The sequence below is a fragment of the Toxorhynchites rutilus genome, chromosome 1 (assembly GCF_029784135.1).
Source record: "Toxorhynchites rutilus septentrionalis strain SRP chromosome 1, ASM2978413v1, whole genome shotgun sequence".
Lineage (NCBI taxonomy): Eukaryota > Metazoa > Arthropoda > Insecta > Diptera > Culicidae > Toxorhynchites > Toxorhynchites rutilus.
Genome location: NC_073744.1, coordinates 89,055,071 through 89,116,018, shown reverse-complemented (window position 1 = coordinate 89,116,018; position 60,948 = coordinate 89,055,071). Strand labels below are relative to the sequence as shown.

At 40.7% G+C, this 60,948-nt stretch overlaps 2 protein-coding genes and 1 long non-coding RNA gene across 8 annotated transcripts; 1 reads left to right on the top strand and 2 right to left on the bottom strand.

Moving 5' to 3' along the window:
- The first annotated feature begins 20,417 nt into the window (after nucleotides 1-20,417).
- LOC129763772 (uncharacterized) lies at nucleotides 20,418-23,318 on the top strand. 3 transcript variants are annotated; one of them, XR_008741030.1, is made up of 4 exons: nucleotides 20,441-20,476; nucleotides 20,536-20,572; nucleotides 20,632-20,973; nucleotides 21,030-23,317. It is a non-coding gene; the product is annotated as an uncharacterized LOC129763772 (long non-coding RNA). The 3 variants fall into 3 exon arrangements; XR_008741033.1 differs by having other exon boundaries at nucleotides 20,446-20,476; nucleotides 20,659-20,973; nucleotides 21,030-23,318; XR_008741032.1 differs by having other exon boundaries at nucleotides 20,418-20,476; nucleotides 20,536-20,973; nucleotides 21,030-23,318.
- Nucleotides 23,319-41,869: 18,551 nt separating this feature from the next.
- Nucleotides 41,870-42,523, bottom strand: LOC129761153 (uncharacterized). The gene has a single exon (XM_055758863.1). The coding sequence runs from the start codon at nucleotides 42,521-42,523 to the stop codon at nucleotides 41,870-41,872; it is 654 nt and encodes a 217-aa protein (XP_055614838.1).
- A 3,745-nt stretch (nucleotides 42,524-46,268) lies between these two features.
- On the bottom strand, nucleotides 46,269-48,092 carry LOC129761811 (putative OPA3-like protein CG13603). Of its 4 annotated transcripts, XM_055759594.1 has the most exons (5): nucleotides 47,620-48,092; nucleotides 47,424-47,566; nucleotides 47,245-47,367; nucleotides 47,094-47,186; nucleotides 46,274-46,292 (listed from the first exon to the last, which is right to left on the bottom strand). In XM_055759594.1, exons 1-4 carry the CDS (start codon nucleotides 47,928-47,930, stop codon nucleotides 47,122-47,124), a joined length of 642 nt encoding a protein of 213 aa, XP_055615569.1. In that variant the 5' UTR covers nucleotides 47,931-48,092; the 3' UTR covers nucleotides 46,274-46,292; nucleotides 47,094-47,121. The 4 variants fall into 4 exon arrangements, with proteins under 4 accessions (XP_055615567.1, XP_055615569.1, XP_055615568.1 ...); XM_055759592.1 differs by having other exon boundaries at nucleotides 46,269-46,292; nucleotides 47,094-47,367; XM_055759593.1 differs by lacking the exon at nucleotides 46,274-46,292 and having other exon boundaries at nucleotides 46,965-47,186.
- Nucleotides 48,093-60,948: the final 12,856 nt, after the last annotated feature.

The window sequence follows — 60,948 nt, the reverse complement described above, 5'->3', positions numbered from 1 at the left end:
AGTGGAGATGGTAAATTCAATGTCTGGCTGGTTAACTATCGGTGTGGAAACCGTTTGGATGATTGGGGTAGGGTTGGGCTGTGTGCAGTTGCACTTACAGCGATTGCATCCCGTGCTTTGAACTAAGTTAAGTCTCTCTTGGACTTTGCTTGCGTACGAGGATCCATTTACTTTGGCCTGGTAGCTTTGTTTGGCTTCCTTGTAAGATATTCCTTGGTCTACCCTCACTTTAGTAATATTGTTCTCTGCAACCCATGCGGGGCATTTTCTATTCGTAGAAGGGTGGTTGCCACTGCAATTTACACAGAAAGCAGGAGCGTTGCAAATGAAGTTCTTGGCTGTTTCTTCATTGCCTAGTTCTGGGTGTGCTTGTCCACAGTTTCGGCATAATTGGATTTTGGTTCTACATTTTTTTGAAGTATGTCCGAATTTGTAGCAGCCGAAGCACTGCATAGGATTCGGATAAAAATTGCGCGTGGGGGCGCGGATAAAGCCAAAGTTAATATATTCCGGGATTACAGTACCTCTGATGGTCAAAATCAGGGTTGGAGTTGGAATTAATTCCTTCTTAGTTGGGTCCATACGGGAAATTCTTTTGATCGCAATAACTCTTTGGTCAGCAAGCTCTTTTAAAAGTACAGCTTCTGCCATATCAATCACATCCCTACAGGATACCACGCATTTGCGCTGGTTCAAGGTAGGGTGATAAGTTATCTCCACAGGGGTTTTGTCAATTAATGACTTAATACCCAGGAGCGCATCTACATATTCCTTGTTACGAATATGGATCACGTATTGCAAATTATTGTTCTCATCGCGCTGTGGTCTCGCGTCCTTGAAATCGCGATCCGTAACAGCTTGGATGGTTTTGGAAACAACGAAAGGGTTTGATGGTAGATTATTCTTGCCAGTTGCTTTGAGCAATAAAATTTGGAGCTCCCCACATAAGGGGTCGGCCCAGAGAGGAGAGGTGCGTGTGGTGGGCACGCCATTATAAAGGTTTGTTGACTTACCGGCACTGCTGGAAGCCATGGTAGAGGCTGGCTATACCCGGGAGGTACAGCCAGGGGGGTTGATGTAGAGATACACACTAAAAATGGCACTAATGCAGAATAAAAAAAAAAGAAAAGGCTCAACAGTTTCGGAGCTTGTTTCAAAAAAGTTTTTAAAATTTCACTAGAAACACTACTTTTAATACAATGAAACACTACTATAATGTCTATGAGGTTTAAAGAAAAACTGTTAAAATATCACTAACACTATGTACTGCTGCTGGGGGGGTGCGCCCCCGCACCGGAGAAACGGTAGTGTGGGTACACCACCTCTCTGCAATCCAGGATCAAACACCAGCTGAAAATAAAAACCATCACCAGAGATAAGTAACCAGTAATAATAATGTGGGGTATATATAAGTGAGCTGAAAAAAAAACGCGCCAAAAACAGGGACCGACGCTAGGGGCAGTGAAAACTGCCGGTATCGAAAGCCACCAACCGTCTAGGCTATTCGGTGGCCTCCTCCTTGTCCTCGTCTTGTACACCTGTGGGAGAAAACTTTATTTAGGACTGATTAGAGCCTCAAGGAATTTCCTTTAGCATAGAACCAGTTGTATGAGGAGAAAACTTCTATTTTCGCTACTCTTTTCCAAGGGGCGCTACAAACATGACCGTCTCGGTTGAATGTCAGAAGCACCGTGATTTACGGTTTGAAAGAGAATGATATATTTTTCAGCGGATCCGCGCCTTTTGTACTCTAGCGGTACCCACTCACAGGATAGAGACAAATCAGCAGACTAAGCCAAAGGGGCGAGTCCAACGAGACGAACGAAAGAGCGTTAAAAGGCAGCGATGGCCAAAAAAATACATTCATTATGATTTGTTCGCTCGTTGGATTCACATGCAGGCTAAAAAGGGTCCTTTTCAGGATCACAAAATTATCTTTAATCTAAAGAGTTTATTGTTTTGTTATTCTTTACTCGATATTCCCATCTTGTTCGGCTAAACCTTCCTGTTTAGCGATTGCGTTTGCCACTCGCCACAGCTTTCACAGTTGGAAAATTTCTTCCCATCCAGCTTGTGACATGTTGTACAGTAAATCACATTTAATGCGACGTGCCAAAACACCACTCAGTGTCGCATTGGAGGCGATTTTAACCTGTAATTGAACATTTGCGATGACAGTGGTACAGTGTCGACTTTCGATGTGGGGTCATAATTTGGACCTCGAACTTTATGTTTACAAAAATGTCCAACTAAATATGTCGCATTACAGGTCCGTCCAATTAGCTGAATGTCGAGCTAAATGTAAATCACTGTACTTTCAATCTAGAAGCAATTTAAAAATTAATGAATATTGAATAATCGGGAAAGTCCCCAACCATAAATAAGCTCAGAACAACTGCCAAATTCACATACTCATCATATACTGGCAAACAAATTATGAAAAAATCAATTTGTGTTTTATTATTATTTTGGATATTGTTTTAGAAAGCATTGAACTGTATTTCGTAAACTCTTTTTTGAAAGGTTTAATGGCCCTGATAAGCGCCGTGTTTATGGAATTTTAGAAAACTTAGTACTCGTGGTTTTGAAAAAAACCATTTCGAACGCCCTCAATGCCGCCTTATTCTGGATTTACCACCAAAGCAGATTGTATAAAGAACAAACTTTTTTCTTCTGCTACAAGCTGCCGTTTTGCGATTGCGTTTACCACTCGTTGCAACTGCCTGTTGTCTTGATGTCCACCGAACCGAATGTGTTCTGTTCTGAATGCAGATTTTCTTATCGTCGCGAGCAGCTTTACCAGCCAACTCGATCACTTCGACGGCCGAAACTATATAACGCCGGCTAGGTGGACTGGTGCACTGGTACTAACGCGCTCGGCCTAGCTACCCTTGCGGGGAACTCCAGATCAACACGGTTCGAGCGGGATTTTGCCTTTCCCTTCACTTTTCCTCCTTTGCCATGTCCAGACATGGCTGCTTGGGTTGGTTTGTTGAAGTGTTTTGATGCGAACCGATGTGGTGTACGGTTTGAATGAGAATGATCGTTACGGAAGGAAGGAAGGAAGGTATTGTATTATAGAGATTTTAAACTTTTGCAGTTCATTTCGGCCCTTTGAAAACTCTACTCTATTCTACTCCAGCGCTACCACCTCCGCCCTCTTGCCTTGAGAAAGGCACTCGGTCCCTCGCCGTCCAGCCCGTCCAGCAACGATGTTGTCCAGTCGGTGTCCACACAAAGAATGATCGTTACGGCAGCGGAGCGGGGATTTTTAAGCTGACTGGCTGGCTCGAGAATTACGCATGTGTGAGACAGCGACCAATGTTTCGTTCATTTTTTTCTTTTTCCTTTCCAATGGTGCTTCATTCTATTTCGCTGCTGCTCTGGTTGCCCGTTTTGGTCGGTACGATTTGAGGAGCACAAAATGGACCAATCGAAAATGGGCACATAGTGCATTTGGACAATGCTTGATATTTCACAATTATTCAATTATTTATCTCAAGAAAAATGAAATGTTATTCATTATGATAGATGCGTAGATATATTTCCTATCAATTGATGCCAAAACCATTGCGATCTATTGAGAAATGCTCGAGTTATAAGCGTTCCAAATCTTGCATTTTTTCCTACTTGTTCAGTGCCTAGATTTCCATTTCATCCCCTATATCTTCCGGTTAGACGTAGTCCTACGTCAAAACTAATATTAGTATAAATTATCTGGATGTATGATTCCAGAAACCAGCCATTTTTTTCCCTAAATGATGGATAGAATAACGTTAAAAAAAGGCCAATGGGTAGGGAAGTTTTCTTATTTATACCAATGATATCCGGTGGTACATACATAAAATGATCGGCCATGAAAAACAATGTAGTTTTTGAACACGATATTCGAATTGGAGAGAAAGCTTCTTTATTTGGATGATTATTTCAAAATAAAAACGACACCATAGGAGCATAATACCTGTCCATGTAACGGTACGTAGTAAAATAAATTAATAAAGTCGATTATGTGATTTTATTAATCAACAAAATTAAATGCAATGAGAGTCGCTATTGCAAACAAAAAATATTGGTGATGGAACAAACTGAACATGTAAGGTGGGAAAACATGGTATTTGTTGGAAATGCGAAGATTTTATGCATAACAAATAAGGTTATAATTAAAGAATGTTTTTTTCCCAAACGTGAAAAGAATTTATTCGTGAATAAAATTTTGAAAATATGTGTAGAAAGCTTATTAGCCTTATTTTTGTTGAACTGTGTGCAAAAGCATAGAAAAAACAAGTATATCAGCCATAGAACACGGATCTACAACAGGTTACATTATAATATTCCGTTTCTGAATAGACATGATCTTTTCGTTGACCATGATATTTATTGAAAGCTTGTGTCTTTAGACAAGCATGCAAATGTGTTAGTCCATATAGCCTAAGAATAATTCATGAACAATAATTAACAAAAGCAGGGTGTTGGCCAAGAAATGTGAGTCAAAAATGGTTCATCCGAAATATATTTTTACATGATTTTGAATGCATAATTTTATAAATCTAGAGAATCAATCTCACTTCATCGGCCTTCAATTTTTTTTGGAAAGCAAGTTTCGATTTGCAATGGAGCAATTTTAAAGGGATATTCATTCGGACGAGGACTTATGAATCATATTAGAACCATTTAATTTTGTGTATCATATTAGTTGCTAGAAAGAAACAAATGAAAACATGATATGTGAAGAGTTTCGTCAACAATGACGGTTGTTTGCTCTCCAATTAATAATAGGTTTTCAAAACATCGTGAGTCGTGGACTAATTAAACATTCATGTCGAATTTTCACATAAATATTGCTGAAAAACTAAAAACTGTTTGTAATAATGATGGCTAAATTTTATGATATATGAGGTATTGGCAAAAATATCGTTCATATAATGTAGCGCTGGATTCTAAAATACTTAAGGCGGCTCGCACACCGCAGCAATAAGCAACTAGCAAACTGCAGTACACAATATGCAACAGGAAACATATTTTGTTGTTCTTCGCATACCAGAGCAATAAAAACCCCTGACATTATGCAAACAATCGCCTTAATGTACGAAACTTGTCAAAATATGAGCGATAAGTTGCTATTCAACCGACACGCCGTGTTGCTAGCGACATGTGTTGCTCTGTAAAGGCGACAGCGATATCGTATTGCGTCGGTGTGCGAGATCAACAAAGATTAAATGGAAAAATCCATTGGTGATAATATTGCTTATTGCATGTTGACAGTTGCTAGTTGCTCATTGCTCCGGTGTGCGAGCCGCCTAAGAAACTGTTTTTGTCAAATCTTGGGATCAATTCGTTATCGACAGTGGAAACTGAAAAAAAGATCATATAAAAAACAGGAAGTGGGTTATATCTATGGTATAACCGCAAGGGTGACGTAGGACTATCGTTGATTTAGAGATCATTTGTTTGAAGTTGAATCTAAATCCATTCTGAATGAATGTGTAAATGAATATTTGGGGGACTTCGAAAACGAGAGCGTTTCGTTGGAGGCACAAGGTTCTTCACAAGGATAATCTTCAGAAGATTTCCTGCTAACTTCACTTGATTGAAAACTCACAAAACCAATTGTATTTGGTCGCAGCATCATATGAATAGAAAACATTAAAATAAACTCTTTCGCTTGAATGTAATTCTCAATTCCAAGGGGAACTGGCAGATTATTTTTCAGCAACGATCATTTCTTTCCAGGTTTCTTCTCGATAACCAGCAAACGAAAAGAGTTGCGCGCGTGCATGTGTGTGTGTGGCGGCTGCTTCGATGTCTTCCCGGGGAACCGTTTTTCGATGCTGATACTCTCCTGGTCACCTTCTCTTCTCCTTCTGATCGATCGGCTTTTCTGCGCTCCCTCACAGTTAAAACAAACTGATTGCGTTTCAGGTCAGGTCAGGCCAGGTAATGAATCCTTCGATCCCTCGATCCTTCGCCGTTCAGCTCGTTCAGCTCGTCCAGCTAGTTCAGCTCGTTCAGTAACGATGTTGTCTTGTCGATGTCCTCACGGAAAATGAATGCGTTTCATGATGATGATGTTGGATTAAAGAGGCTTTAAACTTTTCAGTTCATTCGCCTCTAATCGAATGCGTTTCACCACCAGAATATCGTTTCACCACCAGAATATCGTTTCACCACCAGAATATCGTTTCACCACCAGAATATCGTTTCACCACCAGAATAAATGCTTTTTGTGCGCGATTGAATCGAGAGAAGGTATGGTTTACGATAGCAATTTGGAAGGCAAACTAGAGGGGAATGAACTCTCTGAGTTTGAAACTTTCGGAGACTGAGCAATAATCGATTGAAAATTATATAATTTTCGCGAAACGAAACATTTTCCGTTGCATACGCATACAATATTGGATACGAAAATATCCTACTGATGGGGAAGAATAACCTTCAGAAGCTTTCCTGCTAATTACACTTGGTTGAAAAATTACAAAATCAAATGTATTTGGTCGCTGTGTTATATGGTTAGAAAACATTAAAATAAACTCTTTCACATGAATGTAGTTTTTTAATTCCCAGGGGAACTGGCAGATTATTTTTCAGCAACGATTAGATTTTTCCAGATTTTCCTCGATACTTGAAGCCCACCGGTGGTTAATGATAACTCGATAACCACCTGTTAATAGCACTTGATTAAACAATATTTGGTCACAGTGTTACATGAATAGAAAACATTAAAGTAAACTCTTTCGCATGAATGTATTTTTCAATTCCTACGGGAACTGGCAGATTATTTTTCAGCAACGATTAGATTTTTCCATTCCATTCCTTCTTTAAGCGTGATTCATTCTGCTTCGGATCAACGGAACAGTATGATAATCATTTCATACAAAAGATAAAATGTCCAAGAGTTATATCATTGCTATTTATTGACTCGAAAAATTGTTTCAATAGCTTAATGATAGCTTCGAAAACAGGTTATTGAAATCATACGTATCCGTATGTAGCGCGCCCACTTGGAAGCCCATTAATCCTATTGGAATGTGAGATGGGGAAGCTCATACTCACGTCTATGCATTATGCTGTACTCTTCCAATTAATTTCGTTTTTGCAGGCCGAACTGAAAAATTTTCAGTTGAGTTAACTGTACTGTAAAAGAAGTAATGCTTTTGAATCCGGACACTGCATTTCATTCAAAATCATACCACAGCCATAACATTTTTTTTCATGTTCAATTTATGCGATTAATAGTTACTAATATAGTTACTGATAGTTACTTGATACTTACTAATCAATCGTATTAATTCAGCATGCACGAAATGTTGTGTCTGCGGTATGATATTGAATGTAACACAAAGTGTCCGGATTCAAATACATTACTGTATAATTACTTCGATGTTATTCTTTTCTCTCTCAGGCTAAGCTAAGAATATAATAAAGAGGGTGGGGTTTACATTCAAGTCTGTTATGGTATATAATATCACGCTTCCTTTGCTTTCGTTCATTTCTTACTCTACTCTCGCACCGTGAGGACTTGTTTGTTTGGGACCAAGAAGACAGCTCGTTAGTCTTTCGGTGGTAAGGCACCATGAAAGCAGCTCGGATAAGCGCACCAGCCGCAGAAAGCGTGAAGAAGCCACATCGCTATCGACCGGGAACTTTAAGTGAAATTCGTCGCTTTCAGAGGTCGAACAAACTGCTGATCCGCAAGCTACCTTTGCAGCGTTTGGTTTGTGGAATTGCCCGGAACTTCAAAACCGACTTGCTCGTCAAACTTCGCGGTTATGGTACTGCAGGAGGCCTATTCGAAGATACCAATTTGTGTGCTATCCACGCAAAGCGCGTCACATTATGCCCAAGGATGTCCTTGGCCCATCGTATCCGAGGAGAGCGTGCTATTAGCTTAGCATATAATCAGCAGCCCTTTTCAGGGCTCCTAATTTGATGTATTAGAGTTCAGGAAAGTTTTTTGCGGGCCGAACTGAAGGGAGCATTTAGCGAAAATCGTGTTGTCGATGACAATTCGATACCGATAGGTGCCATGGATATGGATTTTGATAGTGAAGAATATGAAATACATGACATGATGCAGTGAATATTTCCCCATATCGAAGAAATCACTTTGATGAAACTGCATTATAAAGTTATTTGTGTACTAATGGCGCAATCTATAGTCGATTCTAATTTGCGCTGGGTATTTCCTCGGAGGATTCGATTCCTCCTTTGAGCGTTATTAATCTGTTTCCGGCAAAAGGAAGTACTATGATAATCACATTATTCGGAAGATAAAATGAAGATGTTTTCTGCTAATTTCCTTCAACCTTCAAACATCTCTTTCTCCCGTTTGTCGTTTTTGCGTTCGCTAATCCTTTCTCACAACACCCATTTCTCGTTTGAGAAACTGTTGAGTAAACATCGTTTGCCAGTGCGCGTAGAGCGGGAATTCCTAAAGATTCATTGCACCTCTAATAAATTGCCGAAAGACGTGGTCTTACGTTGATCGCAATTGATTGAAAAATCCAAAACGAAATGTATTTGGTCGCAGCAATATATGAGTAGGATGCAAATAATCGCTCGAAAATGACATGATTTTCGCGATGTGTAACATTTTCCGTTTTTCATGTTATGCATCCAATATTGGATACGAAAATTATCTACTGATGGGGAAAAATAATATTCAGAAACTTTCCTGTCAATTGCGATTGATTGAAAAATCACAAAACCAAATGTATTTGGTTGCAGTGTTGTATGAATAGAAAACATTAAAATAAACTCTTTCGCATGAATGTATTTTTCAATTCCCAGGGGAACTGGTACGCGGAACGCGGAACGAGGGTTCCGCGCGTGTATGTATGTGTGGCGGCTGCTCCGATGTTTCAAGCGGAACCGTGGCATCACTCTCCTTCTGGTGGATTCCCTTCTGGCCTAAGGTGCACAAACAGGCTCTTGGTGACACCGTTCATCAGCGCTTTCATGATAAACGAAGAGCTTCACAACAACAGCGACAACATGCTCCAATCGCTGTTCAATTATAACTGAGTGGGTTTACGAGCGGCGCTCGCTTATATACCGATTGGTGATTTCAATAGCCTGTTTTGAAACCAATTTTAAGGCTATTGAAACAAGTTTTTAGATGAAAAAGTAACAAGTATATAACGCGTAGACATTTTATCTTTCGAATGAAGTGTTTATCATATCATTTCGTTCAGTTGTTTAAGAGCTATTAACGCTCAAAATCTCGGTGTCCGGCGTAACGCTTTCGTTTTCGAAACTTTGATTTTACACCCCGGTATAGAAATGAAAGACGTAGTCCTACGTCAAAAAAGAAAAATGAACATACAAAAAGTTCCAGAAGAATAGAGACGGGGAGTAATGTGGGAGATAGGACTAGGAATACCGAATATTATTAGAATTCATCGGACGATATAACTACTAGAGCAGAACATAACTAGCGATTCATCTGTTTTGTACCTTCGATGAATTGACGAACTCTACACTTGAAGATATCAAAGCTCCAATAATAAGAGAAAAAAGAGAGTGCAATGAGAAAGCGTTACACAGAAAGAATTGAGAACACCGGGAGAACCGAACACATTCTCCAATCTCCTGTGCACATGACAGCATATGGAGAGCTGAGTGTTCGGTAAATCGAGAGCTTGATTTTGCTCAAATATTGTGGTTGATTGTAACAAACTTTCATTCTCTGGATTATTGTTGGTGCGAGTAGACGTGTTTTAATTTGGCGAAAATCTTGGTTACGACACCAGTGAACAGAGAACAGACACTCTGTTCAAGTTACTCTTACCAGTATCGAACAAGTAATTGGCCTCTAACTTGAACGGAGTGTTTGTTCTCTGTTCACTGGATACTTCAAATAGAGCGCTGACTGGCATCGTCTAAATCAGCCTTTAACTTCAAGCAAAAAAGTGGGACCGATTCGAGATTGCTTTTATGTAAACAATTAACTTTTTTTTACCCTCTAAAAATCGAACTGACTTGCACTGACAACTGAATGATATTGTCAATTTGTGCGAGATGCCTCAAAACAGCTGGGAATAAATATTGTTTATATACAGTAAATTACATTTAATGCGACGTTTAGATTATTGAACAGACCTGTAATGTGACACGTTTAATTGGACATTTTTGTAAACATCGAGTTCGGGGACCAAATTATGGCGCCACATTAAAGTTGCCACCAGACGTTGACACTGTACCACTCACATCGCCAATGTTCAATTACAGGCCAAAATCGCCTCCAAAGCGACACTGAGTGGTGCCTCGGCATGTTGTATTAAATTTAAATTACTGTATTATGTTGTTATTTATGTCATAATGCATAATGTTATAAGCAATGAACACACATTTATTTTCCACTTGCAACAGTATTCACGATGATTGGATGGATGAATACACGACTCCTACATGCATCTAGTACGACTATTGTCATGCGTATATACGATTTACTACAGACAACCCAAAAACGAATGGCGGAAAACGTTCTTGATAATTATGATAATTATTATAGATTCTTGTTAATACATGTATGTTTGGAATATTACGTTAAAATTATTTTTAAGTCAGAATATTTCCGGTTTCAAGAAAAGTGAAAGTAAAGTTGATTTTTTATTTTTAACTTTTAAGAACGACAGATTATCTGTTTGCCGGTCTTTTGAGTTCTGATAAACATAGTGACAAAAACAAATTAGTTCAACTTCGTCATTCAATTGCACTTAACTCAAAACTGTAGACATGAGATTATGAACTTGACAAACCAAGCTGCCAAGTATGCCAACCCAGCAAACATTAAATCGTATAACTATCGTATATAGAGCATCGAATATCTGATATTTTGGGTGGTATATGATGCGCCCAAATAGCATATACAGTAAGTTACCTCTAATCCTCGACATACCAAGGCACTACTCAGTGTCGCATTAGAGGTGATTGGCCTGTAATTGGACATTCACAATGATAGTGGTACAATGTCGACGTCTTGTGGCGACTTCCAATCTCGTGTGCAATGATCGACGAAAAAAGGCTGTTTCATTTGTACTGAGTACTTATGTTTCAGCAGAAGTTTGGCAAGTGTGATTTTAAGTATTTTAATGATATTAACATAATAATTCCACCAACAGATAAATAAATAAATAATAAATAAATAAATAAATAAATAATAAATAAATGAATAAATAAATTAAATAAATAAATCTACCAAAAGTGGGTGAATAAATATATAAATAAATTAACTAGAAAGTAAGTGTATGTACAACATTGAAAATAATTACATAACACTTAACAGAATATTTACAAGAAATGTTAGACACTACAATACACAAATGTACACCTGTTACACAATAATTACGCAAAAAATTCAAATTTCTTGCAAGTTTGATATTTTCCAAAAAAGACTAGCTAATCAACTTCAATTTGATGTGTCGATCATCTGAATCGGCTTAGTGGTTCAAAAGTAATGAGTTTATAAAAGTCATTTTTGGGAAAAGTGAAAAAAATCGAATCACAAAAAAAATAATATAGGTTCAATGTTTTACCATAACGAAAACAAGCTACCAATTTTAACGAAAATCTGAAAACCACTATATTAGTTTGGTATGGAATGGCTGAAGTAATACTACAATAGTTCACAAAATTTTCACATTTCTTTTTTAATTCCTCTTTCAAATTTTGATAAAATTTCACTGTATAGGTAAAAAAGGGCAATATTAATAATTGAATAAACTTATGTAATTATAAACATGTTTATATAAACCTTCCCATCTTATCATTCTTCATTAAAGACCTTGCGTCAAGACAGCTAGAAATCCATACACTCTCAAATCAAGTGTGCCTGAAAAAATTATATTCGTCTTGTGGCGACTTCCAATCTGTGGCCATACTTCGGGTACCAAACTCGATGTTTACAAAATATCGAATCAGAGATGGAAAAGTCCTATTATTTGTATCCCATTACAGGTCTGTCCAATTACCTCTAATTCGACATTTAGTTAACTTACTGTACATGCAAGGATATTAGGCAATACCTAATAACATAAAAAGTCTGTTGTCATTAGAATATACGATTCATCACTGCCATAAAAAATGGCGGAAAATATTAAAGTAAAATGTTCGGCCCGGGAAATCACCATTTTTGTATGTATATAGAACCTTTATAAACATTATGTTTGTACAAATAGGAATTAATCAATTGACTTTCAGAGATATAAATGTTTTATATGAGTGGGGCCACGCTTATAAAATTGCTCCGATGAGATTTGAACTCCGGTTGTTTGGATTATCAAGCCGCAGTTATCTCGTACGGCTATCTGAAATATGATTCTAGGGCAATTAAAGTTCTTACATATGATACGAAAGAGTTGCACTCGGATACTTCATTCCTGATTGTTTATTGTGCTTTAGTGGAAATATCGCAAAGTTTATATAGAAATGGTTAAATAAAGTTCAGTACTACATGTTTCAAGTAATCAAATAACATGAAGTAAAAAATTTCATTCATATTTTCACAATTTAAAACTGCCTTCGGGCCTGCCCAGTCAACTTTAAATCGTAAAAAAAATTCGAGGGGTTGTATCAGAGACACGACCGCTTAGAACGTAGGACTACGCAATCTTTTTTCTTTTGAAATTTGATGATTTATCATTTCGAATATTATTTGCGAATACGTCGAAATTTCATAAATAACTCTTTAGTAAAAAGTTCCGGGAACCCTGAAAATGTTTAATGGCTTGGGTAGTTTTGTAGACTCATTTCGAGAAGCAACGATCATTTTTTGCCCTTGCGAGAACAATACGCTATGGTCTTATGTCGCAATTCGTTTCTTTATATCGATGCACGCATTGCACTGAATATTAACGAGTGGCATCTTCCGTGCATCGCCATCGAAGACGAATGAACTCTCTGAGTTTCAAGTGTCTATAATTCAAAAGAAGAAGAAGAAGAAGTGCATCGCCATTCAACACGCATCAAACACGCGTCTAACAGATGCATACAGTTGCAGTGCTAAAAATGAAACATCGCAAGAATGACCGTTTATGAAAAATCGTTTCTCGACTCTCGGTCGATACCATCAACAAAGTTTCTAAGTTCTATATTTTGCGCAATGAAAACAAGCTACACACAAAAAAAACAAACACTGATGTTTAGATGCGACCTAAAATCATTTGTACTCTTCTCTTTTTTCGCCTGCTTTGCCATGCCTCGGATGGTTGTGTTAATTGCAATGCCAGATGCACTTCAAGTGAAATATTCACTAGCGTTCACAGCTCGAAGGGATACATTAAACACAAAACGTGCAGAATAAGCGACCTTTGTTGTTTCGGGCACAGAAATATTCTGAGAATTTTCCTCAGAGGAGATGCAATACGCTAGCGACAGCTTACATACTATGCAAGGGTGGAGTATACTTGTATGATGTGTATAACTGGCATATGCATATGAAATTGGAGGCCATATACATGTATATGGGGTATATGATGTAATATAAACGATAATTATACGATTTATTATTTTCTAGGATGTATGTATATCGCCTCCACGTTTGCATGTATGGGCTGGCTAGGCGCATCATATACATGCAATTTATATTAATCATACTTGTATGTTTGTGAATATAATCCTCAAAATAAAATAATTACACTAAACCTTCATTTCCTCTCCCGTGGCCAAGTGGTTAGCGTCCCACACTATCATGCCGGGGGTTCGTGTTCGATTCCCGTTCTGGCCGGGGGATTTTTCGTCAAAGAAATTTTTTCCGGCTTGTACTGTGGTCATGCGTATTCCAGAGCTTGCCACTCCAGAGTACATTTATTCGTGTTATTCGGCATAGAAATCTCAAACAAGTATAAAAATGACGCAAGTAATGCTACGTTGAGAAGGCAAAAGTTCCATTGGAACGTTAGAGCCATCCAACAACAACAAACCTTCATTTCAAACAACTTATACAGCAGAAGGAATGAATACACTTTTAAAATGAAAATTATGAATGAACATGATTTTTCCTTAATCAAATTAGTACTCTATGTAAGTGAAAATCATCATTGCCTGCAAGCGATGAAAAAACGTCATAAAAAAATATGTTTTGAGATAATTTTATATTATAATGACAAGTTTTTTTGAAAATATCTGAACGTCTCAGATGTCTGGATACGGCATTAGTTTGTATGAGGCAAACTATTCTCTATCATATTAGTCGGCCCGAATCAGTTTATATTTGCTAAAATTTGTATGAAATTTTTTTCTTGGCATAATTTTTTCTACTTAAAGTACGTTGTCATGACCCTAATTTGAATTATTTTCTATAGACGTTCAGATATTCTCCAAAAAAAACTTGTCATTATAATATAAAATTATCTCAAAACATATTTTCTATGACGTTTTTTCACCACTTGCAGGCAATGGTGATTTTCACTTACATAGAGTACTAATTTGATTAAGGAAAAATCATGTTCATTCATAATTTTCATTTTAAAAGTGTATTCATTCCTTCTGCAAATCCATACTGTCATGCCTATTCCCCAATATCGTCAACGCGGATAGTTCGTTAGTCGAAACCTAAGATAAGATCAGACAATAGGGGGTCTTTTACGGACCAAATTTCTGTCAGATACGGACCAAATTTCTGTCAGTCGTTCTGATTTCTGATTGGTCGATTTCGATAAATTTTGTAAACAAAGTCGATTTTTCCAGTGTTGCCAATAAAAATAAATTACGTTGGGTTTGTATTGAATTTAGAAAAAAAATGAATTTAATTGATATTACGATACTTAGTTTAGAGGAAATGTGAAGGAATTGTATACACGTTTTACCTAATTATTTTGTTACTATATTTTGATTGAATTGAAAAATTTATATATATATATATATATATATATATATATATATATATATATATATATATATATATATATATATATATATATATATATACATCCATTTCATGTCAAACCGATATAGTGCTCCTCAGATTTCCATGAAAAGTGGTAGTTTTTTTCTTTATTGCAAAATATTAGACCCGTTTTTTTTATTTTTTCGTTAGGGTGACCTTTTCTTATTTTAGGGTGGTCCGAAAAATCATTTTTTTCAACTTTTTCCTAAAAGTGCCTTTTTTAGAAATTCATAACTTTTGAATCACTGAACCGATTTAGATGATCGATATATCAAATTGATCATCATTCACTATGCAGATGGGAGAGTTAGAAGCTGTAGCTCGCAAATATGAAAAAAGAGACGGTTGATACAATCTAGGTTGTGTTTTGCTGACTACCAATCTCTTGTTACACTGCTGACATGTTCTTTCCCGCTGAATAATTTTTTTGATGATGAAACCAGCTATATAGAACAACGAATTTTGTTCTGTTCTGTCGAGTTTTCGCTTCATCGACGGTGTACTCATAGTCGAATTCAATATTCATATCATCCACATTATCACTAGAATTAGATGAAGCTGAAATTCGATATGATGTCGATGCTGCTTCATTGTCCATCAATTTCTGGGCTGAACATTCTTCACGCCGCTTTGATAGCAAATCTATCAATCCAATAAGATGTTGTTGTGTATCGGCTGTATACGAAGCATTCGGTACTACGGTCATGTATTGCGAAAGAGTCACAATTTTCAAGTTATTGCTGAATTGCAATGGAGTTGGGCGTCGTTGCTTTGCACGAATCAATAAAAAAGACTCTCCAGACAATCTTGGACGAACCGCGATGTAAATATTTGTGGGTGTCCTTCATGCAAAAGCCGATCTGTCAACCTCACAATTGCATTCGTGCAAACGATTACACTTGTTTGCCATGGTTTCCAATGTCCGTGTCCTACTTGGAGATCATACATTAACCGCACCATGGTCTTCAGATGAGCGATATCCTCGTCATATTTCATAGGATCATTCAAACAAAATACTTTTTCTTCTGCCCTATTATTGATAAGCTCGAACCATCGAGCAAAGTCTTCTATGAAGCATGCGGTAGTAAGAAGCTCCGGTAATTCTCGTATTTCCGCATGAAACTTCAATGCTGCAGCCACCGTCCTGTTGCAATATTTTGTTGCGTTGCATACTTTCATTTTATCTATTGAAGATGTTCTGTTGTCAAAGCACACATCCGAGGCCGTTAGTCTGTGACAAAGCCGCAACGTGTTGTTTATTTCGGAGTTCACGATTGTGGTTAAATGGTCTCGATGAACAATATTGGATGTTAGCTTTTTTTCACGAACATACCAATCCGGAACTTTCAGGTAGACATTGTTCAACCATCCATGTACTGTATTTTTAAATACGTGTACGGGATCGGGTATGATCTCTAGCATTCTGTTCTCAGCGTTTGGATGAGGTATCGCAGCATTTAATGTCTCATTTTTGCGACGAATATCGATCCCCAAATCCTTCCACATGCGCTGGTTTTCGGACCCGGAATCTGTTGTTATAAAATGGACACGCAAACTGATTCCCTCTGCTCTTGAAACTGCAGACAATACAGCATTCTTCAAAAACTCTTTTTGTATAGAGTTGCCGGTGTACTCGAAAGCAACCACCTGTTTCCAGCGCGCTGCGATTCCAACTAGCATGAATACCAAAGCTTTACAGGCTAAAGTTTGGGACATAGGAAGCGTTGTTGTTCCAACAAACTGCTTCGTATTTTGGCAAAACTCATTTGCCTCGTCTATGCTCATTTCGTCTAGAACCAATCCGCAGTCCTTTTCTTCAATCGACATTGTGGAGACTTTATGTTGTAGCAGCTCGAATATATCTTCAAGAATACCTACAAAATATCATTTCATATATTAACATGCGATGAGACATATGATTATAATTACATACCAGGACTGAAACGAACTCCTTCAATTTGGCGTAGTAGAGTCCTCGTGGATGGGAACGGGAAGCCTTTTTGAATAAGCTTGTCGTATCCACCTTGACATGCAAACCGAATTTGTAAATTTTCCGTAATCGTTTCATTGGACCAACGTTTCACTTTTTTAACCTCTCCTGTTAATAGCTTAATTTGATCTTCTCTGAAAAGCTTCTTCAAGGGTTGTTTTCCACGAATTCTCGAGGTTAGATATCCGCATTTTTTCTTCCATTGTTTTACAATTCTATTAACGGTTACATCAATATAAAATATTAGAAAATAACATATTTTTTGACACACTACCTTTTCAGCTTGGAAATTTGATGTTTCAAACGAAATATTTCTTCCTGTAGTTGTTTATCTCCTTCATATACGTCAACCAAATCATAATTGTTCTCAATACTTTGTATCTCTTCCCATTCCTCATTCGCGGATGCAGCTAAGGTCGGAATTTTCGTAACTCCATTTTCATTGTATTTCCCATCAACAAAATGAGCCTGTATATATACTAGTATTAGGATATGTTTTAGAATTAGTTTTTAATACTTACGCTACATATTCTTGTGCTTGATTTGATTTCAAAGAATGGAACTTCTAATTCACTGTTCACGCAAAATCGAATCCATTCTTTCCGAATATTTTTGTCTTGAGGGAACCGATAAAATTTATACTCAGGATGAGTATCCGTCCTTCGCTCACAATTTAAGGCTTTACACTTCATTTTTATTTTTGAATTACGTTTTGTATGAATAAAATGGCTTCCTAACGTTGTTTTGGTTGTATTCCTGCTCATATAATAAGATAGAATGTTTTGGTTCAGACAATGAGAATCTGCATAACGCTGTAACGGTTGTCAGATTAGATTTATTTGCTAAAAAAAAATCCCAAATTTGTTTTGGAAACGATTATATTATAGATATGGGTATTTAAAAGACTTATTTTATCCTTTTAAAGCATATTTTTGAGATTGTCTATTTGAAAATAATCAATAATCATTGAATTCGCACCAACCAAATGTTACGATTCATTAAAATAGAAATTTGAAAAATCCGATATTTTATAATATTTGGCAGCTCTGGCATCTTCATGTCATGGCTTCGTTTTTGGACGACGAAGAAGAGTAAGAAGCCAGTTGTCTGGTCTTGTCTTAGGTCGAAACTGCTGAATAATTAAACAAACCAAATGGCATCACTGGTGGTTCTTTTTTCCAAAATGCTAAACTATAGGTGTTTCGTTCTTGACACTTTCATGACAATACGTGAGACGAGTAGCGAGACGTAGCTTTCTGAATTATTTACTTTTTGTTTGGTTGTGTGGTTATGGTTTCATATCAACTCGCTGAGGAAAACAACTGAAGGAAGAAATAAACAAATATATATTCGTGAAAAATAGTGTACTATAGCTGCAATAAGGTATTTATATTATATATTATAACCGCTCCATGTAATGTAATTAAACATACACATACTCTTTACAGATACACAGGTCGAAGGTTGTGCAGGCCACTGATCATTCAACAAAAGTCAAAGGTTGTACCGCTCATGGCAACTCTACACGAGCTGAAGATTGTACCGCCCAGTGACCATTCTACCCTGGATTCCTCGAGTCAAGAGAGACGCACCATGATTGATATGAGGTACAGACTAGGGGGGCGTCGCTGATCAATGGTCAGTTACACTCCAATAGGAAGTATCCCATGTCGGCCACACATACATAGTACTGGAGACTGCAACATCCCAATTATGAGATCTTTGTAATACTAACCTCGAGCCAACCGCGAGTAATCGGTTACATATTACTAACATAGTTGTAAGACAAAAATTGTCAAAATATTGGACTCCCGGCCCCGTCAGGCTAACGCCACATGTGCCTTAATAAAATATATATTTTGGGAAAAAAAAATTATATATTATTCAATATTTTTGGGGGACAGTGAGGATTTGATGAGCTTGTGAGTGTGATAAAAGTGCTATAAGTCTAAGAAACCTGTTGTCCAACTCCTCCACAGATAATCGTTCATCTCGAGGTTCTCTATCATGCCAAAATTATATTGTGAATATTTTATTTACTTCAGATGCCGTATTATTGTGCAGTAAAAGGATGTGGAAACAAGGTTCTCATAACGAAAAATAACCCGGACATTGTTTACCACACTTTTCTCCGAGATGGAGATAGACTTCATAAATGGTACTTTTCTGTGGCCAATCGAAGGATTGGAAACCTCAGAAAAATCAAGGTAAAGCTCACGTCATTTCCATAGCAGCAGCTACGATGACCGACATCAAATGCGCCATGATCTTAATGGTACGAGGAAATATAGGATGATGAATTCCAAAGTTAAACCTTTTTTCTGCCTTATATGTATTAGCCATTCCATGTCGAATCGATATAGTGGTTCTCCGATTTTCGTGGAAAGTGGTAGATTTGTTCTTTATTGTAAAATATTAGACCCGTCTTTTCTTGTTTTTTTTTATTAGGGCTGTGTGGTATACGTTGCAAATCGTGAATATTGTCACCGGATTAAGGGCATTGTAGTGATGTAGAACGATGCACTTTTGACTAGTCTGAAATCGATCCACCGCCGCAACAATAAGAAATGCAATTTTTCGAAATGACTGGTATACTCATCGGCAGTGCGGAAATACTCTCGGCATACAAAGCAGCAGCGCAAAGAGGGGTCCAAATTGTGTTTCAGCATACGTTCCACCGTAGCCACATAACGAATTTCTGATAGAATTCGATTCGCCACTACCATCTCTTTAATTTCCTTCAAAACTTTGTCGTTTTGTAAAATTGCATCCAGCATACGCAGGAATTTGTTTTAGTTTTTGGAAGTCAACTTTGAAAAATCAACAAATATAATCATTCTTTAGCGGAATAAATATATCAAACCGACCTACCAGCGTGATTGTTCTGTTCGTGCTGCTCCAGTAGGTTTCGCAACCGCTCCATGTTTAATTTAAAATGATTTGGTCGATTACCATTGGCATGCTGTTGGATTGGCTCATTACGTGTTATCAAATCGTGGTTCATCAGCACCCAGCCCAACTCGTCCATTTTGACACGAGTGTTGCCGCGCAGTTTTATCTCTTCGAAAAGTTTCTCGCGTAGTTTCCGTTTGATGATGCCTCCGTCCTTGATCAGATTGTGCCGATAAATTCGTACCACGTACGATTCTATTTCATGCTTTTGCCCTAGTGATAAAACAAAAAAAAATTAACACTCTTTTAAATGCTCAATAAAACCACATACGATTAAAACGCTGCTTGCTTGGAAAGAAAAGCATTGATTGCGCGGCTAGAAGGTAAAATATACTCAAAACATCCTTCTGCACTGTTTTTAATTCGACCGCAGATTGTAGATATTTGAAAACGTAGAAGCAATTATGAGAAATTGTTATACGAAAAAATCCACAAAATTACCTGCCTACAGTAAGGCGTGAGCAGCTATTTTGCCAACGAATGCATTTGACACCAAAAGATGTGATTTGTTTTGTAAACAAAATTGTATTTTCACGAGCAATGGCCGAACAGCAATTTTGACATTGCGGTCCACCTATAGTATAGCGCCTTGCTTTTTTCCACTCCGCTAAACTGTCATCTCAAACAAAAACAAATGGATCATACAACTGGTGAGTATGAAATATATTTCGGCTTTTTAATTATTAATTATTTTATCTTGTCTTATCAGCTATGAATACATTCGACTCGTTTGCTTCCATCAATCGGTAAGTGAGAAAGATGATTTCTCCCATCACCACAGTACGGATTTCCACTTCTATCACAGCAGCCAACAACATCCGTTTTCCTGCAGCAGTAACCTCCAACCCCTGTTGACAATGCCGGGGGACAGCATCAACAGCAGCAGCAGCAGCAATTTGACCATGGTATGGTATTGCGAAGAACTTTCCCCATTAGAGGTTCCGTGCTTCGCGCACATTCAAAAATCCTCTTCAGACACGAAAACTCAACGACAAGGAGGTATTTATCAACTTGCTCAGCTGAATTACCACCCGGAGGAACCCGAATGCACTTATTCCGTTGTATAGTAGAATGAAAATAGGCGAGGTAAGCGAACGTAATCGCATGATATTTTAATGTTCGCATTTTTATCCGGATCATACAACTGGTGAGTAGGGAATTCATTTCTGCTTTTCATTTACTAATCATTTTATTTTGTTTCAGCTATGAATACATCCTCAATCAATCGGCGAGTGAGAAACATGATTTCCCTCATCACCACATTGCTTATTTCCACTTCTGTCTCACCAGCCAACAGCATCAGCTTTCCCGCAGCAGTATCCTTTAAGTCCAGGGTGCTATTCCGGGGAACAGCATCAACAGAAACAGCAGCAGGACCTGGCCATCGATAGTATTTCGAGCAAATTTCCCCATCGGAGATCTCGTGCTTCACGCACATTGAAGAATCCTCCTCAGCCACATATCTGTGTCATCAAGGGCAAGGAGGTATTCATCAATGTACTCAGTCGGATTTGAATCGTCAATCCAGACAACCCGGATGCACCGATTCCATTATATACCTTATTTTTATTATACAAGGATTTTGACGTAGGACTACGTCTTTCATTTCTATACAGGGGTGTAAAATCAAAGTTTCGAAAACGAAAGCGTTACGCCGGAGACCGAGATTTTGAGTGTTAATAGCTCCTAAACAACTGAACGAAATGGGTTGATAAACACTTCATTCGAAAGATAAAATGTCTACGCGTTCTATACTTGTTACTTTCTGATCCAAAAACTTGTTTCAATAGTCTTAAATTTGCTTTCAAAACAGGCTATTGAAATCACCAATCGGTATATAAGCGAGCTCGGAAATCCACTCAGTTCTAATTGAACAACGATTGGAGCATGTTGTCGCTGTTGTGGTGAAGCTCTTCATTTATCATGAAAGCGCGGATGAACGGTGTCACCAAGAGCCTGTTTGTGCACCTTAGGCCAGAAGGGAATCCATCAGGAGGAGAGTGATGCCACAAACGGTTCCCCGGGAAGATCTCGAAGCAGCCGCTACACACACACATACACGCGCGGAATTCTTTCCGTTTGGATGCCATTCAACATCGAAAAAGATCCGGAAAATAATCTGCCAGTTCCTCTGGGAATTTAAAAATACATTCATGTGAAAGAGTTTATTTGAATGTTTTCTATCCATGTAACACTATGACCATATATATTTGGTTTTGTGATTTTTCAATCAATCGCAATTAACAGGATAGCTTCTGAAGATTATTCTTCTCCATCAGTAGGATATTTCCGTATCCAATATTGTATGCGCCCGCAATCGATTATTGCTCAGTCGCCGAAAGTTCCGAGCTCAGAGAGTTCATTCCCCTCTAGTTTGCCTTCCAAATTGCCATCGTAAACCACGCCTTCTCTCGATTCAATCACGCACAAAAAGCATACTTAGGCGATATTCTGGTGGTGAGACGCATTCATTTTTCGTGAGGACATCGACAAGACAACATCGTTGCTGAGGGTGCTGGACGGCGAAGGATCGAGATCTGCCCTGAAATGCAAGCAGTTTATTTGAATGTTTTCTATCCATGTAACACTGTGACCAAATATGTTTCAATCAAGTGCTATTAACAGATGGTTATCGAGTTAGCATTAACCACTGGTGGGCTTCCAGTATCGAGGAAAATGTGGAAATATCTAATCGTTACTGAAAATAATCTGCCAGTTCCTCTGGGAATTTAAAATTACATTCATGTGAAAGATTTTATTTTAATGTTTTCTATCCATGTAACACTGTGACCAAATACATTAGGTTTTGTGATTTTTCAATCAATCGCAATTAACAGGATAGCTTCTGAAGATTATTCTTCCCCATCAGTAGGATATTTCTGTATCCAATATTGGATGCATAAAACCTTGTGCCTCCAACGTAACGCTCTCGTTTTCGAAGTTCTCCAAATATTCATTCATTCAGAATGAATTCAGATTCAACTTCAAACAAATGATCTCTAAATCAACGATAGTCCTACGCCACCCTTGCGGTTATACCATAGATATAACCCACTTCCTGTTTTTATTATTTTTTTTCAATAAAATGATTAAAATCGATCAATGTATTTCCTTTTCATTTTCAATAACAAACCAATACAAACAAGCAGCAAGCTGTGCTGGAAGCACCCACATTCCGTTTTGCCTGCCAAGATCGGGTCGATGAAATGTCAACAATCGACCTCAAATGCTGCCACCTTGCAATCGAGTTATCGACCTTTCATATGCATTCATCGAACAACTTGACGCCACTTTTTCGCCAACATGTGCAAGGCGTCGACCTGCTTGCAGCGCTGCTTCCAGCACTGCTTGCCGCTTGTTTGTATTGGTTTGTTATTGAAAATGAAAAGGAAATACATTGATCGATTTTAATCATTTTATTGAAGAAAAATAATAAAAAACCATGTATAATAAAAATAAGGTATATAATGGAATCGGTGCATCCGGGTTGTCTGAATTGACGATTCAAATCCGACTGAGTACATTGATGAATACCTCCTTGCCCTTGATGACACAGCTATGTGGCTGAGGAGGATTCTTCAATGTGCGTGAAGCACGAGATCTCCGATGGGGAAATTTGCTCGAAATACTATCGATGGCCAGGTCCTGCTGCTGTTGCTGTTGATGCTGTTCCCCGGAATAGCACCCTGGACTTAAAGGATACTGCTGCGGGAAAGCTGATGCTGTTGGCTGGTGTGACAGAAGAGGAAATAAGCAATGTGGTGATGAGGGAAATCATCCTTCTCACTCGCCGATTGATTGAGTCGGATGTATTCACAGCTGAAACAAAATAAAATGATTAGTAAGTGAAAAGCAGAAATGAATTCCCTACTCACCAGTTGTATGATCCGGATAAAAATGCGAACATTAAAATATCATGCGATTACGTTCGCTTACCTCGCCTATTTTCATTCTACTATACAACGGAATCAGTGCATTCGGGTTTCTCCGGGGTGGTAATTCAGCTGAGCAAGTTGATAAATACCTCCTTGTCGTTGAGTTTTCGTGTCTGAAGAGGATTTTTGAATGTGCGCGAAGCACGGAACCTCTAATGGGGAAAGTTCTTCGCAATACCATACCATGGTCCAATTCTGCTGCTGCTGCTGTTGATGCTGTCCCCCGGCATTGCCAACAGGGGTTGGAGGTTACTGCTGCAGGAAAACGGATGTTGTTGGATGCTGCTGTAATAGAAGTGGAAATCCGAACTGTGGAGATGGGAGAAATCATCTTTCTCACTTACCGATTGATGGAAGCAAACGAGTCGAATGTATTCATAGCTGATAAGACAAGATAAAATAATTAATAATTAAAAAGCCGAAATATATTTCATACTCACCAGTTGTATGATCCATTTGTTTTTGTTTGAGATGACAGTTTAGCGGAGTGGAAAAAAGAACCACCAGTGATGCCATTTGGTTTGTTTAATTATTCAGTATTTTCGACTAACGAACTATCCGCGTTGACGATATTGGGGAATAGGCATGACAGTATGGATTTGCAGAAGGAATGAATACACTTTTAAAATGAAAATTATGAATGAACATGATTTTTACTTAATCAAATTAGTACTCTATGTAAGTGAAAATCACCATTGCCTGCAAGTGGTAAAAAAACGTCATAAAAAAATATATTTCGAGATAATTCTATATTATAATGACAAGTTTTTTTGAGAATATCTGAACGTCTATAGAAAATAATTCAAATTAGGGTCATGACAACATACTTTAAGTAGAAAAAATTATGCCAAGAAAAAAATTTCATACAAATTTTACCAAATATAAACTGATTCGGGCCGACTAATATGATAGAGAATAGTTTGCCTCATACAAACTAATACCGTATCCAGATGTCGATACCTAATCGTCGTCATCGTGAATAGGTAACAGCGTTACGGTCGGAGTTAGGTCGATATTTTTTTCGTCGATTGGATTGTGGGCAGCGCTGCAAGCAGCGCTGCAAGCAGGTCGACGCCTTGCACATGTTGGCGAAAGAGTGGCGTCAAGTTGTTCGATGAATGCATATGAAAGGTCGATAACTCGATTGCAACGTGGCAGCATTTGAGGTCGACTGTTGACATTTCATCGACCCGATCTTGGCAGGCAAAACGGAATGTGGGTAGTTTGTATGAGGCAAACTATTCTCTATCATATTAGTCGGCCCGAATGCAGTTTATAATTGCTAAAATTTGTATGAAATTTTTTTCTTGGCATAATTTTTCTACTTAAAGTACTTTGTCATAACCCAATTTAAATTTTTTTTATAGACGTTCAGATATTCTCACAAAAACTTGTCATTATAATATAAAATTATCTTAAGACATAATTTTTTATGACGTTTTTTCACCACTTGCAGGCAATTGGCGATCTAACGTACAAATCTACACCTAGGCGGCGCTGCGGTGAAAGTGATGATGGTTTTAAATTTTGCCATGTGAGCTTATGGAAGGTTTGTAGTTCTTTCCATAAATTACAATGTTATAATCATAAAAGATTATTTGATTGCGATGAGTTTGTAAGAAATTTAATTCTGCGCAATTTTATATATAACATGTTATTTATTTACCTCTTTCAGTAGTGAAAACTATAAAAATGTTGACAATGGTTGAATTGAAGAAGAAAATTCGAGAGCACAATCAAACACAAGTAGAAAATTGCACATTTCCTGCATGTGAGAACTACCTTGAAAAGCCCGGAAGTAAAATATACGTGTTTTGTTTTCGAGTTTTAGGTTACATTAGCATAATTTTCTTAGTTCAAAAACCAAATCCAGATGTCTCACCGATCGTTTACGTTTTGCGTTAGATCGCCAATAGTGGTTCCTGCATTAATAACTACGGGTAGATTATTGTGAGATAGTTCAGAGTTAATATTGATAAACTTGTTCAAGATTGATATCTTGGAATTAGGTTGCACAATCTAGCATCTAGCATTTGCTATTGTAATATCCGCCAACGGCCCAAAAACGCTTAAGGTGGAAACAGAATGCCGCGTTGTGCGTTGCTTCTCATGAGCTGTCATTGCTTGCGTTTTGTACTAAAACATTTGCCTGACGAAGTCTGTTGATTTGCAGTCACAATCTAGCATTCGCGTCACCACTTTTAATGTAAACAAAAACAAAATAAAATTCGTATGAAAATCTTGTTCTTGTAGTGTCCACGGATCAGTTGAATGTTATTAAAAACAACACATTGCCATATCCGCTGGTGGCATTGAACTTCGTTCACTAGTTTAGGGGAGCGTGAAAGAATAGCTGATTTTCAGTCGGAATGAACACCGTTTTCAAAATTAAAATTATGAATGTAAATTAGCTTTTCCATATTAAACTAGTATTCCATTTAAATGAAAAACATTTTTGTTTGCAGGTGGTGAAAAAGTCTCATACGAAAATTGTTTATGAAGACAATTCTCTTTTAACTTTTGAAAAGGTCCTATGTAACAAAAGTAAACAAATCAAGTTAATGGATGCACACTCTTAGTTTTCAATCATTGAATGCATTACAAGAACAACCGTTCATGTATCTATCTTCTCCATCTTTTTATCGCCGATACAAAAAATATCCAATGTGCAGATTCGTATTTTAAGCACTCGGCTGTTACTTCGGACGCCACTTTCCTCCGACGCTCGGAACGTCCGAAGTAACAAAGTCAAAACAACACAAAGTCGTACTTCGGTCGTTTTGGGTTTTTGTTTCTTACAGGCGTTGTTAGCGATTTCAGTGCAATTCAACGATTGATAACAACAATAATACGTCTTTAGAACGAAATGCTGATATTTGAATTGCTGTTTAGTAGTTAGTTTCAGATTCGCATCGTGCAACGTAATATGTCCAATGTGCAAACGCGGCAGTCAAAACGTCCAATGTAACATTTTTCGTTCCTAGGCTTCAAATTTAAGCTCGAATCACTGAACAATAGTTACGATTGGTTTTACAGAGTTATTCTTGACTGCTAGTGGTGAAAGTAGCGATAGAGATCGATACCTTTCAATACAATTCGCAGATTAATGTTCGGGTCTTCAACTTCGTTTTTCTCGAGTTGACGAAAATGTTACATTGGACCTTTTCAAAAGTTACGCGAGAATTCTATATTATGATGAAAAAATTCAGCAACAATGTTGGAATTGTTTAGCCATATGGTTGAATGAAAGTCAGAAACACGTGTTTCAAGTAATCAAATAACATGATGTGAAAATTTTCATTCAAATTTTAGAATTTAAAAACCGGCTTCATGTCTTCTAATCTGATAGAGATTACACTAACGAGTTTGGGACCCAAATTATGGCCCTAATTTGAAGTTGCCACCAGACGTCGACACCATGCCACTGACATCGATAATTCGGCGCAAGCAGTTTAGAACAAATGCTAGCGTTTAGTACAACGATGCTAATGACGCAACGCATTATTGTGTTTGACTAAATGGAAACACACATATTTAAAATGAAGTGTCAAAGCACAATTGTCGCAATGCGACGCATAGCGCGGCATTGTGGTCCCACCTTTATATTCGATGTAAATTCAATAGTTGGGGTTGGAATAATACCGGAATAATACCGGTCGACTCACGTCACACTAGTACACTAGTATCATTTCCATCAAGTTTGAAATACAATACCTCAATAACTTAAAATTTTGCTGGAGATACATCATGTCTGCATTCATTCGAATGAGATATAAAGCGTATTCCATTAGACATGACATCTATGATAAACTGAAAATGAAGAGTGTTATGAAAAACTATACCGCAACAGTACCTATACCTATACCTATAGTACCTATAGTACCTATAGACGATTGCCTCATCTAAACTCTGCACAGCCTAATATTTTAGCATAGTCTTAAAAAACATTGGTGATTGTACTCCACGTAAAACATTTCTCAAACTAAATTATTCGTCTGGGATCCAATCGCATAAACTTTGTCATGCCAATTATAATTTTGTGCAATGGGTGCATTATTTTTCATTTCATTTTTAATAAAACCGTTTGAATAGATATCTAGGAGAGAAAAAAACGATATATTATATTCACAAAACGTTCCGAAGTTTCTTTTTGTTTAGTAAGAGTACCGTAATAGTTGCAGTATTTGACGAGCGTCTCCTAGTCACATATCGTTCACTATCTAATAGGGAAAAAAATCCCCAATTAGAGGCCAATTACTTGTTCGATACTGGTACAAGTAACTTGAACAGAGTGTCTGTTCTCTGTTCACTGGATACTTCAACTAGAGCGCTGACTGGCATCGTCTAAATAAGCCTTAAGTGAGGTATTCAGTGAACAGAGAACAGACACTCTGTCCAAGTTACTTGTACCAGTATCGAAAAAGTAATTGGCCTCTAACTTGAACAGAGTGTCTGTTCTCTATTCACTGGATACTTCAACTAGAGCGCTGACTGGCATCGTCTTTTTTTTTTTATAGAGGTGAGGAACGCTCTTCCAGCCTTATCTGGGAAGGGATAACCCAGACGTCGAGTGGGGATCGCACCCACAAAAACCAAGCCCTCTACTCGTAGCCTCATTCTCCCCGGGACCACATCTAGGCGACTACTTCAGGGGGCGGCTGTGCTCATGCACTTCACGAGTTTTCAACGCTAACTAGCGTTGATCCTTCCCTTTTTCTCTATACATCTCATTTACGCTTCCGTTGTACTCCGCCACGCACATCCGCTGCACAGGCTTCCTTTTACCCGTCGAGAAGTGTACCGATTAGGAATTGCCCTCCAACTTGACGCGCAACCCGTCACAGTCACCCTCGCGGGGTTTCTCACCTGTCGAGACGTGAACCGATTAGGAAGCGCCCTCCAACTTGACGCGCGCCCCGTCACAGCCACCCTCGCAGGATTTCTCTTCCCAACGGAGCGCCGATTAGGCAGTGCCCTCCAACATAATGCGCACTCCGTCACAGCAACTCTCGTGGGGTACCCACCGATTTTATGATGCTCTCCTAGGCTCTCGCTCCGCCGAAACGACCCTCGCAATGTTCCTCTCTCAATCCACCAACAGGCATTGCCAGGATTTTCTTGACCCTGCTCTCCAGATTCCGCTTACCCGTCGAGACGTGTACCGATTAGGAATTGCCCTCCAGCTTGACGCGCAACCCGTCACAGTCACCCTCGCGGGGTTTCTCACCTGTCGAGACGTGAACCGATTAGGAAGCGCCCTCCAACATAACGCGCACTCCGTCACAACGACTCTCGTGGGGTACTACACTTTGCAACAGCCCTCGCATTTGTTCCTTTTCTATGGTCAGGGGTTATTACTACGCTGGTCGGCCCTCCACTTCCGCTGTAGCTCGGACATGATGTGTATGATTACACTGTTCACAGCGTTCCAGGTGCCCTCGTCGCGACACATTTTCTCCACTATGTTACCGGCATGAAGGGCAGGTAGCCCCTCGCGTCTTGCGGTGAACCTGGGACACACAAATACCACGTGTTCTGGTGTTTCCTCCACATCTTCACACTCCGGACAGAGTGGCGACGTTGCGTGCCCGAACCGGTGCAAATATTGCCTGAAGCAGCCATGTCCAGACAGGAACTGTGTCAGATGAAAATTCACCTCCCCGTGCTTCCTGTTCAGCCAGGTCGATAGTACCGGTATGAGCCCATACGTCCACCTGCCTTTCTCCGCCGTGTCCCATTCCTGCTGCCACTTCAAGAGTGATTCTACTCTCGCTGTTTTCCGGATACCCCTGATTTCCTTTCGTCTGTAGCACTCTCTGTCTTCCGCCAGAGTGATGCCAATAGGGATCATGCCGGCGATAACGCAGACTGCCTCCAACGAGATCGTCCTATACGCGCTCGCAACTCGCATCGCCATGAGCCGAAACGTACGGTCCAGTTTTCTACGATTCCGGTGGGTTTCGAGAGCCGCGGACCAGGCTGATGCTCCGTACCGCAGTATGGACGAGGATACAGCAGCCAGGAGACGCCTTTTGCTACTGCAAGGTCCTGCGTTATTCGGCATTATTCTCGCTATCGACTTCTCTGGTTTCTCGCAGACGTAGTCGACGTGGTTGTTGAAATTCAGCCGGTCGTCGATCATAACTCCCAAGTATTTCAACCTACGCTTAGAAGTTACCACGTGTTCCCCGACTGTGATTTCCGCTCGCTGCACGGCTTTGCAGTTACTCACCAACAATACTTCCGTTTTATTATGAGCAATCTGCAGTTTCGCTGCTTGCATCCAGTTCCCTACTGAGACGATGGACTCGGTTGCAAGCATCTTCACCTCTTCGAGTGTCTCGCCTGCCACTGTGAGAGCGATATCATCCGCGAAGCCCACGATCTCCACGCCTTTGGGAAGCTTCAGATTCAGTACTCCGTTATACATTACGTTCCAGAGCGTTGGGCCCAGGATAGAGCCTTGTGGTACTCCGGCCGTTATATTCAACGTTGTCTGCCCCGTGCTCGTCTCGTAGACTAGGACGCGGTTCTGGATGTAGCTTCCTAGAATTCTGCACAGGTACCCAGGAACCTTCATACGGTGTAGGGACTCGGCAATGGCTTCCCAGCTAGCGCTGTTGAAAGCATTCCTCACGTCGATCGTTACTATAGCACAATGTCGGTCGCCCCTCCGCTTTTGCTGTGACGCCTTCTCTGCTTTTTCAACCACTGTCCGGATAGTATCAACGGTGGACCTACCATTCCGGAATCCAAACTGCATCTTTGACAGACCATGGTCACTCTCCGTACATTTCGTCAGTCTGTTGAGGATAATCCTTTCCAAGAGTTTCCCAAGAGTATCCAGCAGGCATATAGGCCTATAGGATGTTGGTACCCCCGGGGGCTTTCCTGGTTTTGGCAACAACACTAACTTTTGGATCTTCCATTTCTTAGGAAAGTGACCATCATCCAGGCATTTCTGTAGCACTATCCTGAAAATGTCCGGGAACGCCTGAATCGCCGTTTTCAAGGCCGCGTTGGGGATTCCGTCGGGGCCGGGCGCTTTGTTTACCTGCAGTCTCTTCGTCACTGCTACCAGTTCTTCACAGGTCACGTTGCTAGAGACTGCACAAAGCAACCGAGGTGCATGTTGTGCAAGGAGGAGGACGGAAACGACCACGTCACAGGTAGCTTCAAATGTCCGGCGTACAAAAAGGCGATTGCGGGTTCGCAGTAATGGAGGTTACCCAGCTCAACCTGAATCATTGCGACATAGCACAGCAATTGTTGTGGCAGTCAACAACTGAAACTAAATGCGACGTTGCAATGATCGCAGAACCGTACCGAGTTCCTCGCGATAACGGAAAATGGGTGGTGGATAAAGCAGGGATGGCTGCAATACTAGTGATGGGAAGGTACCCCATCCAAGAAGTGGTGGAAAGCTCACAGGAAGGTTTCGTGATCGTCAAAATCAACGGAATCTTCATGTGTAGTTGCTATGCACCCCCAAGATGGTCAGCGGAACAGTTTCACGAGATGTTGGACGTACTCATGGATAAGGTCAGCGGCCGCAAACCAGTCATCATCGGAGGAGACTTCAACGCCTGGGCTGAGGAGTGGGGAAGCAGATGCACCAACGCCAGGGGGTACAGCCTACTAGAAGCCTTCGCAAAACTAGACATCACACTTCTGAACGAAGGCACTAGCAGCACCTTTCGAAGGGCCGCGAATCCATCATCGATGTAACTTTCTGCAGTCCATCACTGGCGGCTAACACGAAGTGGAGAGTGTCGGAGGGATACACACACAGCGACCACCAGGCAATCCTGTATAGTGTCGGCCAACGGAATCCCGCAGCGGTACGGAATACAAGAACCTTTGAGCGGAAGTGGAGGACAAAGGTTTTTGACAAGGAGCTTTTCGTCGAAGCACTACGCATAGACAGCAGAACTCTTAATCTGAGCGCCGACGGGCTGACAGGAACATTGGTGAGGGCATGCGATACAGCGATGCCGAGAAGACTGAACCCGACGAATGAACGACGTCCAGCCTACTGGTGGAACGAGACACTCAGCATCCTCCGCGCTAACTGTCTACGAGCCAGAAGAAGAGTCCAGAGGGCACGAACCGATGTAGAGAGAGAGGAGCACCGCGCGTCTTTCCGAGCGACCAGAGCCGCCTTGAAACGAGAGATACGTAGGAGCAAATCGAACTGCTATAGGGAGCTGTGTCGAGACGTCGAAGCAAATCCTTGGGGTGAAGCTTATCGAATCGTGATGGCGAAATTCCGTAGTTCAACGACTCCCATGGAATTATGTCCGGAAAAACTCGAGGTCATTGTGAATGGACTCTTTCCGCAGCACGACCCACCGACGTGGCCACCCACACTGTACGGTGAGGACGAAGCAGAGAACGCACAAGTCACCAACGAAGAACTCATCGCGGTGGCAAAAGGTCTAAAGTTGAAAAAAGCACCCGGCCCCGACAGAATCCCCAATGTGGCCCTGAAATCGGCGATCCTTGCTTTCCCCGACATGTTCAGGGTGGTGCTGCAGAAATGCCTGGATGACGGTCTCTTCCCTGCGGAATGGAAGATACAAAAGTTGGTGCTGCTCCCGAAACCAGGAAAGCCACCTGGAGATCCAGCGTCGTATAGGCCTATTTGTTTGTTGGATACTTTGGGAAAGCTCTTGGAAAGGGTTATTCTCAACAGACTGGTGAAATGCACGGAGGATGACCACGGATTGTCGAAAATACAGTTCGGGTTCCGGAAAGGAAAGTCGACAGTGGACGCTATTCGGACAGTTATCGAGAAAGCTCAGGTCTCGCTTAAACAAAAACGAAGAGGCGACCGTTACTGCGCGGTGATTTTGATTGACGTGAAGAACGCCTTAAATAGTGCCAGCTGGGAGGCCATCGCCGAGGCGCTACACAGATTGAAGGTCCCTGGCTACCTGTACAGGATACTGAGGAGTTATTTCCAGAATCGGATCCTGGTATACAACACAGACAGGGGACAGATAGTGAAGAATATCTCGGCGGGAGTTCCACAAGGTTCCATCCTAGGTCCCACGCTTTGGAACACGATGTACGACGGTGTTCTAAGGCTGAAGCTACCCAGAGGTGTGGAGATCGTGGGCTTCGCGGACGACATCGTAACAACGGTAATCGGCGAGACGCTTCAGGAGGTGGAAATGTTGGCGACTGAGGCTGTAGACATGATCGGTAGTTGGATGGACAGCGTAAAGCTCCAGATGGCACATCACAAAACCGAGATGCTGTTAGTGAGCAATCGTAAGGCAGTGCTGCGGGCAGAGGTATCGGTCGGAGGACATACCATCGTTTCGAAGCGGGCGGTGAAGTACCTCGGAGTCATGATCGACGACCGGCTGAACTTCAACCAGCACGTCGACTATGCATGTGGGAAGGCGTCAAAGGCCATCAACGTGGTGGCGAGGATCATGCCAAATAGCTTTGGCCCAAGCAGCAGCAAGAGGCGTCTCTTGGCAAGTGTATCTTCGTCGATACTGAGGTATGGTGGCCCTGCCTGGTTGGCGGCTCTGGAAACCCACCGAAATCGGAGGAAGCTGAACAGCACATTCCGACTCATGGCCATGCGAGTCGTAAGTGCTTATAGGACCATTTCGACAGAAGCTGTGTGTGTAATCGCCGGAATGATTCCCATCTGCATCACTCTGGCGGAAGATAGCGAGTGCGACAAGCGACGGGAAAGCAGAGGTATCCGGAAATTGATGAGGGCGGAGTCGTTGGACAAATGGCAGTATGAATGGGATACGGCAGAAAATGGTAGATGGACGTACAGGCTGATACCGGTACTTTCAACCGGGTTGAACAGGAAACACGGTGAAGTTAACTTTTACTTGACGCAGTTTCTGTCTGGGCATGGCTGTTTCAGGCAATATCTACACCGGTTCGGGCACGCAGTTTCACCCCTCTGTCCGGAGTGTGGAGATATGGAGGAAACACCGGAGCACGTCGTTTTTGTCTGTCCCAGGTTCACCGAAAGGCGCGAGGGGCTGCCTGCACTTCATGTCGGGAATATTGTGGAGGAGATGTGTCGCGACGAGATGATCTGGAATGCCGTGAGCAGTGCAATCACACAAATCATGTCGGAGCTGATGCGAAGGTGGAGGGCTGACCAAAGTGCTGACAACGTCCGACGGTGAAAGGTGAACAACGGCGACGGCTGTTGCAAGAGATGGTACCTCACGAGAGTAGCTGTGACGGGGTGCGCGTTGTGTTGGAGGGCACCACCTAATCGGCTCTCCGCTGGTAAGAGAAATCCTGCGAGGGTGACTGTGACGGGGCGCGCGTCAAGTTGGAGGGCGCTTCCTAATCGGTGCACGTCTCGACAGGTAAACGGATACTGCCGCGGAGAACAGCAAAAGGCCTGCCTGACAACGCCTGATCGTGGCCTGGATGGAGGAACACCGCGAACAATTCGAAGGAACGAGTATCAAGGATGAAGCCACGATCAAAATGGTGAATACCCCACGAGAGTAGCTGTGACGGAGTGCGCGTCAGGTTGGAGGGCACTGCCTAATCGGCGCTCCGTTGGGAAGAGAAATCCTGCGAGGGTGACTGTGACGGGGCGCTTCCTAATCGGTTCACGTCTCGACAGGTGAGAAACCCCGCGAGGGTGGCTGTGACGGGTTGCGTGTCAAGTTGGAGGGCAATTCCTAATCGGTTCACGTCTCGACGGGTAAATGGATGCCTGCGAAGAGGACATCAGCGCAGTGGAATTAATAACGAATAGAAAGGAAAAAATATTGAGAAAAAGGGAAGGACAACGCTAGTTAGCGTTGAAAACTCGAGAAGTGCATGAGCACAGCCGCCCCCTGAAGTAGTCGCCTAGATGTGGTCCCAGGGGGAATAAGGCAACGAGTAGAGGGCTTGGTTTTTGTGGGTGCGATCCCCACTCGACGTCTGGGTTAACCCTTCCCAGGTAAGGCTGGTAGAGCGTTCCTCACCTCTTTAAAAAAAAAAAAAAAAAAAAAACCAGTTCTTCACTGGAAACTTGAGAAAGTTCGGTAGCTATTTCGGCGTACGGTGTCGGTGGCCATATCGTAGGATCATGCATCGGAAATAAACCCTCCACAATGACCTTCAGCTTCTCGGGACACGATTCGACGGGCGTCACAGGTCCTCTGATCTTCGCCATCACGACTCGATACGCGTTGCCCCATGGGTTGGCATCTGCAGCTCGGCACAGCTCCTTGAAACAGTTCGCTTTGCTCAGTGTAATTCCCCGTTTCAAGGCGGCTCTAGCTGCTCGGTACACCGTATTACGTTCCTCTCTATCAGCGCTATTTCGTGCTCTCTGAACGCGTCTTCTGGCTTGAAGACAGCTAGCGCGAAGGTTGCGAAGAGAGTCGTTCCACCAGTAAGCTGGGCGTTTTCCATTTTTTGGTACAACTTTCCTCGGCATGGTAGCGTCGCATGCTCTCACCAGTAGATCTGTCAACTTTTCTGCGTTCCAATCTGAAGCTCCGCTAGCTAGACGAAGTGCTTCGACGAAAAGGTCCTTGTCGAAAGCATTCGTCTTCCACTTCCGCTCACCGCTTGTTGTCCTCCGAACTAGCACGTGGTTTCGTTGACCGATTCTGTACCGGATCGCCTGGTGATCACTGTGCGTATATGACTCGCACACTTTCCACTCCGTACTCGCCAACAGCGACGGACTGCAAAAAGTAACGTCGATGATGGATTTGCGCCCATCTTTCCGGAAAGTGCTGGTGGTACCTTCGTTCAGTAACGTTACTTCCAGCTTTGCTAGAGCTTCCAGTAGACTGTACCCTCTGATGTTGGTGCATCTACTTCCCCACTCCACCGCCCAGGCCTTGAAGTCGCCTCCAATGACGATCGGTGTTCTACCGATTAGTTCCTCGGTCATTGCGTCTAGCATCTGGTGGAATTGCTCAGTTGTCCATCTCGGGGGTGTGTAGCAACTACACATGAAGATTCCATTAATTTTGGCGATTACGAAACCTTCATGTGAACCTCCAACCACTTCCTGGATAGGATATCTGCCCATCACCTGTATTGCAGCAATCCCTAAGCTATCCGTCGCCCAGCTGCCATTATCACGGGGTACTCGGTACGGCTCCGCTATGATTGCAACGTCGCATTTTGTCTCTGTTGTCGACTGCCACAACAGTTGCTGAGCTGTGTTGCAATGGTTCAGATTGATCTGAATTATCTCCGTTACTGCGATTCTGCTAACGCCTTCTTATACGAGGGACACTTGAAGCTTCCTGTCGCATGGTCGCTGCCGTTCTCTGGTTTGCAGAGCAGACATTTCGGTTGCTTCGTGCAGTCTCTCGCAACATGCCCTTTCTCACCGCATCTCCTGCACAGTTCAGACCTGTCGGGGCCTGTGCAGCTTCTTGCCTGATGTCCAAAGCCCATGCACTGGAAGCATCTCTCCATCCGCTTGGCCACCCGGGGCACCATCTTCAGCGAGCAAACCGACCAGTCAACTTTTATTTTGGTCGTTTCTACCATCTTATTGGCTGCGACTGTTGAGAGCCGTATCGACGCCGTCTGCGTGCCACCATACGCCTTCCTCATACGGATCGTCATTGGTGTATTGTCCAGCTTACACTGTTCTATTAACTCGCGCCTTAACTCCTCGTCTGTCGTGATTTCGTCGAGATTTCTGCATTCGACCACTGATTCCTGGGATAGAGCCCTCATCTTCGCCTCCTCACCGAGCGACTTCGCAACCAGTTCCTTGAAGGCTGAACTTTTGACCGCCGGATCCCTCTTGAGCTCGAAGAGCATCTCTCCTTTCTGGGTGCGCCTGGTTTTCACCACATTCTCTCCCAGTTCTTTGAACTCCGGATCGTCTCTCACTTTCCGCAGGAGTGATGCGTAAGTCACTCCTTCCTTCACCTCGACGATCAGAGCATCTCCCTTACTTCGCTCGCGTCTGGGCCTGGTTTTTTTTGTCTCCTGCACACCTTTCTTCTTTTTTTCTTTCTTCTTTCGTTTCTCCGTCTGTTTTTCGACCGTTCGCCATCCACTGCCTTCACCTTCCTTTTTGTTTCCCAGGTTGACATTTTTAACCTTCTTCAGGTCTTCTTCATCCCCTGGGGTATCCCTCTTCCTTTTGTCCGATCGTGGGTTTCGTGGCGTCTTAGGCGTCTCCTGTATCTCGACGGACATCTTCTCCCTTGCTTCAGCGAGTGCTTTTTCAACAACCTCTGCTCGCGTGATCATCTCCTTCTGTTCGCGGTCTGCAGCCGTAACGGCGGATTTGATGCTTGTGACTAAATGTTTGATCTTAGTATGGACATTGTTTTTGTCCTTAATGAACTCGTAGAGCTCGTTCACTTTTTTCTTGACCTCCATCAAGCTTGACCTCCCGACTTGCAGCCCTTCTAAAGAAGTGGTGGTGTTGGCTTTATGCGTTAGCACTTGTATCAGGCTAGTCTCTCCTTGTTGTGGATGCTGTTGGTGTCCTACAGGATTCGCTATGGCTGTCTGGTTGCGAATTGGTGATCTCTGGAGCTTACCGCTCCTTGCGAACACGCTCGCCTCTCCCGTTGGTGTGTCTTCATTACCGTCGTTTCGTCTGTTAAATTGTTTGAAGGTATTCATGTCTGTTGGGTCCCAACTTCGGGCCGCTATCTCCGCTCGTTGTACATAGTCGCTATCAGTGATCCCATGGTTGTCTATGCAAGCAGTGAGGCCATGGAGGGGTTGACACGGTCCTTCATAGGGACCGTGTTCAGAGCCAGATCAGCGCAAGTCAGGAATGTGACATCTGACGCATAGTACCTAGTGCCTGAGCCTAGACGAGCATCGAACTTACTCGAAGACTTGCCAAGTTATTACCGGGACGGGGGCAATCGCACTATTAGCCTACACGCCGTTTCAGGAAGGTGTCATCCTTCCTTACTCAGGGAACAGGATAGTACGACTGTCAGCCTTTAGCGTCGTGTTGAAATCGTTTCCGTATCGTGTCCGTTTTCTATGTCGTAACCAGTATGTCGTAATCAGGATCTTACTGGCGTCAATCCTGATGTGCTTGGCACTCCTTTCGTGGCTCCTGTACACGGTATTTCCCCCGTGCAATCTCCAATAGGCTTTACCGCGCCCTTACTCGCGTTGTCACCCGATTAGTCGCCTCATACGACAGGGACAGGGACCAAGACCCGAGGTGCTATTCTAGGCCGGCAACTCCACGGCCAAGACTGGCATCGTCTAAATCAAGGTGTGTATATCTATGTATAGGTGTATATATATTTATACGCACCTTGGTCTAAATCAGCCTTGATTTGTATGAAGTTCCACTGCCGTGATGACAGTTTAGCCGGGTTCAGACGGTGCGAGTAAGCATACGAGTCGGTCTAGTCAGTTACTGCAGTGCAGCTACTCACACCGTGTGAACACATCATGCCAGTTATTGTCATGTGTGATCCGGCGTGCGAGCTACTTCAAAGTTTTTTGAATTTACTCGCACTTGCATGCTTCACAACGTCAAAAACAGAATTTAGCGTTCGAATCAGTGATGCCAAATGTAATGAAATGTCTCTATTTTTAAGATATTTGAAAATATGTGAAGATATTTATAGACTTGAAAATTATTGGAAAAACAAATAAAACCCTCATAGTTTCTAAACGAAATAATTGTTATTTCGTTTTGCACGCTGGCGGGGCACGCTTTCTTTTTGAGATAGTTTTCTTGAGAATCTCTAATATAGAATCATTATCAGATCACAACTTACAAAAAAAAGTATTGTTCTAAGAAACAGAATACATATTCGATTTAAAAAAGTACATTTTCATTCATTATTAAAATTTTTGAAGCGTATTTATTGCACCTGCAAATCGACTATCATTTTCATTTCACAAAATAAATAAAATTAAAAAAAAAAATCTTTTAGACTACCATTTATAACATCACATCCTTTCGGAATTATCTGAGCTATGGATGTTTTCGAGATTCTAAAAAATATCGACAACAATCCCAACGATATTCCAAAACAAAGGCACATCAATGTCATTTCTAATTTAACTCTTGCAGGTACAGCATCCCTCATGACTGTATCTTGGCGTTGTATTCGTGGAGCAATTAAATCCAACAGTTTTTTCACTTGTTCAGGTGTTATTATCAACACTGCTCTGTAATCTCGGGGATCCTCATCGTAGAGTTCCTTCAATATTGTATTTGTTGCTCCTTTTCTTTGCATCTAATTCCTGGCCCGAATCCTTTTCTCTTTCTGCTTTTTCGGATAGTACCTTCAGTTCAAAGAAATTCAGCACAAAGTATGTATTTTTAAACACGATCAGCGTTTGTTTTGCTATAAAATTGTGTGATGATACATTCAACTGAAAACCTAAGATGAAAACTGCCAATAAAGAAGTCGATTTTGGACCAATCATTTGACAAATTCGGACCTGATTGCTGTTTCTGACTATTTGATGGACATTTGAAAAGTCGCCTGGCATCCCTGGTAAACCCGTGCCGTAGTATCTAGTTTCTCGCCAGCAGCTCACACTGTGTGAACGGACAAGGCGAGTCAACCAATTGTCAAGCGAGTCCACCGGGTCAGTAGCTGCTCATTGTCAAGTCAGCTACTAGCAACGTATAAATGGGCCTTTTAGCGGAGTGGAAAAGAGAACCACCAGTGATGCCATTTGGTTTGTTTAATTATTCCGTATTTTCGACCAACGAACTATCCGCTTTGACGATATTGGGGAATAGGCATGACAGTATGGATTTGCAGAAGGAATGAATACACTTTCAAAATAAAAATTATGAATGAACATGATTTTTCTTAAATCAAATTATACTCTATGTAAGTGAAAATCACCATTGCCTGCAAGTGGTGATAAAACGTCATAAAAATTATGTCTTAAGATAGTTTTATATTATAATGACAAGTTTTTGTGAGAATATCTGAACGTCTATAAAAAAAATTTTAAATTGGGTTATGACAAAGTACTTTAAGTAGAAAAATTATGCCAAGAAAAAAATTTCATACAAATTTTAGCAATTATAAACTGCATTCGGGCCGACTAATATGATAGAGAATAGTTTGCCTCATACAAACTAATGCCGTATCCAGATGTCGATAGCTAATCGTCGTCATCGTGAATAGGTAACAGCGTTACGGTCCGAGATGGAAAATGAAAGGTGGGAAGATTTTTTAAATCTGTGACGTCACAGATTTTGTTTATGTATGTTACGTTTCTTATAATAGTCCACTACATAGGAAAAGTGTTGTAATTAAAAGTAAAAATAAGCAAATGAAATGAACGAACTACATTATTTTCCCTAAATCAATGCTAGCGTTCAAAATCATAAGGGCCCGACATTTTAACAGAAACTGAAATTTCAGTACTTTTGAAATGTTCTAAATTTAATTTCAATTCAATTTTACTCCTCGTTACGTCGACGAAAAACGTAAACGAACAAAGTCAGAGTCACGCAATCTTTGTTCCTTTGCCGGATAAACATTTGACAGTGCATGGGAAAAAAGGTTGCAAGTTTTTTTCATGTAAAATGAACTTGAAAAATAAATTTAATTCACTCCGTATGACTTAGATTGAGACGAAAAGTTGTAATATGACTACTAGACCACTCGCGCGATAGTAAACAAAATTCAAAATTGTTCAATGCCCCTAAGGCAATAAATCCCCCACGAAGGCGCCGAGCAACGCAAGCATAAGTATTATTCGACTACAAGCCTCTTTACTGGGCCAAGGGTCTGTTTATTATTTATGGTTGCGTAACTCGATGCGAACCAAGCGTGATTGTACATTTGCTTTCTTTCCGCTTTGCCGCTATTTTCGGCAAGGCCACGAATAGTAAACACATGTGCAAGAACCACGCTGGGTGCCGGTCTTCCTTGTTATTAATTCTGGCATACGGAAGAGATGTTCCGCACATGGTTTTCTTTAGAGTGCGTCTGACCACGCCTAGAAATTATGATATGTAAAATAGCTAGGTACATAGGAAATAAGACATTTGAATAAAACCAAACGAGCGGCACTTGGGCCGCACAGTCGAGAAAGCTACACCAAACGTTGTAGTTAATTATCCGAAACCGAAAGACTATAAAGTGACTTGTCTACAAAGTTTTCCGCTTGCGTCTTAGTTTTAGACGACTGAAGTTTGCAGCACCCTAATTGTGAAAAAAGTAATTACAATTGCTGATAAAAGTCAAACTTCCATGAAGTTGCTCTAGAATCCAAACATAGCAAACATTAGAATACTATTTCGGATATCAAAGTAAAAATTTAACATTTTAGTTCGTGATATGTTCTGTTTTTATTTCATAGTGCTAAAAATATGATTTGGAAATCTGTAATTAGTTTCTGTATATCCTCTTTCAACGTTATTCGTTGACACATTCAATTTTGTAACTGACTGGTATGCCTGGTATGTGAACTTCATATCTTCCTGGCTACTAACACAATCAAAGTTCAACACAAACAAAACCCGTGAATCTTCCCACCTTCTATTCTTCATCTCGGTTACGGTCGGTGTTAGGTCGATATTTTTTCCGTCGATGGGATTGTGGGCAGTTACAAAAACGTTCCAATTTGAGTTTGCTATAGAATCCGATAGATGAGGTTTTGACCTCCCAGCAAACATTAAATCGCATAACAAGCGTATATATAACATCATATGCCCTAAAATTTGGTTGGCATATAATACGCTTAACTGGCATATGCATGCAAAAGTGGAGGCCCTATACATACTTGGCAAATTCTTACCGAATTAGTTTGGATGAATATGCAACTTTGACCGGATATAATAGCGATTATGTTGAAATTGAATTGCGATCTAATATGAATATATTCATGAATTGTCAAAGCACCAGATACGACTTTTGCCATACTCATATACGATTTATTACAGACATAGAAAAAAAACAAATGGCGCAAAATATTTTCGTGAAATATTTATTATAGCCTCACGAATCGCCATTTTTATATATGAGTATTTATGTTTGTAGAAATAATAATTGTTTGATTGTGACGAGAAAAACGCAGTACGTGTTAACGCAGAGATAGTTTTATTAAGAATGAAATAAACAGGATCAATACATGTCAAGGTGGGAGTAAATTACTAGAGAAAAATATTGTTTATTACGCTTCAGTCTGGTTCACAACACCCCCTCTCAGACCAAGCGTGAAACGATGCTCCTTAAACGAGACACCCGGAAGGCTCTTCGTAAACAAGTCAGCAACCTGCCGCTGCGTCTGTATATACTCCACTTTGATTTGCCCGTTTTGAATACACTCACGGATGAAATGGTACCGTATGTCCAAGTGCTTCAACCTTTTCTGATCACGAGGTTCATTGGCAATATGGATGCATGATTGATTGTCCTCATACAGCGTGGTGGGAGTGCAGCAGTCGATTCTAAGGTCTTCCAGAAGATTCCTAAGCCAAATTACGTCACACGCCGCCTGGCTCAGTGACACGTATTCTGCTTCAGTGGACGATAGGGACACAATCAGTTGTTTCCTTGTTGTCCACATTATTGAGTTGCCGAAAACTTGGAACACGCTTCCTGATGTTGATTTACGGTCGTATATGTCGCTTCCCCAGTCAGCGTCTGCATAGCCAACAAGATGTTCGGCATTACTACTACGACGATATACAAGGCTGTAGTCCTTCGTGCCTTGCAAATAGCGTAATACGCATTTCAAGTGCGTCCTGTGGGTATCCGTTGCTCCACTCTGGAAGCGGCTAAGAAAGTTCACAGCAAAACTTATATCAGGACGAGACGATAGCATGAGATATGTTAGGCATCCTACAAGTTCGCGATATGGATGCTGCGTTGTTGTTTCCGATTCGTTTCTCTCAAGCATTTTACAGGTTTACAGTCTTGCATCCCAAAGCGTTTCAATAGAGCACGTACGTATTGGGATTGATTGATTGACAATATTCCGTCTTCCATGCTTCTCTCGATCTTGAGGCCAAGAAAATGCTTCAATTCCTGCATATCGTCCATTTCAAATTCCTTATTCAAGCTACGTTTAACTATTACAAGCTGTTCTAATGAATTACTTGCCATGATAATGTCGTCTACATATAGGATCAAGTACACGACCACTTCCTTCGTTTTGCGTACATACAAACAACTGTCATATTGAGAACGTCTAAAGCCAAGCTTCAACATATGTCCATTGAAGCGCTCGTTCCAGCTACGAGGAGCCTGTTTGAGCCCATACAAGGATTTGTTGAGCTTACATACGCCCTTCCCCCTCTCAAATCCTGGAGGTTGGCGCATATACACGGTTTCCGTTAAATTCCCGTTCAGAAAAGCGGTACGCACATCCATTTGATGAATGTGGAGATTCTGCTGAACTGCTACTGCTATTAACGTACGAACGGTACTTATGCGAACTACTGGTGCGTACGTTTCCTGGTAATCAAAGCCATGACGTTGGGAACATCCCTTCGCCACAAGACGCGCTTTGTATCTGTCGACGCTTCCAGCAGCCTTATGCTTGATTTTAAATACCCACTTACTCGGAATTACTCGCCTTCCTGGAGGGAGAGATACCAGGTCCCACGTGTGGTTCTTCTCCAGTGATCGCAGTTCGTCCTGGATCGCCTTTTCCCACTTCGGCCAGTCCTCTCGACGACGCAGTTCTTCAGCGTTGTCCGGTAACTCCTCCACGTAATTTTCCGCATTCAGTGCGAAAGCCACACACACTTCGTAATCCGTAAGACGTTCCGGATGTTTCCGTTGGCGATCACTTCTTCTTAGCGGTACACTATCATTTTCAGCATCTTCATATTCTTCTGAACCATCCTCTTCTTCTTCAACTTCCGGTGACTTAATTTCATCCGCATCTCTAATTGATGGTCGAAAATTCGATTCCGACAGACGATTCGATTTGGAAATCTTCGTATACATTTCCTGATGAACGGTCTTCTTCACAGGGAGCTCTTCTACTACCACATCACGACAGATGTTCACTTTCCGCTGATCTGGATTCCACACACGGTAGCCATTAACGCCGTAACCGACCATATAGCACACGCGACTTTTACCATCTAATTTAAATCTCTTCTCCTAGGGAACATGACAAAACACTTTACTTCCGAACACGCGTAGTCTCTATACGTTTGGCTTTCGACCGAACCACATCTCGCATGGCGTTTTCTTCACTGCCAAAGCGTTTGTAGGGCTTCTATTAATCACATGAACCGCCGCTTTCACTGCTTCAGTCCACAAGTTCCGATTCACACCCGACTCGTCCAGCATCGCTCGCGCACGTTCGAGAATTGTTCTGTTCATTCGTTCCGCGACACCGTTTTGTTGCGGTGTATACGGTACACTTGTTTCCATCACGATTCCGGATTCACTACAATACGTCACGAATTCTTCGTTGATATATTCAGTCCCGTTATCACTACGCAATCGCGCGATCTTCCGCTCGAAATGCGACGTAGCCATACCAGCATACGTTTTGAACGCTTCCACTACATCACTCTTCGCTTTTAACGTATACACAGCCGTTAAGTGTGTGTAGTCGTCAATGAAAGTTACAAAGATCTTTTTACCATCCCACGACTCCGGCTTGAATGGGCCACACACATCCGTATGCACTAATTCCAACGGACGCGACGAACGAGGTCTCTCACACTCTTCGAAAGGCAACTTCGCCTGCTTGCCCATCATACAGGGTTCACAAACCGTAGGAACACTAATGGGGCGCACACTTTCATCGATTCCTTCCACCATTTCATTTCGGATCAGCTTCAGCAAACCAGTATTTCCAATATGGCCTAATCTGCGATGCCACAACGATAGTTTATCTTCTGATTCACTGACCATGGCTGACGACACTTCCCTCACTTTGACGTTCAGTTCGTACAACCGACCCTTGCGATCCGCGGTACACAAAATTTCCTAGTTTCTCGTAATTCGTGCACTGTCTTTTCCGAAGATTACTTCCATTCCGCGTTTGACAGAGAACAAATTCGTGTATAATCCGGGTACAAACAAAACATTGTACACTGTACACTGCAATTTCTTTCCGTTCACCATCGCAATTAATTTGACGTCACCAGCGATCCGACTAATCAGTGACACACCTGATTTTGCAACATTGATCACGGTCGGCACCTTAAGCTTCCGAACGTTCACGAGACAGTTCCTATCATTCACCATGTGCTCTGACGCACCGCTGTCAAGCACCCAGCGAAACTCACTACCACCACTATGCAAAGATTCTTGCGCGACGCGCACAACGAAAGCAGTATCGTCACTGCCAGCTTCTGCATTGTGTGCTCCAGATCTGCTCTTCTTTTCCGTTTTCTTTCGCTCTTCAGTTCTACGATTTGACACCTTGTTCTCAGGACAATCTACTCGCTTATGTCCCGGCTTCCCGCAACCATGACATTTGAAGGGGAATTTTCCGCTCTTTCCAGCAAACGCTGTTCCCGGTTCCAGCCCTTTGGCACCTCCACTATACTGGCGCTTCACGTCTACGCTGAGAAGTCTCGATTTTACAAATTCCATCGAACACTGCTCTACAGGAAGCGTCTCTAGTACGGTAATCAGCTGCTCGTACGATTTTGGCATGGACTGCAGCAAGAAAAACACCACCACCGGCACATCAAATTTTATCTTCGCCGATTCCAGTTCCCGAACAAAGCGCTCAAAAGACAGAATGTGTTCCTCCATCGAAAGAGTATCCTTGTACTTTATGCCGGTCAACTGTTTGAGCAGGAAAAACACTCCAGAAACACCTTTCTGCTCAAAGGTATTCTGCAACACCGTCCAAATGGCCTTCGGTGACACCTTTCCACGAACGTATTCGAGCTGAGAGTCGGCTATCTTGTGAATAAGAATCGACTTACACTTAGCGTCCTCCTGCTTCCGCTTCTTCCGTTTTTCCTCCTTCTCTGCCTCCACCGCCACCGTGTCAGCCGCAATTTCCGGGTAGAAATCTTCCTCTTCCAGTGGTTTTTCGATACAATGCAACAAACCCAACTCTTCCAGGTATGCTTGCATACGAAAGCTCCACGTCGAGTAATTCTTCCCGTCGAACAAGTAGACCCGCTGCTGGCGCTCTTCCTCCATTGTTCAGGATGCAAAAAAAAAATTGCGTCGTTTCTAGTTCACCTTCGACAAATTTTTCCCAACGCTTTTTCTTCACACTCGCGACCGAAAATACTTCGCATCGATATTATTCCACTTCGCGCCTATCCAAAAACTATTTTTCTCGAATAAAACACCAAAAATTATGGAAAACTACCCATGTCTGGGCCCATAACCTGACGAGAAAAACGCAGTACGTGTTAACGCAGAGATAGTTTTATTAAGAATGAAATAAACAGGATCAATACATGTCAAGGTGGGAGTAAATTATACACTAGAGAAAAATATTGTTTATTACGCTTCAGTCTGGTTCACAACAGATTGACTTGTGTTGGGAGTGGAATATGAATGTTGAAAATGGCACAGATTGATGTTTGGTGAAAACTGCTCCGATGTGGGTTCGAACTCCGGTCGTCTGGATTATCATCCACCTCTCGCGCGGCGATCTGAAATTTAATTCAACAGCGGTTAAAACTTTCGAGTGCATCAGCATTTCATTGACATTTCAATATGATGTAATATGTTCTTTATTAGGATCTAATATGATTTACTGTTTCATGATTTTCTTGCATGCAACGCGATTTACTACAGTACTGAATCGATTTAAATTATACGCTTATACGACACACAATCAGCGTAATATACGCATATGATGCGGATTAAATATATTTTACGACAATGTACATCATAAAATTGATGTTTATTATACCGAATTGTGACTTATTTTGATAATGGTATATAAAATCGAGTTTTTACATTTTATGCGATTTCAAATATACACGATACATACTTTGATTGATATTATATGCGATTATGATTTATTCGGATTTCTTGTAAGACTTGGCACGTGCATAATTATACGATTTAATGTTTGCTGGGCTATCTTCCACATTGTTAATTACAGCTGAGAATGAGTTTGCAGCTAAGTTATGACCAAAAGAGAGAATCGATGTAGAGAAATCGATCAAATCACTTACACCCATTTCATTCTAAACTCCTCATATAAATAATTGCAAATTACAATAACCGGATTTATAGGCGAAACCTTAAAACCTTGTGCTACGCGTTTGGCAATAATGAAAGTGGACTATTATTTTGAACATGCAACAAAAAAAGGATTTTTCGGATCACATCTTTTCAAAAATGTAACATTTTACTTGATATTCCAACAAACGCCAGGTTCATAGGTAATCACTATGTACAAAACATGTAACTTAATTCAAACAAGTAATATGTAATTATGCTACCGTTACAAAGCATCATCCAATAAGTATTCTAAAGCTCTCGTGACGATGCTTGACCTTTCATTTTCAGGTTTACTGTCGTCTTGTTTGCTGTCTCTATAAAATACTTCATTTTCGATTACGTTCAATGCTTTACTTAACAGGCTGATGTTACCGGCTGCTGATGCATTATCTGTCACAGGCTTCGGCGTGTCTGGAATATAGAGCGGCTGTTCGCTGGACTTCTTTTTGCTTGTCAAATCGGTGAGTATTTTTGGAGCCCAAGATGATTTGGATTCTATAATTGAAAATTTTCAATGTTCCGTAAATTTCAGTTACACTTTATAAACGTACCTAAATCGGCCACAACCCTTGCCATTTCTCGAATTTGAGTATCTTGTCTTTGTGCTTGGAAAATCAATTCATTGATGGTAGCTTGCAGTTCTAATTTTTCCTGAATTGCCATTTCTTCTTTCATTGATTCTTTCCGCACTTGCCTACGGAACAGTTACTATTGGACTATTGGTACCGAAATGAGCTGCTCAATTACCTTTGATATTCTAATAACAATAGTCCAGCACCAATAGTAAAGATAATGATTTCGCCTAATAAATTAGCTCCCAGGTCAATAGCCATTGCTTCGTTCAAAACAGGAACGTTAGTTGGTTTGCCTAGATTCATGGCCCACATCTTAGTTTTGACCTCTACCCAATTATAAAACTGTGCCGGCGGCATGCATACATATTTGCGGAAAAATGGACTATTCTTTGCCCGCTCCTTCAACAAATTGGCAATCGGTTTAGAGATTTGTTTCATTGCAAGCACGCCCAGTTTGGCGGCAGGAAATGCTCCCACAACCATTTTAGTGCGGGTTCCAAGATTTTCGCTAGAGATAATAATTAAAATGAGGAATATTGGTTCGGCTTTTCCTCGTCACGTTTTCAAATATCTCTTAACTATATACTGCACTTTTATTTATGCAACATCTTCTTGTTTAGCTAAATTTGACACATCACGATAACACACTTGACACTGGCTAATATGTATTCATTAAAAGGTGGGTCAATCACGAGATGGAAAATGTAAGGTGGGAAGATTTTTTAAATCTGTGACGTCACAGATTGTGTTTATGTATGTTACTTTTCTTATAATAGTCCACTATATAGGAAAAGTGTTGTTATTAGAAGTAAAAATAAGCAAATGAAATGAACGATCCCTAAATTCCCGATTCCCTAAATCAATGCTAGCGTTCAAAATCATAAGGTCCCGACATTCTAACAGAAACTGAAATTTAAATATTTTTGAAGTGTTCTAAACTTAATTTCAATTCAATTTTACTTCTCGTTACGTCGACCAAAAACGTTAACGAACAAAGTCAGAGTCACACAATCTTTTGTTCCTTTGACGGATAAACATTTGACAGAGCATGGGAAAAAGGTTGCAAGTTATTTCATGTAAAATTAACTTAAAAATAAATTTAATTGACTCCGTATAACTTAGATTGAGACAAAAAGTTTTCCGCTTGCGTCTTAGTTTTAGACGACTGAAGTTTTCAGCACCCTAATTGTGAAAAAGTAATTACAATTGCTGACAAAAGTCAAACTTCCATGAAGTTGCTCTTGAATCCATACATAGTAGACATTAGAATACTATTTCTGAAATCAAAGAAAAAATTAAACATTTTAGTTCGTGATATGTTTTGATTTTTCCCATAATGCAAAAAATATGAATTGGAAATTTGTACTTAGCTTTTGTATATCCTCTTTCAACGTTATTCGATGACACATTCAATTTTGTACCATTTGAGTAACTGACTGGTATGCCTAATATGTGAACTTCCTATCTTCCTGGCTACTAACACAATCAAAATTTAAAACAACCAAAACCCGTGAATCTTCCCACCTTCTATTCTTCATCTCGGGTCAATCATATGTGTGATGGAAGTAGGGAAGTAGTGCATAGGGATGGCTGGTTATTTTCTGAAATATATTCGTACGGCACAAGGCGCTTATATCAATGTATACAGGTGAAGCAACATCATCACTTCAATTAGAAGGGGATTACGGTTTGTGGAGCGGGGGTTGTTTGTTTTGTTATTGCTAGGATACGCCATTTTTGCATTTTCACATGCGAGAGTAGAGGAAATGAGAATGAAATTCTACAAAATCATCGTTCGAATAAGCGTCGTAGCAGTTTGTAGAGAACCGCCAGCAGCGTTTTGAGGCTGTTTGTAAACAATACCGACAGCAATTCCAATAGTGAAAAGTGAAAGTGCATTTTATATGATTGTTTCACATGGTATATATAGAAACGCGTTGGTACGGCACGGAAAAAGTCCACATATTGTTGTCATCTGGGTCATGCAGATAGAATTAAATTGGTTGTCAAAAACATTTCATTAGAAATGTCAAAAGAGATCCAATAATCAGGAGGGGAACAAAAGTGTCAACTGCATAAAGAATGTATTGTTATTAACACTCCTATATTCGCGCATTGGTCTGTCAGACCGAGAAATCAATAATTCGTTCATTTCTAAGAAAATATCAACACTATGACTTTGCGATTCTCTCTAGCTTCGTTATTCGTCGTTCGTCATCGTTTAGCGTATCGCGTGTGTTGGTACGTCACTTTTTTAGCATTTTCGGTCTGACACACCGACGCGAGTATAGGAGTAACTTTTTTGGACAAGTGCCTTTTTTCATATTCCAGAATAGTGGCGTGGAATATTTATTGAATATAATGCATAAGATCATTACCGGACTATTCTTATTTGATTTCAGTCCCTTTTGTAACTGGATTGAACAGATCCATATATTAACTATTCGTCGATATATTCGTCTTTAGATTCATACGTTCAAAAGTAAAATATAAATACTTGGCTTTCGTATAGTTATTCGCTAAATATAATGGTCATACATATACACACTTGTGAAAGAATTTCACTCGTGGAAGAATTGTAAACAGTAAACTATAAACTAATCGGTGGCTTATGGTAATTTGTAACAGTTACAGGTTCGGGGATATTTTGACGTAGGACTACGTCTTTCATTTCTATACCGGGGTGTAAAATCAAAGTTTCGAAAACGAAAGCGTTACGCCGGAGACCGAGATTTTGAGCGTTAATAGCTCCTAAACAACTGAACGAAATGGTATGATAAACACTTCATTCGAAAGATAAAATGTCTACGCGTTATATACTTGTTACTTTTTGATCCAAAAACTTGTTTCAATAGTCTTAAAATTGCTTTCAAAATAGGCTATTGAAATCACCAATCGGTATATAAGCGAGCGGCGCTCGAAAATCCACTCAGTTCTAATTGAACAGCGATTGGAGCATGTTGTCGCTGTTGCGGTGAAGCTCTTTATTTATCATGAAAGCGCGGATGAACGGTGTCACCAAGAGCCTGTTTGTGCACCCTAGGCCAGAAGGGAATCCATCAGGAGGAGAGTGATGCCACAAACGGTTCCCTGGGAAGACATCGCTACACACACATACACGCGCGGCTATTAACAGGTGGTTATCGAGTTGGCATTAACCACTGGTGGGCTTCCAGTATCGAGGAAAATGTGGAAATATCTAATCGTTACTGAAAATAATCTGCCAGTTCCTTTGGGAATTTTCAAAATATATTCATGTGAAAGAGTTTAATTGAATGTTTTCTATCCATGTTACACTGTGACCAAATATGTTTCAATCAAGTACTATTAAAAGGTGGTTATCGAGTTAGTATTAACCACTGGTGGGCTTCCAGTATCGAGGAAATTGTGGCAATATCTAATCGTTACTGAAAATAATCTGCCAGTTCCTTTGGGAATTTTCAAAATATATTCATGTGAATGAGTTTAATTGAATGTTTTCTATCCATGTTACACTGTGACCAAATATGTTTCAATCAAGTACTATTAAAAGGTGGTTATCGAGTTAGTATTAACCACTGGTGGGCTTCCAGTATCGAGGAAATTGTGGCAATATCTAATCGTTACTGAAAATAATCTGCCAGTTCCTTTGGGAATTTTCAAAATATATTCATGTGAAGGAGTTTATTTGAATGTTTTCTATCCATGTAACACTGTGACCAAATACATTTGGTTTTGTGGTTTTTCAATCAATCGCAATTAACAGGATAGCTTCAGAAGATTATTCTTCCCCATCAGTAGGATATTTCCGTACCCAATATTGTATGCGCCCGCAATCGATTATTGCTCAGTCGCCGAAAGTTCCGAGCTCAGAGAGTTCATTCCCCTCTAGTTTGCCTTCCAAATTGCCATCGTAAACCACACCTTCTCTCGATTCAATCACACACAAAAAGCATACTTAAGCGATATTCTGGTGGTGAGACACATTCATTTTTCGTGAGGACATCGACAAGACAACATCGTTGCCTAACGTGCTGGAGGAGGTGGACGGCGAAGGATCGACACATACACGCGCAGAACTCTTTCCGTTAGGATGCCATTCAGCATCGAGAAAGTTCCGGAAAGATCTAATCATTGCTGGAAAATAATCTGCCAGTTCCTTTGGGAATTTTCAAAATATATTCATGTGAAAGAGTTTAATTGAATGTTTTCTATCCATGTAACACTGTGACCAAATATGTTTCAATCAAGTGCTATTAACAGGTGGTTATCGAGTTGGCATTAACCACTGGTGGGCTTCCAGTATCGAGGAAAATGTGGAAATATCTAATCGTTACTTAAAATAATCTGCCAGTTCCTTTGGGAATTTTCAAAATATATTAATGTGAAAGAGTTTAATTGAATGTTTTCTATCCATGTTACACTGTGACCAAATATGTTTCAATCAAGTACTATTAACAGGTGGTTATCGAGTTGGCATTAACCACTGGTGGGCTTCCAGTATCGAGGAAAATGTGGAAATATCTAATAGTTACTGAAAATAATCTGCCAGTTCCTTTGGGAATTTTCAAAATATATTCATGTGAAAGAGTTTAATTGAATGTTTTCTATCCATGTAACACTGTGACCAAATATGTTTCAATCAAGTGCTATTAACAGGTGGTTATCGAGTTGGCATTAACCACTGGTGGGCTTCCAGTATCGAGGAAATTGTGGCAATATCTAATCGTTACTGAAAATAATCTACCAGTTCCTTTGGGAATTTTCAAAATATATTCATGTGAAAGAATTTAATTGAATGTTTTCTATCCATGTAACACTGTGACCAAATATGTTTCAATCAAGTGCTATTAACAAGTGGTTATCGAGTTGGCATTAACCACTGGTGGGCTTCCAGTATCGAGGAAAATGTGGAAATATCTAATCGTTACTGAAAATAATCTGCCAGTTCCTTTGGGAATTTTCAAAATATATTCATGTGAAAGAGTTTAATTGAATGTTTTCTATCCATGTAACACTGTGACCAAATACATTTGGTTTTGTGGTTTTTCAATCAATCGCAATTAACAGAATAGCTTCAGAAGATTATTCTTCCCCATCAGTAGGATATTTCCGTACCCAATATTGTATGCGCCCGCAATCGATTATTGCTCAGTCGCCGAAAGTTCCGAGCTCAGAGAGTTCATTCCCCTCTAGTTTGCCTTCCAAATTGCCATCGTAAACCACACCTTCTCTCGATTCAATCACACACAAAAAGCATACTTAAGCGATATTCTGGTGGTGAGACATACTCATTTTTCGTGAGGACATCGACAAGACAACATCGTTGCCTAACGTGCTGGAGGAGGTGGACGGCGAAGGATCGACACATACACGCGCAGAACTCTTTCCGTTAGGATGCCATTCAGCATCGAGAAAGTTCCGGAAAGATCTAATCATTGCTGGAAAATAATCTGCCAGTTGAGATTAACTCGATAATATACCAAATATTAATTATATATATATATATATATCAAAATATATTAACGATAACAGGTGGTTATCGAGTTGGCATTAACCACTGGTGGGCTTCCAGTATCGAGGAAAATGTGGAAATATCTAATCGTTACTGAAAATAATCTGCCAGTTCCTTTGGGAATTTTCAAAATATATTAATGTGAAAGAGTTTAATTGAATGTTTTCTATCCATGTTACACTGTGACCAAATATGTTTCAATCAAGTGCTATTAACAAGTGGTTATCGAGTTGGCATTAACCACTGGTGGGCTTCCAGTATCGAGGAAAATGTGGAAATATCTAATCGTTACTGAAAATAATCTGCCAGTTCCTTTGGGAATTTTCAAAATATATTCATGTGAAAGAGTTTAATTGAATGTTTTCTATCCATGTAACACTGTGACCAAATACATTTGGTTTTGTGGTTTTTCAATCAATCGCAATTAACAGAATAGCTTCAGAAGATTATTCTTCCCCATCAGTAGGATATTTCCGTACCCAATATTGTATGCGCCCGCAATCGATTATTGCTCAGTCGCCGAAAGTTCCGAGCTCAGAGAGTTCATTCCCCTCTAGTTTGCCTTCCAAATTGCCATCGTAAACCACACCTTCTCTCGATTCAATCACACACAAAAAGCATACTTAAGCGATATTCTGGTGGTGAGACACATTCATTTTTCGTGAGGACATCGACAAGACAACATCGTTGCCTAACGTGCTGGAGGAGGTGGACGGCGAAGGATCGACACATACACGCGCAGAACTCTTTCCGACAGGATGCCATTTAGCATCGAGAAAGTTCCGGAAAGATCTAATCATTGCTGGAAAATAATCTGCCAGTTCCTTTGGGTTTGTTTTTTAATTGAATGTTTTCTATCCATGTAACACTGTGACCAAATATGTTTCAATCAAGTGCTATTAACAGGTGGTTATCGAGTTGGCATTAACCACTGGTGGGCTTCCAGTATCGAGGAAAATGTGGAAATATCTAATCGTTACTGAAAATAATCTGCCAGTTCCTTTGGGAATTTTCAAAATATATTAATGTGAAAGAGTTTAATTGAATGTTTTCTATCCATGCTACACTGTGACCAAATATTTTTCAATCAAGTACTATTAAAAGGTGGTTATCGAGTTAGTATTAACCACTGGTGGGCTTCCAGTATCGAGGAAAATGTGGAAATATCTAATCGTTGCTGGAAAATAATCTGCCAGTTCCCCTTGGAATTGAAAATTACATTCAAGCGAAAGAGTTTATTTTAATGTTTTCTATCCATAAAATATATATTACATTTGGGTTTGTGATTTGTCAATCAAGTACAGTTAGCAGGTTAGCTTCTGAAGATTATTCTTCAGAACAAGGTTTTTCGTATCCTATTTTGGATGCATAAAACCTTGTGCCTCCAACGTAAGCTCTCGTTTTCGAAGTCCCCCAAATATTCATTTATTCATTCATTCAGAATGGATTTAGATTCAACTTCGAACAAATGGTCTCTAAATCAACGATAGTCCTACGTCACCCTTGCGGTTATACCATAGATATAACCCACTTCCTGTTTTTTTTATAATGAACAATATCGACAAGAAAACAAGAAAAAGAAAAGTAAGTTCCTAGATATCCTTTTATGTCATCTTTTTATGTCCCATCTAAAAAGGACATGCATTCTTAGTTAACCAAGAATACAGAGAAAAAGAATATTAGAAATGTGCAAACTTTATATTCCAGAACCTTTATCATCTGGTAACTATCTAGAAGGTCGTTATACATTATTCTCTTCGATAAAAGACCCGAAAAACACGCAACAACTGCATGAAATGTAAAAAATATGTTTGTTTCGAGCATGCAGTTATGCTATGTTCTGATTCTTACTCCAATGAAACCACAATCGCTTAATACGTTTTTATGTTATTTTATAGCTCTTTATACTTCCATGAATTATATTCAGTTGCTTACTTTTAGTTAATAACAGTGAAGAATTCGAATTTCGTTATTTGTATTGGAGTAACAAAAATTACTCGGTTTCGAGGAGGCTGAATTAGATGACTATTAAAACATAATAAAGACGAAGAAAACATATTTTTTGGAGTTATTTCATTTAATCATACCCTCTTCTTCAAATAAATGCCTATAAAGTCTGAAAAATACACAATGACAACATTACAGAGAAGTTCAATTTTCGGTCTGTGACAACGTGCGCGAGTATACGTGTTATGATTTTGCACGCGAGTACAGGAGGGTTAATGATAGAGCTGAGAAAATTTTCCACAATTCGTTCTTTTAAAACAGATTTCTATCTTGTCGTATTTTTTTCGCAATTTTCAATCTCTCAAATGGACTGTCAAAATAATAGATCGGAGAACGAAAAGCAGGAAAAATTGACAAACAATGGGGGGTAAATGATAAAGCAAAGGTAATCATAGATATTAATAACCATATCAGAAAAAATATGGAAAAACACATTCCTTTGTTAATTTCTCTTTGAAATTTTGATTAAATTGCACTGAATAGTTAATATAAGGACAATAATAATATTTGAATAAACTTATGTAATTATGAACATGTTTATATCTAAGTGGTGCGGACTCAATCCACTTCATTTTCAAGCAAATGTATGCATGTTTTCAAGCGGTTTCTTGCAATAAATTCTCAGACCACCAGAGATGCCAGATTTACAAATATGTTTATAAATTTACAGACATATCTGTAAAATTTTTTATTTTTGTTGCAGACTATTTGGATATAACAATATTTCACAGGTTTTTGAAAAATAAGAGGCTCTATTCATCACATCAAAGGTATTTGACTCATTGCAGACGAAAGAGAGGATACGATTATTCACAATTAATGAAAAATTTCATTCTCTGCAGATAGGGAAAAAATCTTGAACGAAAATTGTCTCTGATAATTATTTTCTGTTCTGGATAAGATTATTTGCTGGAATGCAAGGAGTTTTTTAGAAAAATAGTTAAGTTAGGGTCAGGACTATGTCTTCTAAGTATTTAAACAACATCGAATAAAAATTTCCATTCTATTTTCAGCAACTTAAATTTGATTTCGGGTCTGCTTATGACGAAATATGGGTTACTGTTCGATATTGTTACCACAGACATGGTTCATGGCCGTGTGGTGATCTAAAACTTGTATAGCCTTGCATGGCGGATGGAAAATATACACTGCATTTTTTATAAATTTCACCAACGACAAGATCGCATACCTTGGTGGATGTCCAATATATCAACGAAGAAATACTGATTTCTATAAAAAATAACAACGCCTATGTATGTGTATGTATGTATGTGAAGATCGTTGGAACATTCAAACACACTTACAACACATAAGTTATTTTTTATTTTACAACTAACATATTCACTAGAAATATTTTTTATGGCAGAACAACGTTTCCCGGGTATATATACAGCTATTCCATGCAAAACCTATATATTGGCGTGTTGCAAAAGTTTTGGAAAGGATGGATGAATACTTATACACTGCTTTCGGGGCCACATGTATATATTAAACAGTGGTCGGTAAATGGCTGAATACAGCGAACATAGAACTCATTATGATGATCCATTTATGATGGTAGCCTATGATTCAGCAATTCCTATCTCTACCTCCCCGTGGTACCGACTGGGATACGAGCAACCTTCGGAAAGATCGAGTAACCAACCTCGGTGGGACCTTAGGTCGTATGCAGACAGAGAAGGGGGCCCTCGGGCCCCAAAGCTTAAGGTGTGTATACGATCCGTGCCGATAGTTGAATGGTGGAAGGGGCGATACAAATATGAAGCCGCGAACGGACCCTGTGAGGTACCGGGGCAAACCTCACAGTAATGTTGCCCTTGCTGTGCTATGGCAAGGTAATCCACAGTCGACCATATATTTTCCCTAGCGACTCGTGGGAACCACATGAAAAGCAAAACCAACCCAATGCGAAGATCGAAGCGTATTCGTCACCCTAAGAAGTGTCCTTGTTGTGTGAACTCAGTGGCATCGTCGTCCTCATCGTCATCATCGTCCTCATCATCATCGTCCTCGTCCTCGTCCTCATCGCTATCCCCTTCTCCGGTTATAGATATAAATCCGGATGAAGAATCGAAGAGCGAGCAGCAATGGTCTGACCACCCATTAGCAATGCCACCCTTATCAGTATCATGGGAACCACTAGCATCGTCATCCAGAGTGATGCTAGAGCAACTACCCCAGTCCCCTTCTGTAGACATAGAGTCGTTTGATACACAGCAGACGATCCAATTAGACTCTCCGAAAGAACTCAGAGTTGTCCTAGAGCCGATAGATGCTAGTCAATATGATACAAACCATAAGACTATCTAGAACTGAAACAAGAACGTTCATCTTGCACCACTACGACATGGGTGATTCAGTGTCGGACACCCTCTTGGCATTGAATTCCACATATGGACAAACTGTTACTCGTAGAACGGTTACGATGTGGTACAAAAGGTTCGATACCGACAGGAACTGCGCGGATCGACCACGCAAAGGCCGTCTGAAGGCAATCGATAACACAGCAACACTGCTTGCTGATGTGAAACAAAACAGCCAGAAATCTACGAGGTCTATGGCCCAGAAATACAACTGTTCGGCAGTGACTGTTATGCGATCGTTGCATAAACTAAACTATGTGCCCAGAAGAATGGGATACCACCCACACAAGCTAGACCCAGTCAACCTGTCAACCATTCTATCCTGGATTCCTCGAGTCGAGAAAGACGCACCACGCTAGATATGGGGTACAGACTAGGGGGGCGTTGCTGATTAATGGTCAGCTTCATCCCAATAGGAAGTATCCCGTGTCGGACTAACGTACAGAGCATCGAAGACTGCGTGTGTCTGTGTGTGTGAAACCATTCCATGTCCTGGAATGACAAGTCTCAAGTGCACAACACCCGCACACCAGCACCCGCAGTACGCAATGTGTATAACACTGCCCCGCCGACAATAACACTAAGTCCCAGAAAGCGTCCAAGTCCCCCAGCATACAGCACGCAACAGTTTGTTTAATTTCTCACTGCGTGAGCCAACCCCCGCAGTACGCAATGTGTAAAACACTGCCCCGCCGACAATAACACTAAGTCCCAGAAAGCGTCCAAGTCCCCCCAGCATACAGCACGCAACAGTTTGTTTAATTTCTCACTGCGTGAGCCAACCCCCGCAGTACGCAATGTGTAAAACACTGCCCCGCCGACAATAACACTAAGTCCCAGAAAGCGTCCAAGTCCCCCCAGCATACAGCACACAACAGCGCTGCGCGAGCCAGCATCCGCAGTACCCAGTGTGTGCCCCGTCGGCAATAACACCAAGTCCCAGAAAGCGTCCAAGTCCCCCCAGCATACAGCACGCAACAGTTTGTTTTATTTCTCACCCGCAGTACGCAGTGTGTATAACATTGACATCGGCGCGTACATGACTATTGAAAAAAAACACATTCACACATTGGTCACACATCATCATCTTTACCTACGGATCAACTATTGGAAAAAAGTTCAACTATTGAAAAAAGTTCAACTATTGAAACAAGTAACCAACTATTGAAACAACCAACACCTTAGGCACGGCCCAAGTACAAGTACGAGTTCAATAGTAGGGTTACCCCCCATCGGAATATGACCGACACCCGGCACTGGTACCGATTGCGGTGCGTGAACATTTCCCGACCCAGCATGGTGTCTCGGCTAGCGGTACAAGTCTATCCAAGGCACTCCTATAACGATGCCCCCAGTGCGGTATATACCCATGCCGAGGCAACGTTGGTATGACCATGTTTTACATATTGTGGGGAAAGTAGGTGAGTGAAAAGTTTGAGGCATAACTTGCGAAACTTGTATGGATGTTCGGTAGTACGATGCCGTACGGGTGGGGTCAAGTTACTGTCGGTAGGGTCGAACGTCTATCGAATCCAGTGAGTCGGATGACAACCATCAAGGGGGTTAACCTCGGCGGTGAGCCTCTTCTGACTCTAGTAGCTGGTCGGCACCCGGAAGGGTAAACCTTTTGAGATTGTATCGAATTCAGTGAGTTTCGTGTGTCGAACCCCTACCCTCACTACGGGGTGAGACGTACGTACTCCAGTGTGTGGTGTCGTGTCGTGCGTTGAACGTCGAAGGGGCATAAGGCGATTGTGGCTTTTTCGTGTGCCATGCGAACCCTGTGCAGTACGGTGTGTCGAACATTGAAATACCTCCCATGTAAGACGCATCGCATCAGTGCAGCTAGTAGCACCACACGGGTAGTTACCGCTCTCTCGCTCCGAGTTTTTTTGACGTAGGACTACGTCTTTCATTTCTATACCGGGGTGTAAAACCAAAGTTTCGAGAACGAAAGCGTTACGCTGGAGACCGAGATTTTGAGCGTTAATAGCTCTTAAACAACTGAACGAAATGGTATGATAAACACTTCATTTGAAAGATAAAATGTCTACGCGTCATATACTTGTTACTTTTTCATCCAAAAACTTGTTTCAATAGTCTTAAAATTGCTTTCAAAACAGGCTATTGAAATCAAAAATCGGTATATAAGCGAGCGGCGCTCGTAAACCCACTCAGTTATGATTGAACAGCGATTGGAGCATGTTGTCGCTGTTGTTGTGAAGCTAATTTCGTTTATCATGAATGCGCTGATGAACGGTGTCACCAAGAGCCTGTTTGTGCACCTAAGGCCAAAAGGGAATCCATCAGGAGGAGAGTGATGCCACGGTTCCGCTTGAAACATCGGAGCAGCCGCCACACACACACACACACACACACACATACACGCGCGGAATTCTCGTTGCTATCATCGTTGCTGAAAAATAATCTGCCAGTTCCCCTGGGAATTGAAAAATACATTCATGCGAAATAGTTTATTTTAATGTTTTCTATCCATATAACACTGCAACCAAATAAATTTGGTTTTGTTATTTTTCAATCAATCGCAATTAACAGGAAAGCTTCTGAATATTTTTTTCCCCATCAGTGGAAATTTTTGTATCCAATATTGGATGCATAACATGAAAAACGGAAAATGTTTCACATCGCGAAAATCAAGTCATTTTCGAGCGATTATTTGCTTTCTACTCATATAATGCTGCGAACAAATACATTTCGTTTTGGATTTTTTCAATCAAGTGCGATCAACGTAAGACCACGTCTTTCGGCAATTTATTAGAGGTGCAATGAATCTTTAGGAATTCCCGCTCTACGCGCACTGGCAAACAATGTTTACTCAACAATTTCTCAAACTAGAAATGGGTATTGTGAGAGAGGATTAGCGAACGCGAAAACGACAAACGGGAGAAAGATACGTTTGGAGGTTGAAGGAAATTGGCAGAAAACTTCTTCATTCTATCATTCAAACAATGTGATTCATACCACATCGTTTTGCCAGAAAGAGATTATTAATGCTCAAAGGAGGAATCGAGTCCTCCGAGGAAATTACCCAGCGCAAATTAGAGTCGACTATCGATTGCGGCATTCGTACACAAATAATTTTATAATGCAGTTTCACCAAAGTGATTTCTTCGGATATATTCACTACATCATGTTATGTATTTCATATTCTTCATAAGGAAATCCATATCCATGGCACCTATCGGTAACGAATTATTATCGAAACCACGATTTTCGCTAAATGCTCCTTTCAGTTCGGCCTGTAAAAAACTTTCCTGTACTCTAATCCATCAAATTTGGAGCCCTGAAAAGGGCCGTTGATTATATGCTAAGCTAATATAGCACGCTCTCCTCGGATACGATGGGCCAGCTGGATGTCCTTGGGCATGATGTGACGCGTTTTGCATGGATAGCACACAAATTGGTATCTTCGAATAAGCCTCCTGCAGCGTCATAACCGCGGAACTTTGGAAGCGCAAGTCGGTTTTGAAGTCCTGAGCAATTCCACGAACCAAATGCTGCAAAGGTAGCTTGCGGATCAGCAATTCGGTCGATATCTGATAGCGACGAATTTCATGCGAAGTTCACGGTCGATAGCGATGTGGCTTCTCCACCTATCCTGCTACTGGTGCGCTTA

What these genes read in the sequence shown, in the direction of transcription:
- LOC129761153 (XM_055758863.1), bottom strand. Translation starts at nt 42,523, where the DNA reads ATGCTATCGTCTCGTCCTGATATAAGTTTTGCTGTGAACTTTCTTAGC.
- LOC129761811 (XM_055759592.1), bottom strand. Translation starts at nt 47,930, where the DNA reads ATGGTTGTGGGAGCATTTCCTGCCGCCAAACTGGGCGTGCTTGCAATG. An exon ending in TTGTTATTAGAATATCAAAG is followed by an intron (nt 47,567 to 47,619) that starts GTAATTGAGCAG and finishes ACTGTTCCGTAG; the next exon opens with GCAAGTGCGGAAAGAATCAA. An exon ending in AAGGGTTGTGGCCGATTTAG is followed by an intron (nt 47,368 to 47,423) that starts GTACGTTTATAA and finishes TTTCAATTATAG; the next exon opens with AATCCAAATCATCTTGGGCT.